Source organism: Nomascus leucogenys, chromosome 13, assembly GCF_006542625.1.
Source record: "Nomascus leucogenys isolate Asia chromosome 13, Asia_NLE_v1, whole genome shotgun sequence".
Classification (NCBI taxonomy): domain Eukaryota; kingdom Metazoa; phylum Chordata; class Mammalia; order Primates; family Hylobatidae; genus Nomascus; species Nomascus leucogenys.
In genome coordinates, this window is record NC_044393.1 from 10,477,370 (window position 1) to 10,548,904 (window position 71,535).

The window sequence follows — 71,535 nt, forward strand, 5'->3', positions numbered from 1 at the left end:
GATTCTCCTGCCTCAGCCTCCTGAGTAGCTGGGATTGCAGGTATGCACCACCACACCCGGCTAATTTTGTACTTTTAGTAGAGATGGGGTTTCTCCATGTTGGTCAGGCTGGTCTCCAACTCCCTACCTCAGCTGATCCACCCGCTTTGGCCTCCCAAAGTGCTGGGATTGCAGGCATGAGCCACTGCGCCTGGCCCATTTTTCGTAAGAATTATAAAATTGCATTGTTTCTGACATGGACGTCATCTATGATCTGCCTTCACCAAAAACATGCAGAGGAAAATAAAATACATATTTTTTATTTTTAGTGTCTTTGCTCTTTTGGCTTTATTGTTTGAAATCTTTTTATTAGTGATAAATATGTTTGGTGTTCACTTTTTCCATACAGTGCATTAATGCAGGTTTTTGGTTTAAATACAAATTTAAGTGCAAAATTATAAGACGGTAGCCTGGGCCGGGCGCGGTGGCTCACGCTTGTAATCCCAGCACTTTGGGAGGCCGAGACGGGCGGATCACGAGGTCAGGAGATCGAGACCACGGTGAAACCCCGTCTCTACTAAAAATACAAAAAATATTAGCTGGCCGTGGTGGCGGGCGCCTGTAGTCCCAGCTACTCGGAGAGGCTGAGGCAGGAGAATGGCTTGAACCTGGGAGGCGGAGCTTGCAGTGAGCCGAGATTGCGCCACTGCACTCCAGCCTGGGCGACAGACCGAGACTCCATCTCAAAAAAAAAAAAAAAAAAGACGGTAGCCTGGAAAGGCCCATTTGGACAGATGTGGCTTATTAAAAATCCCAGCAGGGCCGGGCGTGGTGGCTCACGCTTGTAATCCCAGCACTTTGGGAGGCCGAGGCGGGCGGATCACGAGGTCAGGAGATCGAGACCATGGTGAAACCCCGTCTCTACTACAAATACAAAAAAATTAGCCGGGCGTGGTGGCGAGCGCCTGTAGTCCCAGCTACTCGGAGAGGCTGAGGCAGGAGAATGGCGTGAACCCGGGAGGCGGAGCTTGCAGTGAGCCGAGACTGCGCCACTGCACTCCAGCCTGGGCGACAGAGCGAGACTCCGTCTCAAAAAAAAAAAAAAAAAAAAAAAAAATATCCCAGCCGGGTGCGGTGGCTCACCCCTGTAATCCCAACATTTTGGGAGGCTGAGATGGGCAGATCACCTGAGGTCAGGAGTTCAAGACCAGCCTGACCAACATGGTGAAACACTGACTCTACTAAAAATACAAAAATTAGCTGGGCATGTGCTGGGCACCTGGAATCCCAGCTACTCAGGAGGCTAAGGCAGGAGAATCCCTTGAACCTGGGAGGCAGAAGTTGCAATGAGCCAAGATCGTGCCATCGCACTTCAGCCTGGGTGACGAGCAAAACTTGGTCTCAAAAAAGAAAAAATCACAATCTGTGGGTTTCTTTTAAAACTTAAAAATGGAGGATGAGTTTCCAGCATCCCCTGCTACTCCGACAGAGGAAACAGAACAGGAACAAAGCTGAAGTGAGCTAGGCAGGCCGAGGGAACCTCTGGCTGCCTCCCATTGCTGCTGCATGCAGGTAATGCGGTTCATAGCCTGCCTTCCAGCCCTGGTGTTAGAAGACTTTCGGTTACAGTATTGTGGTGAATCATTTCCTTCCAAGGCTCAGGGTGATCTATCACACGGGCGTCTTGTCTAGATTTTAACAACAATATGAGCAGAAAAGTTCCTCATTCCAGAAATGCAAAACAAATTACATAAGAAGTGTATTTTTTAAAGGAAAAAGCAAAGTCTACATAAAGGCATAATGAGTAGGAAGAACAATTATGCGTGGGAAAACAAAGCTCTTTAAAAAAAATCGTCAAAGAAATGAGGTTTTTCTTCCCTTGTCTAATTTATAACAGTGACATTCCTTTTGAAGACAGGAGCAGGGGCATAGGAGCTGGAATATCGGCCTTAGCTGTGCCTTTTGTAATGTCACTAGGGACAGGGAGAGGGAGGAGTTGTGACAGTGTTGGAAACACTGGCCCTGGTGTATTATTGCTTGCACTACAGGAGTTTTTGGTTGCCAAATCAATACCTTGGTTGTCCTTGAAAAACCCTGCAGGTCTGTTTTTAATAGCTTGCTACACGGGTGAAATTACCCTGATTACTTAGCAAAGCCTCACCTTTGATCCACTGATCTAGTTAGAGACCTGTGAGAGATAGAGAGCCTGTGGCCCCAGAGATATTAACAAATTAGAAGAAGAAGGAAGGGAAAACTGCAACTTACAGAAATACAGGAAGTCTGAGGTTTGTCAGTTGTTGAAACATTTGATATTGTCTTTTAAGAGTCTCCGTGGTCTGAGAGCTTTCTTTGGGATAACAAAATACTAACATTAAAGAGCAACGGCTGGGCACAGTGACTCACGCCTATAATCCCAGCACTTTGGGAGGCCGAGGCGGATGGACCACGAGGTCAGGAGTTCGAGACCAGCCTGACCAACATGGTGAAACCCTGTCTCTACTAAAAATACAAAAATTAACGGGGCATGGTGGCATGTGCCTGTAATCCCAGCTACTCGGGAGGCTGAGGCAGGAGAATCGCTTGAACCCAGGAGGCGGAGGTTGCAGTGAATCGAGATCACACCACTACACTCCAGCCTAGGTGACAGAGCAAGACTCCGTCTCAAACAACAAAAAAAAAGAGCAACAACAATAAAACCACAGCAAAGCCACCTGCTATTCAAAATCAAGAACAGTGGATCAATCCAAATTAAAGAATGGTGGCTGGTATTGTTTTCCACCTCACTCTCCCAAGAGATACATATGCCCCAAAACATTTCCATTTCCTGTTCATGCGACAGTGAAGTGAAGGGTCATTTTCATTCCAATTTTTGTACTCATTAGACAGAGTGCCTTTTAAGCATTTATTTATTTTTAAATTAACAGACTTTATTTATTTATTTATTTTTGAGATGGAGTTTCGCCTTGTCACCCAGGCTGGAGTGCAATGGCATGATCTCGGCTCACTGCAACCTCTGCCTCCTGGGTTCAAGCAATTATCATACCTCAGCCTCCTGAGTAGCTGGGACTACAGACGTGTGCCACTAGGCCCAGCTAATTTTTTTGTATTTTTACTAAAGACGGGGTTTCACCATTTTGGCCAGTCTGGTCTTGAACTCCTGACCTTAGGTAATCTGCCCGCCTCAGCCTCCCAAAGTGCTAGGATTACAGGCGTGAGCCACCACGCCCGACCCAGACTTTATTTTTTTATTTTATTTTACTTTTATTTTTATTTTTTTTTGAGACAGAGTCTCGTTCTGTCGCCCAGGCTGGAGTGCAGTGGCTCAATCTCGGCTCACTGCAAGCTCCGCCTCCCGGGTTCACGCCATTCTCCTGCCTCAGCCTCCGGAGTAGCTGGGACTATAGGCGGCCGCCACCACGCCCGGCTAATTTTTTGTGTTTTTAGTAGAGACGGGGTTTCACCGTGGTCTCGATCTCCTGACCTCGTGATCCGCCCGCCTCGGCCTCCCAAAGTGCTGGGATTACAGGCGTGAGCCACCGCGCCCGGCCCGGCATCTTAAACTTACTATAACACAAACTGAATACCTTGTCTTCCTCCATCCAACCTGCTCCTCCCACAGTCTTCTCAGTTCTGGTAAAGGAGAGTCCAGCATTTATTGGCTTAGGCCAGAAACCTCGGAGTCATCCCTGACTGCTCCCTCATGTATCTAGTCTAGAGCAAATCCTGTCAATTATACCTTCAACATGGATCTAGAATCCCACTAGATAAATTCCAGCTCCTCTGTCAGCTCCCTGGCTCAACCCCTCATCATCTGTCATCCAGATTATTAGAATGCCTTCATTGCTAGTTTCACTGTTTCCATTCTTGCCCTCCCTTTAACTCTATCTTTCACTCTATTCTTTTTTTTTTTTTTTTTTTTTTTTTGAGATGGAGTCTCACTCTGTCGCCCAGGCTGGAGTGGAGTGGCGTGATCTCGGCTCACTGCAACCTCTGCCTCCCGGATTCGAGCTATTCTCCTGCCTCAGCTTCCCAAGTAGTTGGGATTACAGGCAAACGCCACTACACCTGGCTAAGTTTTGTATTTTTAGTAGGGACGGGGTTTTGCCATTTTGGCCAGGCTGATCTCGACCTCAGGTGATCTATGCGCATCGGCCTCTCAAAGAGCTGGGATTATAGGTGTGAACCACCGCGCCCAGACAGTCTATTCTTAAAATAGAGAGATCCTGTTAAAATAAGTCAGACCACATCACCCCTTGCCTCAAAACTGCCATGGCGGGTGGGTGCAGTGGGTCACAGCTGTAATCCCAGCATCTTGGGAAGCCAAGGTGAGAGGATCACCTGAGGACAGGAGTTTAAGACCAGCCTGGGTAATGTAGCCAGACACTGTCTCTACAAGAAATTTTAAAATTAGCCAGGCATGGGCCGGGCGCGGTGGCTCACACTTGTAATCCCAGCACTTTGGGAGGCCGAGGCGGGCGGATCACGAGGTCAGGAGATCGAGACCACGGTGAAACCCCATCTCTACTAAAAATACAAAAAATTAGCCAGGCGTGGTGGCGGGCGCCTGTAGTCCCAGCTACTCGGAGAGGCTGAGGCAGGAGAATGGCATGAACCTGGGAGGCGGAGCTTGCAGTGAGCCGAGACTGCGCCACTGCACTCCAGCCTGGGCGACAGAGCGAGACTCCGTCTCAAAAAAAAAAAAAAAAAAAAATTAGCCAGGCGTGGTGGCTCATGTCTGTTCCCAGCTACTCAGGAGAATGAGGTGAGAGGATCACTTGAGCCCAGGAGGTCGAGGCTGCAGTGAACTATGATTGCACCACTGTGCTCCAGCCTGGATGACAGAGCAAAACCCTCTCTCTCTCTCTCTCACACACACACACACACACACACACACACCCCTGCCAAGGCTCCCATCTGCCTCAGGCTAGGAGCAAAGACTGTGCGTGATCTGGTCCATCCTTGCTTTCTGACCTCATCCACTCTGCTCCAGTCATAGTGAGTTTCATGCCTTGCCAAGAACACAGCAGACATCCTATTTCAGGGTCTTTGCATTTGCTGTGACATCTGCTAGAATATTCCCCCAGATAAATGCATGACTGGCTCCCTCACCTGCCTCAGGTGTCTGTTCAAATGACATCTTAGGGCAGGAGTCAGCGAACTGTAAGAAAACAGAGAGTAGGCTGGGCGTGGTGGCTCATGCCTATAATCCCAGCAGTTTGGGAGGCCGAGGAGGGTGGATCACCTGAGGTCGGGAGATCAAGACCATCCTGGCTAACACGGTGAAATCTCTTCTCTGCTAAAAATACAAAAAATTAGCCAGGCCTGGTGGCGTGGTGGTGAGCGCCTGTAGTCCCAGCTACTTGGGAGACTGCGGCAGGAGAATCGCTTGAACCCAGGAGGTGGAGGTTGCAGTGAGCCAAAATCGCGCCATTGCACTCCAGCCTGGGCAACAAGAGCGAAAGTGCCTCTCAAACAAACAAAAAAACCAGAGAGTGGATATTTTAGGCTCTGTGGGCCACAGGGTCTCTGTGGCAGATACTCAACTGTGCCCTTGTCAGGCAAAAGCAACCACAGACAGTAAGTAAACCAATGAGCATAGCTGTGTTCCAATAAAACTTCATTTATGCCGGGCGCGGTAGCTCATGCCTGTAATCGCAGCACTTTGGGAGGCCAAGGTGGGTGGATTACCTGAGGTCAGGAGTTCAAGACCAGCCTGGCCAACACGGTGAAACTCCATCTCTACTAAGAATACAAAAATTAGCCAGGCATGGTGGCACACCCCTGTAATCCCAGCTACGCGGGAGGCCGAGGCAGGAGAATTGCTTGAGCCCCGGAGGCAGAGGTTGCAGTGAGCCGAGATCATGCCACTGAACTCCAGTCTGGGCAACAGATCAGGACTCAGGGTCAAAAAAAGAAAAAAATAAATAAATAAATAAACTTCATTGTGGGCACTGAAATAGAATGTCACATAAGTTACTTTCAGGTGTCAGAAAACATTCTTCCTTTGACTTTTTTCAACTATTTAAAAATGCAAGACAATTCTTAGCTTCCCATTGTACATAAACAGGCAGTAGACTGGATTTGGCCTCAGTCCATAATTAGTTGACTCCTGCCTTAGGGAGTACTTCCCTGGTCATGCTCTCAAAAATTACACACACAATCCCTATTCAACCTATCCCTTTTCATTTTCCTTCCTTCCTTCCTTCCCTCCTCCTCCTCCTTCTTCTTTTTCTTCTTCTTTTTTTTTTTTTTTTTGTTTTTGTTTTTGAGACAGGGTCATGCTCTGTTGCCCAAGCTAGAGGGCAATGGCATGATCATGGCTCACTGCAGACTCAGCCTCCTGGGCTCAGGTGATCCTTCCACCTCAGCCTCCCGAGTGGCTGGGACCACAGGCATGTGCCACCAAGCCTGGATAACTTTTTAAAAATTTTTGTAGAGACAGGGTCTTGGTACGTTGCCCAGGCTGGTCTCAAACTCCTAGCCTCAAGCAATCCTCCTGTTTCAGCCTACCAAAGTGCTTAAACTGCAGGCATGAGGCACTGTACCCGGCCTTTTCTTTTCTTCCATTTCATTTCATTTCATTTCTTCTCTTTTCTCTTTTCTTTTCTCTTCTCTTCTTTCTCTTTTCTTTCTGTGGCCAGCTTTTCCTTTCTTTTCTTTCTCTCTTTCTTTCTCTCCTTCCTTCCTTTCTTCCTTCCTTTTTCTTTCCTCTCTCTCTCTGTCTCACTCTGTCATCCAGGCTGGAGTGCAATGGCACATTCCTAGCTCACTGCTGCCTCGAACTCCTGGGCTCAAGGGATTCTCCTGCCTTAGCCTGCCTCTGAAGTAGCTGAGAGTACAACTGGGCGCCAACATGTCTGGCTAATTTGTTAATTTTTTTCTTTTTTTTTTTTTTTTTGTGGCCGGGCTCAGTGGCTCACGCCTGTAATCCCAGCACTTTGGGAGGCCGAGGCGGGTGGATCACCTGAGGTCAGGAGTTCGAGACCAGCCTGATCAATATGATGAAACCCCGTCTCTACTCAAAATACAAAAATTAGCCAGGCGTGGTGGCACGCGCCTGTAATACCAGCTACTCGGGAGGCTGAGACAGGAGAATCGCTTGAACTGGGGAGGCAGAGGTTGTAGTGAGTCCAGATCATACCATTGCACTCCAGCCTGGGCAACAAAAGCGAAACTCTGTCTCAAAAAAAAAAAATTTTTTTTTAAGAGATGGAGTCTTGCTATGTTGTCCAGGCTGGTCTCAAACTCCTGGCCTCAAGTGATTCTCCCAGCTTGCCCTACCAAAGCATTAGATTTACAGGCAGGAGCCACTGCACCCAGCCCTATCCTTCTTTCTTAACAGCTTATCATCATCTGCCTTTCTCTATATTTAACTTACTATCTTGTTTATCTTTTTTTTACTGACCCCTCCCAAACCCCTAAGCTGTTACCTCCATGAAGACTGAGGCTTCTGTCTGTTTGCAGTAATGTGTCCTGACGTATCTGGCATATAGTGGGAGCTCAACAAAGATCAGTGGCATGAATGGCACCTGTGAAGAGAAGAGCCCGGAGGGGAAGTTGGGGTGGAGCTGCAGAGAGTGCTTAGGAGGCTACTGCTGTTGTGATGATCAACTTGATTCTTCAGCCTCGAGCCTCGTCTCCAAGGGGCAAGGTGGGGAGAGGACGGTGCTCTTGTTGGGTACACTGCGCCAGCATCGTGCTTCAGGCTTCACATGTGATGGGCACAGAATACTTTTCAGCTGAGAGCAAGTTTAGCCTGGAGAGCAGATGTTTTATGGATGATGACATCATGTGGTGGGCAGAGAGGCTGTGGTTCTCAGGCCTGGGTCTGCATCAGAACAACTTGAGGGAATCTTCCAGAAAGAAATTAAGTCTCTCAGGTTGCATGCCACACTTTCCAAAATCAGAATCCCTTCAGAGTCAGACAGTTGAGAGATAAAATCCAAGCTCTACCCAAGACTGACCATATGAACTTGAGCAAGTTACTTCATATTTCTGAGTGTTTACTGCAGAATGGAGATAGTAATTATCTCACAGAATTGTCCTGAAGATTCCATGAGCTCACGTAAATGAATCTCTCAACACAGTATTTGGCATACGATTTTCAGTAAACACCAACTATTTTTTATTTTTCAGGAGAAAGGCATACTCACTGTGAAAAATAAAATTTAGATCAGCAAAAATAAGGTCATTCTACTTCCCCAAAATAACTACCAATAATGTGCTGGTGTACATCCTTCTAGATCCCGCTCACTCTGTGTGCTTTCTAACACAATACTGAGGATCAGGTTGCCTGTCATCTTTAACGGCTGCCAAGAATCAACCCTGCATCTGATCAAGTCTCCAGGTCTAACTCCTGGTTTGCAGGAAGTACGAAAAGTGGAGAAACAGGTTCAATGACACCAAGGAGTTGGAATCACCACAATTTATTTTTAATAATTAATTATTTATTTATTTACTTGTACTCGGTTGCCCAGGCTGGAGTGCAGTGGCATGATCCCAATTCACTGCAACCACCACCTCCCAGTTCAAGCAATTCTCCTGCCTCAGCCTCCTGAGTAGCTGGGACTACAGGCACATGCCACCACACCTGGCAAATTTTTTTTTTTTTTTTTTTTGAGACAGAGTCTTGCTCTGTCAGCCAGGCTGAAGTGCAGTGGCACAATCTCGGCTCACTGCAACCTCTGCCTCCTGGGCTCAAGCAATTCTCCTGCCTCAGCCTCCTGAGTAGATGGGATTACAGGTGTGTGCCACCAGGCCTGGCTAATTTTTGTATTTTTAGTAGAGATGGGATTTCACCATGTTGGCCAGGCTGGTCTTGAACTCCTGACCTCAGGTAACCCGCCAGTCTTGGCCTCCCAAAGTGCTGGGATTACAGGCATGAGCCACTGCGCCCGGCCAATTTTTTGTGTGTTTTTAGTAGAGATGGGGTTTCACATGTTGGCCAGGCTGGTCTTGAATTCCTGAACTCAAGTGATCTGCCCACCTCGACCTCCCAAAGTGTTGGGATTACAGGCGTGAGCCACCACGCCTGTCCCTCCCTCCCTTCCTTCTTTCTTTCCTTCCCTCCCTCCTTCCTTCCTTCCTTTCCTTCCTTTCCTTCCTTCCTTCCTTTCCTTCCCTCTTTCCCTCTCTCCCTCCCTCCGTCTGTCCCTCCCTCCCTCTTTCCTTCCTTCTTTTCTTTCTCCCTTTTTAAAAAATATATATATTCTTCAGAATTCAAGGTGGATTCTTTATTTTCTTTCTTTCTGTTTCTCCCTCTCTCTCTCTTTCTTTCCTTTGTCTCAATCTGTCACCCAGGCTGGACTGCAGTGGCACAATGCTACCTAGTTCACTGCTGCCTCGATCTTCTGGGCTCAAGGGATTCTCTTCCTCAGCCTCCCAAACAGCTGGGAATATAGGTGGGCACCACCATGCCCAGCTAATTTTTTAAAATGTTGTTCATATTTGTTTTCTTTGTAGAGACGGAGTCTTGCTGCGTTGTCCAGGCTGCTCTTGAGCTCCAGGCCTCAAGCGATTCTCCCAGCTTGCCCTACCAAAGCATTAGATTTACAGGCAGGAGCCACTGCACCCAGCCCTATCCTTCTTTCTTAACAGCTTATCATCATCTGCTTTTCTCTATATTTAACTTACTATCTTGTTTATCTTTTTTTTACTGACCCCTCCCAAACCCCTAAGCTGTTACCTCCATGAAGACCAAGGTTTCTGTCTGTTTGCAGTAATGTGTCCTGACGTATCTGGCATATAGTGGGAGCTCAACGAAGATCAGTGGCATGAATGGCACCTGTGAAGAGAAGAGCCCTGAGGGGAAGTTGGGGTGGAGCTGCAGAGAGTGCTTAGGAGGCTACTGCTGTTGTGATGATCAACCTGATTCTTCAGCCTGGAGCCTTGAGCCTCGTCTCCAAGGGGCAAGGTGGGGAGAGGAAGGTGCTTTTCTTGGGTATACACCCTGCACCAGCATCAGGCTTCAGGCTTCATATATGATAGATGCAGAATGACAACCAAGCACAATGTATAGACCTTGTCTAAGTTCTTAACGAATTATTATTTTTTGAGACAACGTCTTGCTCTGTGGCCAAGGTGGGGTGCGATGGCACAATGTTACAAAGATTTTACAAATCTTTGCGATTTGTAAAAAATAACAGGGTCTCATTATGTTTTCGAGGTTTGTCTGGAACCCACTGGGCTCAAGTGACCCTCCAGGCTCAGCCTCCCAAGGTGCTGGGATAACAGGGGTGAGCCACTGTGCCAGTGCCCAGCCTTTATTATTTTATTTTATTTTATTTTATTTTATTTTATTTTATTTTTTTTTTTTTTGAGACGGAATCTTGCTCTGTCCCCCAGGGTGGAGTGCAGTGGCACGATCTCGGCTCACTGCAAGCTCCGCCTCCCAGGTTCAAGCCATTCTCCTGCCTCAGCCTCCCAAGTAGCTGGGACTACAGGCGCCCGCCAACACGCCCGGCACGCCCGGCTAATTTTTTGTATTTTTAGTAGAGACGGGGTTTCACCGTGTTAGCCTGGATGGTCTCGATCTCCTGACCTCGTGATCCGCCCGCCTCGGCCTCCCAAAGTGCTGGGATTACAGGCTTGAGCCACCGCGCCCGGCTGCCTTTATTATTTTAAAAAGTAGTCCTGGCTGAGCGCGGTGGCTCACGCCTATAATCCCAGCACTTTGGGAGACCGAGGCAGGTGGATTACCCGAGGTCAGGAGTTCACAACCAGCCTGGCCAACATGGTGAAACCTCATCTCTACTAAAAAATACAAAACCAGGCGTGGTGGTGGGCACCTGTAATCCCAGCTACTCAGAAGGCTGAAGCAGGAGAATGGCGTGAACCTGGGAGGCGCAGCTTGCAGTGAGCCGAGATCGCACCGCTGCACTGCAGCCTGGGAGACAGAGCAAGACTCCGCCTCAAAAAAAAAAAAAAAAAAAAAGGCCGGGCGCGGTGGCTCACGCTTGTAATCCCAGCACTTTGGGAGGCCGAGGCAGGCGGATCCCGAGGTCAGGAGATCGAGACCACGGTGAAACCCCGTCTCTACTAAAAATACAAAAAATAAATTAGCCGGGCGTGGTGGCGGGCGCCTGTAGTCCCAGCTACTCGGAGAGGCTGAGGCAGGAGAATGGCGTGAACCCGGGAGGCGGAGTTTGCAGTGAGCCGAGATTGCGCCACTGCACTCCAGCCTGGGCGACAGAGCGAGACTCCGTCTCAAAAAATAAATAAATAAATAAATAAAGAATAAATAAGTTGGGTCCAGGCGAGGTTGTTCATGCCTGTAATCCCAGCACTTTGGGAGGCCCAGGCGGGCAGATCACGAGGTCAGGAGTTTGAGACCAGCCTGTCCAATATAGTGAAACCCCGTCTCCACTAAAAATACAAAAATTAGTTGGGCATGGTGGCATGTGCCTGTAGTCCCAACTACTCGGGAGGTTGAGGCAGGAAAATTGCTTGAACCCGGGAGTCGGAGGTTGTCGTTAGCTGAGATCTCGCCACTGCATTCCAGCCTGAGCAACAGAGCGAGGCTCCGTCTCAAAAAAAAAAGAGACCGGGTGCCGTGGCTCACGCCTGTAATCCTAGGACTTTGGGAGGCTGAGGCAGGCAGATCACGAGGTCAGGAATTTGAAACTAGCCTGACTAACATGGTGGAACCCCGTTCTCTACTAAAAATACAAAAATTAGCCAGGCGTGGTGGCACGTGCCTGTAATCCCAGCTACTCAGGAGGCTGAGGCAGGAGAATTGCTTGAACCCAGGAGATGGAGGTTGCAGTGAGCTGAGATCACGCCATTGCACTCCAGCCTAGGCGACAGAGCGAGACTCCACCTCAAAAAAAAAAAAAAAAAAAATAGGACTCTAGAGATGACATGACAAAGTATACTGGAGAATATGTTTAGGTTATATGTAAATGCTACACCATTTTATATAACGAACTTGAGCGTCTGTGAATTTTGGTATCTATGGGAGGGCCTAGAACTTAATCCCCCATAAATACTGAAGGAGGCCTGTATTTACAGTTTTAATTCTCCTTTTACCTCGCAGTTACCAAAATACATTACCTTTGTTCTATAACGGTAAAGACTAAGTATTGTGAAACTAAAATCTTCATGAATATGTTTACAGTCAGACATAAAGCTTTTGGGAACATTTCAAATTATAATAGTCATGATGACAACTGGATTATCCTGCCTAACTATCAAATCTCAGTATCTAAGAAAACTTCTGAAAGACAAATAAGTTGGTTCATTTCTTTTTTTTATAAGTTGGTTCATTCTATAAGAAGAAACATTGAACGCTTTCTTCATTCTTTTTTCAGAGATATCTCCAAATCCTAACAAACAACCAAAACCTAGATGGTTATTAGCACTAAAAAGATAATAACTGGCCAGGTGTGGTGGCTCATGCCTGTAATCCTAGCACTTTGGGAGGCTGAGGCAGGAGGATCGCTTGAGCCTAGGAGGTCAAGGCTGCAGTGTGCCATGTTCATGCCACTGTAGTCCACCTTGGGCAACACAGTGAGATCTTTTCTCAAAAAAAAGAAAGAAAAAAGATAATAACTAGCCTGGCGAGGTGGCTCACACCTGTAATCCCAGAACTTTGGGAGGCCGAGGTGGCCGGATCACCTGAGGTTGGGAGTTTGAGAACAGCCTGACCAACATGGAGAAACTCTGTCTCTACTAAAAATACAAAATTAGCCGGGCGTGGTGGCGCCTGCCTGTAATCCCAGTTACTTGGGAGCCTGAGGCAGGAGAATCACTTGAACCCAGTAGGCAGAGGTTGCGGTGAGCCAAGATCGCGCCATTGCACTCCAGCCTGGGCAATAAGAGCAAAACTCTGTCTCAAAAAAAAAAAAAAAAAAGATAAAGTAGATACTCATGTACAATTTGCAAACCAATAAAAAGGAAATCTTATCTCCTCTTGTAAGCAAACTAGAGATCAGGCAAAGGAGAGAAAAAAACAGAGCATATTTTCCCATTGTCTATAAGCCCAGCATTGACTGGCTTCTGTTTCTTTTCACACTATTCTTCCCCTGGCTGCAGTTTCTCTAACCAGTGTTACTTTCTTCTTTTAGTTCTTCACATGTTCCTGTTTCTTCCTACCCCAGGGGCTTTGCACATCCTGTTCCCTCTACTTAGAAAACTCTTCCTGGCCAGGTGTGGTGGCTCACGCCTGTAATCCCAGTACTTTGGGAGGTCGAGGAGGGCGGATCACCTGAGGTCAGGAGTTGAAGACCAGCCTGACCATCATGGAGAAATCCCGTCTCTACTAAAAATAAAAAAAAAATTAGCCAGGCATGGTGGTGCACCTGTAATCCCAGCTGCTCAGGAGGCTGAGGCAGGAGAATCACTTGAACCTGGGAGTCAGAGGTTGCAGTGAGCCAAGATTGTGCCACTACATTCCAGCCTGGATGACACAGTAGGACTCTGTCTCAAAAAAAAAAAAAGAAAAGAAAAGAAAACTCTTCCATGTTCTACCTTCTCAGTGCTCATTCCTCCCTGTCCTGCCTTTACTTTTATTTATTTCTTATTAATATTATCTTTTTTTGAGATGGAGTCTCGCTCTGTTGCCCAGGCTGGAGTGCTGTGGTACAATCTCGGCTCACTGCAGCCTCAGCCTCCCAGATAGCTGGGATTACAGGCACATGCCACCATGCCTGACTAATTTGTAGTGGAGATGGGGTTTTGCCATGTTGTCCATGCTAGTCTCGAACTCCTGATCTCAAGTAATCCACCTGCCTTGGACTCTGAAAGTATTGGGATTATAGGCGTGAGCCATTATGCCCAGCCTCTGCCACGCCTTTAGCATAGTTGATTTCTATTCTCCCTTCAGGTTTCCACTCAATGGGTCCCTCCTACCTAGAAGCCTCATCCAAACTCCCACCACCTCCAAGCTCCTTACAGGTTTCCATAGCATACACAGCCCAATCCTGACTCTTAAGGGCCTGAGATATAGTTGCCTTTGTGGACCCCTTCCTCCGTAAAAGGATATGAAAAATTGTATTTTATTACTACATTGGCCTGAAGAGGAAATATAATTCAGGCTGGATTCATTACTATAGATTATATATGAATACTTTATATTACTATATATATGAATATTATTCATGTTCTCTTCTGTCCTTAAAATAAATTAAAATAAAAATATTTTTGTGGGCCCCTAAAATTATCATGGGCCTCGGGTATAGTATTTCCTGTGCCAAGGAGAAGCTGACCTGCAAACACTACGCAAGTTTTCTTTCCTTTTCTTCTTTTTTTTGAGACAGAGTCTGTCTCTCTTGCTCTGTCGCCCAGGCTGGAGGGCAGTGGTGGGAACTCAGCTCACTGAAAGCTCTGCCTCCTGGGTTCACGCCATTCTCCTGCCTCAGCCTCCTGAGTTAGCTGAGACCACAGGCGCCGCCACTGCGCCCGGCTAATTTTTTTGTATTTTTAGTAGAGATGGGGTTTCACCGTGTTAGCCAGGATGGTCTCAATCTCTTGACCTTGTGATCCGCCTGCCTCGGCCTCCCAAAGTGCTGGGATTACAGGCGTGAGCCACCGCGCCCGGCCAAGTTTTCTTTTCTTTTATTAGAGACAGGCTGTGGCTCAGGCTGAAAGGCAGTGGCACAGCCTCGCCTCACTTCGTTCCTCATTTCCTCACTGAGCCTGACTTCCCAGGCTGGAGTGATCTTCCCACCTCAGCCTCCTGAGTAGCCAGGACTACAGGCACACCAGGCTAATTTTATTTATTTCTGGTAGAGATGGGGTCTCACTATGTTGCCCAGGCTGGTCTGGAACTACTGGGCTCAAGTGACCCTCCCATCTCAGCCTCCCAAAGTGCTGGGATGGCCGGGCACAGTGGCCGATGCCTGTAATCCTAGCACTTTCGGAGGCTGAGGCGGGTGGATCACTGGAGGTCAGGAGTTTGAGACCAGCCTGGCCAACATGGTGCAACCCTGTCTGTACTAAAGATACAAAAATTAGCTGGGTGTGGTGGCAGGCACCTGTAATCCCAGCTGCTCAGGAGGTTAAGGCAGGAGAATCACTTGATCCCAGGAGGTGGAGGTTGCAGAGAGCTGAGATCGGGCCATTGCACTCCAGCCTGGGCAACAAGAGTGATACTCCATCTCAAAAAAACGAAACAAAACAAAAAGTGGTGGGATTATAGGCGTGAATCACCACACCCAGTCCGAGTTTTCTACTGAGCATTTATTCTTATCATAGTTAATTACCTTCTAGAACATGTGAGCCCAGGGCACCTGCCTCTGCATCCATGGGGGTGACACTAGAGTGTGAGATCTCAGTCTCCCAGGGATATGCAAGCCAATGTGCATTTTTAACCAAGCTTTTGATTATTCTAATGCTTACAAATGGTTGAGAACCATTGTTAATGTCTGTTTACTTTGCTAAAATGTTGACTCCAGTTAGGACCATGCTTTCCGTGTGCAATTCTGCATTTCTGCACCAACACAAACACTGACACAGTGATTGGTCAATATGCTTTCAGTGAATAAGGAAAAGAAAACAGACACGCCTGGTCATATTTTGTAAGGCTCCTATTTTGTTACTTATGGCTATAAGAATATATTTTCAAGGACGTCATGGGTGTTATATATCAATATGCTCCAAAGCCCTAAAGCATTGCCTGGCAGAGTAGGTCTTTGATAGATCTGTGTTGTTGAATGGTTGTCCATCAGTGCAAGATCTTCTTTTCTTTTCTTTTTTTTGAGACAGAGTTTTGCTCTTATTGCCGAGGCTGTAGTGCAATGGCGCTATCTCAGCTCACTGCAACCTCCACATTCCAGGTTCAAGCAATTCTCCCGCCTCAGCCTCCCGAGTAGCTGGGATTACAGGCATGAGCCACAGTGCCTGGCCCAGGGTAAGATTTTCATGTATTGCACACTGACAGGATTTTTCTCAGATTACAGATCAGTCATGTCATAAATTGCTTTCTCTATCTATTTGTCTTTTATTTATTTTTATTTATTTATTTATTTTTGAGACGGAGTTTTGCTCTTGTTGCCCAGACTGGAGTGCAATAGCGCGATCTCGACTCACTGCAACCTCGGCCTCCCAGGTTCAAGCAATTCTCCTGCTCAGTCTCCCAAGTAGCTAGGACTACAGGCATGTGCCACCACGCCTGGGGAATTTTTTTGTATTTTTAGTAGAGACGAGATTTCACCATGTTGGTCATATTGGTCTTGAAGTCCTGACCTCAGGTGATCCACCCACCTTGGCCTCCCAGACTGCTGGGATTACAGGCGTGAGCCACTGCACCCAGCCTTATTTATTTTTAATAGAGATGGAAAAAAAAAAAAAGAAGACCAAAAAAATAGTATAACTCCCCTCAAGGCTGGGCACAATGGCTCATGCCTGTAATCCCAGCTCCCAGGGAGGCAGAGGCAGAGGCAGGAGGATAGCTTTAGCCCAAGAGTTCGAGACCTGCCTGGGCAATATAGGGAGGCCCCATTCTGCACAAAAATGAAAAAAAAAAAAAAAAAGACAAAAAAAATGTGTAATAGAGATGGGGTCTTGCTATTTTGCCCAGGCTGATCTTCAACTCCTGGCCTCAAATGATCCTCCCACCTTGGCCTCCCAGAATGCTGGGATTACAGATGTAAACCACCCCACTCAGCCTATATCTATTTGATTCTGAGATCTGTAATGCTAAAGATAGAAGACAGCCATGGACTTTGCATAGATGACTTTTTTGGCTGCATTGGCTTACTATGTTTTCCTTTAGTGAAGGATTTCCGAATGAAAAGTCTTCTGTTTGTGGTGAGGGAACACCACTTCTTGGTGCGGGGGGATTGGCAAAATCTTTTGCATCATGGGGTTTGGCCTTTTCTTATTTAATTATTTATTTATTTAGACACAGAGGCTCACTCTTTTGTCCAGTCTGGAGTGTAGTGGTGCGATCATAGCTCACTGTAGCCTTGACCTCTTTGGCTCAAGTAAGCCTCCTGCCCTTAGCCTCCTGTGTAGCTGGGACCACAACTGTGCACCACCATATTCAGCTAATTTTTAATTTTCTTTTTTTTTTTTATAGAGATGGGGTGCCATTTTGTTGCCCAGGCTGGTCTCAAACTCCTGGGCTCAAGTGATCCTCACACCTTGGCCTCCTAAAGTGCTGGGATTACAGGTGTGAGTCACTTCACCTGGCCTGGTTTGATCAGTATGTCTATTATGCTCAATAAGAATTTCAAAGTTCACTGAACTTTTTCATACAATAAAATCATTTACATTTTTCTCTTGGGATTTACACTGAGTTCACTTTAAAATGACAGACTTCGGTTCTTTTCATCATACACAGAATAGAAAGCTTAATTAAATTTGTACTGGTCATAGCTTTTGCCTGTGTCCTTCGGTGTTTAGAAACTGTATAATAAAGACAAATTTGAATGAACAATATAAGTTCTGTGTACTTCAATTTCAGTTGTGTCTCAAAGATCATTTTTCTTTCTGTTGTTAAAATTGCACTGCAATATTCTATATAGTGTGTGCCACATTAAAAGATATGTGTGTGTGTATGTATAAAAACTGAGCCTTCAGGCCAGGCGTGGTGGCTCATGCCTGTAATCCTAGCATTTTGGGAGGCCAAGGTGGGTGGATCACGAGGTCAGGAGTTCAAGACCAGCCTGGCCAAGATGGTGAAACCCCATCTCTACTAAAAATAAAAAAATTAGCCAGGCATGGTGGCAGGTGCCTGTAATCCCAGCTATTCGGGAGGCTGAGGCAGGAGAATCACTTGAATCCAGGGGGTGCAGGTTGAAGTGAGCCAAGATCGCCCCACTGCACTCCAGCCTGAGCGATAGAGTGAGACTCCCTCTCAAAAAAAAAAAAAAGCCTTTAATTTTAATTTTTTTTTACTTTCTCTTTTGAAGGAGGAAGACATAAATCATAAGGACAGAACTGATATTAAAGATTTGGTCTGAAAAAGGAAGCCTCCAGGGAATGTTATGAAGAGTCCATGTGGGTAAAACTTAATTGTGCTTTCTATTTCATCAGGAATGATTATTCAGATTCAGAATAAGAGCATTAAAGAACTGTGAATTCTCCATGAAAAATGATAGTTTTTTCTACTTGTGGTTTAGTTTATTGATATTCAATCTTGTTTCATAAAAAAAGGATGTTTACCATATTAAACACGTTTAAAGATGGAAAACTATTTCTCACATATTAAAAGAGTACAAGAAATATTTAGCCGGGGCCGGGCGCGGTGGCTCACGCTTGTAATCCCAGCACTTTGGGAGGCCGAGGCGGGCGGATCACGAGGTCAGGAGATCGAGACCACGGTGAAACCCCGTCTCTACTAAAAAATACAAAAAAAATTAGCCAGGCGTGGTGGCGGGAGCCTGTAGTCCCAGCTACTCGGAGAGGCTGAGGCAGGAGAATGGCTTGAACCCGGGAGGCGGAGCTTGCAGTGAGCCGAGACTGTGCCACTGCACTCCAGCCTGGGCGACAGAGTGAGACTCTGTCTCAAAAAAAAAAAAAAAAGAAATGTTTATATATGCATATAAATATATAGTAAGACATATTTAAAATATGTAAAGATGAAACAAAACCTTTATTTGTAGATAGCTGAATAACTAGAAAATATAATTGGCCAGGCACGGTGGCTCACACCTGAAATCCCAGCACTTTGAGAGGCGGAGGCAGGTGGATCACCTGAGGTCAGGAGTTTGAGACCAGCCTGACCAATATGATGAAACCCCATGTCTACTAAAAATGCAAAAATTAGCCAGGTGTGCTGGCGGGCACCTGTAATCCCAACTACTTTTTTCTTTTTTCTTAATTTGAGACGGAGTCTCACTCTGTCACCAGGCTGGAGTGCAGTGGCACGATCTCAGCTCACTGCAACCTCTGCCCTCTGAGTTCAAGCGATTCTCCTGCCTCAGCCACCTGAGTAACTGGGATTACAGTCACCTGCCACTGCACCCGGCTAATTTTTTTGTATTTTTAGTAGAGATGGGGTTTCACCTTCTTGGCCAGGCTGATCTTGAACTCCTGACCTTGTGATCCACCCGCCTCGGCCTCCCAGAGTGCTGGGATTACAGGTGTGAGCCACCGCACCTGGCCAATCCCAGCTACTTATGAGGCTGAGACAGGAAAATCGCTTGAACCCAGGAGGCGGAGGTTGCAGTGAGCTGAGATCGTGCCATTGTACTCCAGCCTGGGCAACAAGAGCAAAACTCCATCTCAAAAAAAAAAAAAAAAAAAAAAAAGAAGAAGAAAATATAATTAAGCCAAATACATATTCTCCCAAGCATTATGATTAAACCTAATTTGCTGTTTGTTTTGTTGTGCTTGGTTTTTTGTTAGTTTATAGTTTGCTTATTCATTGCTGTTTTTTAAGATAGGAACTATGAGTCCTTCAGCTGATGAATAAAATCCTCCAAGTTTTAACATTTTACAATTGAATTATATAAACATTGAAAATGGGTTGAAATAAATCTAGTTGTTCAAAAGCATATGTTGTATTTTCTAGCTGACCTGACCTGGCTAGGGAACCAGTGCATGTCTGTGTGGTAACAACAGAGTTGGCTCATAGATTTTTAAGGAAGTATAAATGGGCAAAAATAAAAGTGTTTGCCTTGATCAATGTCACACACCTCTTTTTCAATGGATTCCAACTTTCTGTTCAGTCTCAATCTGTAATGAGACTCTGACTTTCACCTATACTCGTGAGATTAGAAGAAAATTCTGCCTCTGGGACAGAGGTCAGAGAGCTAATCCCAGCCATGGAGACTTCATTGAAGGTTTGCAGGCTGCATGAATACCTCCGGGCGGCAAAGAAAAATAGGTCAGGGCATGGTGCTTGGCTGTGTGATCTTGGCAGGTTAGTTTACATTTCTGTTCCTCAGTCTCTTCCTCTGTAAAATCGGGATCCTAATAGCACGTGTACCATAAGGCTGTAGGAAGGATTAACTGAGTTAATACATGTAAAACTCTTGGGAGAGTGCTTGGGACATGGTGAGTGCTTAAGAAAAATATCTGCCATTATTAGGACGTGAGTTGCTGACAACTTTTCCCCCTCCCCAAAATGGCTACTGCTCTGTAAATAAGAGATAAGAAAACTGCACTGGAGAGGGAGGGATTTGTAACCCTTCTCCCTGTGGGGGAGAAAATCACTTACTAAAGAACAAAGTTTTCTTGTATATATCTTGAAAATGAAAACGTTCACAAAAGACAAGTATTCTGCCTACTAAAAATGCCAGTTAGGGAGAGAAAACGCTGACTCCTCCCAGCTCGCAGCACGAGGAGGAGGAGGAGGGCAGAGCCAAGGGGACTTTTAGCTGAGTAATAGGCAGTATCCCTCGTGAACGCCACCCTCTGTCCTTATCCCCAGGATTGGAAAACCTCCGTAACAGAGTGTTCAAGGTCTCCTAGGTATTTTACAAAAATCGTTTGAGAAAGACTTCCCGGGATCATCAATTTTTAACCAGTGCTTACCAGGCATATTCTAAATTAGTGAGACCTAAACCCTGCCTGAGGATTTGTCATTGAAGCTCCTGTGATATTTTTTCCTACTGGTGTTAGTAATAACCACCCATTGTGTGAATTACACCATGTGAATTACACAAAAATAATAAGATTTTTTAAAAATAATTTTTTCCCTAAATGTTAGAAAAGCCCACCCTATATCATTGTTTAAAAAAAAAAACTGAAAAATACACACATATACAAAGGGAATTAAAAATCACTGGTGATCATTAGTAACATCTTAGTGGATGAGAAAGGTTTTTCTTTTCTTTTTTTTTTCTTAAGTTCCTCAAATGTGTTGCAGAATTTGGGATTTTTCTGGTGCGGGGGAGGAGTATTGGGATAAAATACTACCAGAATAAATTCAAGGAGAAAAAGAGGAAGCCATTTTACACTAATACCAGACTCTAGACCACTTCCTTCTCAAATAGGCACATCCCCTGTTGTGAAAACAGTCCAGGAGCTTCAAGGTAGGGAGTGGAAATAGACTTGAATATTCCTTGTGAATTCTGGGAGCTAAAAGCTCAGGTTTAATGAAAAACCAAAGGACATATAAGCTCACAGAGTCCTGGTATACAGAAGGGAACATTCAGATCCAGTTTGTAAGGGGCAAGGTCAGCACTCTTGCAGGGGCCCTGGATTTAAGCATGGACTTTGCAACGTACTAATTTTGTGACCTTCGGAAGGTCATGGTCTCTCTGAGCCACCGTTTTCTAATCTGTGAAATGGGACATTCAACTTCCCCTCTGTACCTTGCAGTGACATTTTAAGATAATGTATCTGTAAAATCCTTTTAACAGAACAATGCAAACATAAGGTGTTATGTTAAGGAGGCACAATTCCAAGCTTTTCTGTATTGTTTGGATCAAAACATTGTTTCCTTGTCTACGTTAGTTATCTACATGGACTTACAGTTGTTTGTGAAGATGAAATAAGCGGCTTCCACTGATGGCCTAACCAGAAACTTCAGTGGTTTGACTCTTAGTGAATTTGCCTCAACTTACGTTTTTCAAAAAGTACCCAGAAATACTCAGTCTCACCAGGAAAGAAACAGAATGAAGCTGTCCCTAGGTTGAAACCACCTCACTTACAGTTTATTCCTGAAACAAACATTTGTTGACTGTGTTTTTGACATGGTTTACTGGACTAAGCTCACAAACTTTCCATAAATGCATCAAGAAGTCAGTATTTCCTAGCCAAACACATTCTCATCTGTATCCCATCTCTGGCCAAATTCTGTAGGGATCTGGCTGTAAATAAGTAATGCCTCCTAGGAACACGGGCCTGCCTATCTGCCAGGCCCACGCCCTTTTGCTGTTCCACTTGAAACCTGGAGGCAGGCCAGGGATATGGCTAAATAATTACTGAGCCAGAACCAGTTAATCACAGGCCCTCCAGAGGTGGGGACCAGGCCCCTGTGCTCTGCACCCTGCGGGGGCAATGGAGGCACTTCAGAGTTTACCATCCTGGTAGGACCTAAGCCTTCGGGGCATCACGAGTCTGTTAAATTACTCCAGTCTTGAGCTAATTTGGTGCAGGTTCCCTGGATTTAGGCCCCAGTGAGTAGTTGGCTTTTCTGTTTTTGGCACAGGTAAGAAAGGAGGAGGGGAAAAAAATGGTGTAAGCAAGTTTCGAAATCTTAGATCATTTCATGAATGACTCAGTGTTTCCTTCTGGAAAAGTGCAAATAATTGGCTTTCATTAATAACTTAGCTTTGAAAAAAATTCCTAAATAGTGAGCAGCCTTTCATGCTATCTGAACACTGCCGTCCTCCAATCTTCAATTTTATAGCTTCCAGAGGAATTTCATTCACTTGATAACGTGTGCTTGTTGAAAAATAAACTGTCACCTACTTCCTCCTTGAGGCTTCCTGTTCTTTCTGAGAAAAGCATTGAGATTGTCTTTCTTTTTCTCTCTCTTTTGTTTTCCTATTTAAAAATATTCAGCCAGGTGCAGTGGCTCATGCTTATAATCCCAGCACTTTGAGAGGCTGAGGCAGGCAGATCACTTGAGGTCAGGAGTTCGAGACCAGCCTGGCCAACATGGTGAAACCCGTCTCTACCAAAAATACAAAAAATTAGCTGGGTGTGGTGGCGCATGCCTGTAATCTCAGCTACTCAGGAGACTGAGGCAGGAGAATTGCTTGAACCCAGGAGGCGGAGGTTGCAGTGAGCTGGGATCCTGCCACTGAACTCCAGCCAGGGCGACAGAGCGAGACTCCATCTCAAAAAAAAAATAAAAATTCAGGCCAGGCGCAGTGGCTCACAGCCTGTATTCCCAGCACTTTGGGAGGCCAAGATTGGCAGATCACTTGAGGTCAGGAGTTCAAGACCAGCCTGGCCCTCATGGTGAAACCATGTCTCTAATACAAAAATTAGCCGAGCGTGGTGGTGGGCACCTGTAGTCCCAGCTACTCCGGGAGGCAAGGGAATCGCCTGAATTCGGGAGGTCAAGGTTTCAGTGAGCCGAAATTGAGCCATTGCTCTCCAAAAATAAAAAAAAATAATAATAAAATAGGCTGGGCGGGGTGGCTCACGCCTGTAATCCCAGCACTTTGGGAGGCCGAGGCGGGTGGATCAGAAGGTCAGCAGTTCGAGACCAGTCTGGCTAACATGGTGAAACCCCATCTCTACTAAAAATACAAAAATTAGCTGGGTGTGGTGGTGCATGCCTGTAATCCCAGCTACTCAGGAGGCTGAAGCAGGAGAATCGCTAGAATCCAGGAGGTGGAGGTTGTGGTGAGCCGAGATCGTGCAGCTGCACTCCAGTCTGGGCAACAGAGGAAGACTCCGTCTCAAATTAAAAAAATTAAATTAAATTAAAAAAATAAAAATAGTAAACATATAGAGTTATTATTCTTCTTTGAAAACTAATTATATGGCTGGGCGCAGTGGCTCATGCCTATAATCCCAGGACTTTGGGAGGCCGAGGCGGGTAGATCACGAGGTCAGGAGATTGAGACCATCCTGGCTAACACAGTGAAACCCCGTTTCTACTAAAAATACAAAAAATTAGCCGGGCGAGGTGGTGGGCACCTGTAGTCCTAGCTACTCGGGAGGCTGAGGCAGGAGAATGGCGTGAACCTGGGAGGCGGAGCTTGCAGTGAGCCGAGATCGCACCACTGCACTCCAGCCTGGGCGACAGGGCGAGACTCCATCTAAAAAAAAAAAAAAAAAAAGAAAAGAAAAAGAATTATATGTAGCACAAAAGGAAATAGCCTATTTCTTCACAGAAAGAGAACGTTGCCGGGCGCAGTGGCTCACGCTTGTAATCCCAGCACTTTGGGAGGCCGAGGCGGGCGGATCACGAGGTCAGGAGATCGAGACCACTTCAGCCTGGGCGACAGAGCGAGACCCTGTCTCCAAAAAAAAAAAAAAAAAAGAAAGAGAATGTTATACTATATATTTCTTTAGTTAGAAATACATACATAAGGGGGGAGGGGGGAGGGACAGCATTAGGAGATACACCTAATGCTAAATGATGAGTTAATGGGTGCAGGAAATCAACATGGCACATGGATACATATGTAACAAACCTGCACATTGTGCACATGTACCCTAAAACCCTAAAGTATAATAAAAAAAAATAAAAAAAAATAAAAGTTATGTTTGCACTATAAAAAAAAAAAGAAATACATACATAAATATATTTCAAATATCTTTAATTCATTTGAGCACGTTTCAGTTTTAGAATTTTTTTTTAAAAAAACCTCTATTTGTCTGTCTCTGTCTTTCTCTGCACATAAACAACTCCTAAGTTTTCATCCAGAAGACATCCATTCTTTCAGCTGGTATGGTTGAATCTAGCTTCAGAGCTATAAACTCTGAAGATGTCTCAAATGACTCATTAATGGAATAAAGTGTTTCTCATGTTAAAGATATGCAAATGGAACTTAATCAAGTGAAGGGAGACTCTAATAAAGTAAATAAAGCTGAGAATGTTACTGTGGTCACCCTGAGCTCTATTTGCATACAAGCTTATCTTGTTTTTAAAGCAGAAGGGAAAAAAAAGAGGAGGAAAAAAAAAACATCCCAACGTTCACCACACGTTGTTCTCAAAATAAAAATCTCATAAGCTGAAACAGTTAACAAAGCAAAAACTGCTTAGTATGGATGAATCCAAAATACATTGAAATTATTTTCTAGAATGTAGACAGCAAGCATAGGACCCGCCTCAGGTCCTCTTATGGAGAAAATTGCACAATCAAACTTTTTGCCATTCATGTCTGTTGTGTTAGCTCAGGACTGATTATTTATTTATTTATTCATTTATTTATTTATTTATTTATTTGAGACGGAGTCTGGCTCTGTCGCCCAGGCTGGAGTGCAGTGGCGCGGTCTTGGCTCACTGCAAACTCCGCCTCCCGGGTTCATGTCATTTTCCTGTCTCAGCCTCCGGAGTAGCTGGGACTACAGGCGCCCGCCACTACGCCTGGCTAATTTTTTGTATTTTTAGTATAGACGGGGTTTCACCGTGTTAGCCAGGATGGTCTCAATCTCCTGACCTCGTGATCCGCCCGCCTCGGCCTCCCAAAGTGCTGGGATTACAGGCGTGAGCCACCGCGCCTGGCCTATTTATTTGTTTGTTTATTTATTTATTTTGAGATGGAGTCTCACTGTGTCACCCAGGCTGGAGTGCAGTGGCGCGATCTCGGCTCACTGCAACCTCTGCCTCCCGGATTCAAGTGGTTCTTCTGCCTCAACCTCCTGAGTAGCTGGGATTATAGGCGTGTGGCACAACCCTGCCAATTTCTTGTGTGTCTTTAGTAGAGATGGGGTTTTGCCATGTTGGCCAGGCTGGTCTCGAACTCCTGACCTCAAGTGATCTGTCCCCCTGCCCCCCCCCAAGTCAGCCAAAGTGCTGGGACTACAGGCGTGAGCCACCATGATCAGCCAGGCCAGAACTGATTCTGTTACTACTCTGGCTTCAGGAGTCAGCCCTGCTTGGGTTGTTGGGCTAATCATAGCGTGGATCCCTGGCTATTTCCTCAAACCAGACATATAGTCGGATTGAAACAGAATAGAGGGCCAGGCGCAGTGGCTCAATGCCTGTAATCCCAGCACTTTGGGAGGCTGAGACAGGTGGATCACTTGAGGTCAGGAGTTCGAGACCAACCTGGCCAACATGGCGAAACCCCGTCTCTACTAAAAATACAAAAATTAGCCGGGTGTGGTGGGGGCCGCCTGTAATCCCAGCTACTCAGGAGGTTGAGGCAGGAGAACCACTTGAATCCGGGAGGGAGAGGTGGTAGTAAGCCGAGATTGTACCATTGAACTCCAGCCTCGGCGACAAGGGCAAGATTCCATCTCAAAAGAAAAAAGAAAAAGAAATAGAATAGAGATAGACAAAGAAGAGAGGCACCCCATGTTAGACTCTCATGCTGGATATCAAATTACCAATCTTGCAACGTTTAATACCAGGAATTAAAACCAGAATCACTGTTATTTTCTTTGAGGGAAAGCTCAAATTGCACATCATTTTTACATTTGTGTGAATATATATGATCTATTTTATGTTCTAGAAGAAAACTTGCTCCAGTGCCATGGCTCATTCATGTAAGGTGGAAATATTTCGTGGAAATATTTCAATGAAATAGTAGGATGAGGAAAGTTCACACCTACTCAGGGACAGAATGGATTTAAATAAATACTTCAGAACAGATCTAAATTAATCATGTAATTAGTCAAGTATGAGGAAAGACCACCTGCAGCCCGGTTTAATTCCGGTGAGATACACCTGGGCTATTTCGGAAGACGATGCCACTGAAGAAAGCCTTGCCTTGCACACGCAATAGCATCTCACGCTTTAGCTGGCAGCAAATCCTGCTCAAGCCACCTCCCGGTAGCTGATTCGCCATCCTCGAGGTCCCACATGCCTAGGGAATGAGTGAAAAAGCCCTAGAATATAAACCACAAATAGTGTAAAGATTTATTTATTTTTATTTTATTTTTTTGAGACGGAGTCTCGCTCTGTTGCCCAGACTGGAGTGCAGTAGTGTGATCTCAGCTCACTGCGACCTCCGCCTCCCGGGTTCAAGCAATTCTTGTGCCTCAGCCTCCTAAGTAGCTGGACTACAGGCATCTGCCACCATGCCGGGCTAATTTTTTGTATTTTTAGTAAAGACGGGGTTTCCCCGTGTTAGCCAGGTTGGTCTCGATCTCCTGACCTCGTGATCTGCCCGCCTCAGCCTCCCAAAGTGCTGGGATTACAGGCGTGAGCCACGGTGCAGGGCCTAAAGATTTATTTTATAAGTATCTTTAGGTGTTGCCATTTTATTTGGTTAGGCCATCTAGTTCTGGGGATGTTGTCAAGGCTTTTCTGAGAATCTACTCAAGGGCAAAATAGAGGTGTCCTATGATTAGTTACTGTGCCCTTCACCCCACCCCTGCCCTAACCCCGAAAAAATTGATTCTAAAATAAAAAACAAGAGAAGAGCCGAGCACGGTGGCTCATGCCTGTAATCCCAGCACTTTGGGAGGCCGGGGCGGGCGGATCACGAGGTCAGCAGATCGAGACCATCCTGGCACGGTGAAACCCCATCTCTACTAAAAAAGTACAAAAAATTAGCCGGGCGTGGTGGCAGGCACCTGTAGTCCCAGCTACTCGGGAGGCTGAGGCAGGAGAATGGCGTGAACCTGGAAGGAGGAGCTTGAAGTGAGTGGAGATCACACCACTGCAATCCAGCCTGGGCGGCAGAGCAAGACTCTGTCTCAAAAAAAAAAAAAAAAAAACAAAAATTGACATATGTATCTTTTATGAAGTTGAAATGTAATTCCGATATCAAAAGGTACACAGAGAAAAGTCAGTCTCTCTCCCACCCACTGTGGTTCCCCTGACTCTCGAGTCCTCTTCCCCTTGCAGGGTCATCCCTAGGACCAGGGTAAAGAGTATTTAATTATTTATTTATGAGACAGAGTTTCGCTCTTGTCGCCCAGGCTGGAGTGCATTGGCATGATTTCAGCTTACTGCAACCTCTGCCACCCAGGTTCAAGCGATTCTCCTGCCTCAGCCTCCTGAGCAGCTAGAATTACAGGCACCAGCCACCACATTCGGCTAATTTCTTTTGATATTTTTAGTAGAGACCGGGTTTCACGATTTGGCCAGGCTGGTCTTGAACTCCTGACCTCAAGTGATCCACCCGCCTTGGCCTCCCAAAGTGCTGGGATCACAGGCATGAGCCACCGCCCCCAGCCTGTATTTGCTTATTTTTATTTGTATAAAAATGCAAAGATGGCCGGGCGGGGTGGCTCAAGCCTGTAATCCCAGCACTTTGCAGGCTGAGGTGGGTGAAACACCTGAGGTCAGGAGTTCGAGACCAGCCTGACCAATATGGCGAAACCTCATCTCTACTAAAAATACAAAATTTAGCTGGACTTGATGGCGCGTGCCGGTATTCCCAGCTACTCGGGAGGCTGAGACAGGAGAATTGCTTGAACCTGGGAGGTGGAGGTTGTAGTGAGCCAAGATTTGGCCACTGCACTTCAACCTGGGCGACAGAGCGAGACTCCTTAAAAAAAAAAAAAAAAAAGCCAAGATTAGCTGGGCGTGGTGGCATGAGCTTTTAGTCTCAGCCATGATCCTGACATTGTACTCCACCCTGGGGGACAGTGCAAAGCAAGACCCTGTCTCAAAAAAAAAAAATAAATAAAGCTTTACATTATTATTATTATCAATCATTAGAGACAGAGTCTTGCTCTGTTGCCCAGGCTGGAGTGCAGCAGCATGATCATGGCTCACTGCAGCCTCTAACTCTCGGTCTCAGATGATCCTCCCAACTCAGTCTCCCAGGTAGCTGGGACTACAGGCACATGCCACCACGCCTGGATAATGTTTTGTAGTTTTAGTAGAGACATGGTTCTGCCACGTTACCCAGTCTGGTCTTGAAATCCTAGGCTCTAGTCATCCTTCAGCCTTGGCCTCCCAGTGTGCTGGGATTCCAGGTATGAGCCATCATGCCTGGTCTTACATTATTTTTGACACCTAAGAGAAATGATCATTGTAAAGTATCAGATAAAGAGCAGGGTTCAATTAAGTACTATGCCATTTTAATTTATTTATTAATACATAAGAGTTGTACATATTTTGAAGATACATATGGCCTTTTTTTTCTTTTTTATCATCCAGCCCAAAATGTCACTTATGGCCATTTTTTTTTTTAAAGCTGCAAGAAGGCAGCAAAATTGGAACAGTGGTTATTTCTGCATGTTATGTGTTGGGTTCATGGGTGCAATTTTGAAATTTTCTGGTTTTGTTTTTTTTTTTTTTTGAGACGGAGTCTCGCTCTGTCGCCCAGGCTGGAGTGCAGTGGCGGAATCTCGGCTCACTGCAAGCTCCGCCTCCCAGGTTCACGCCATTCTCCTGCCTCAGCCTCTCCGAGTAGCTGGGACTACAGGCGCCCGCCACCGCGCCCGCCACCACGCCCGGCTAATTTTTTTTTTGTATTTTTAGTAGAGATGGGGTTTCACCGTGGTCTCGATCTCCTGACCTCGTGATCTGCCCACCTCGGCCTCCCAAAGTGCTGGGATTACAAGCGTGAGCCACCGCGCCCGGCCGAAATTTTCTATAATGATATGTAGGGCTTGATTTTTTTTTTTTTTTTTTTGCAACAGGGTGTTGCTCTGCTGCCCGAGCTGGAGTGCAGTGGCACAGTCATGGCTCATTGCAGCCTCCAAATCCTGGCCTCGAGCAATCCTCCTGCCTCAACCTTCCAAAGTGCTGGGATTACAGATGTGAGCCACCATGCCCAGCCAAGTAAGGCTTTCTAATCATAAAAATAAAAAAGTATTCTTTAAGAATTATACATTGCAGCTGGGCACAGTGGCTCATGCCTGTAATCCCAGCACTTTGGGAAGCTGAGGCAGGCAGATCACCTGAGGTCAGGAGTTCAAGACCAGCCTGGCCAACATAGTGACACCCCATCTCTACTAAAAATACAAAAATTAGCTGGGCGTAGTGGCGGGTGCCTGTAATCCTAGCTACTTCATAGGCTGAGGCAGGAGAATTGCTTGACTCCAGGAGGCAGAGGTTGCAGTGAGTTGAGATCATGCCATTGCACTCCAGCCTGGCCAATAGAGTGAGACTCCGTCTCAAAAAAAAAAAAAAAAAGGCCAGGCGTGGTGGCTCACCCCTGTAATCTCAGCACTTTGGGAGGCCGAGGCAGGTGGATCACGAGGTCAGGAAATCGAGACCATCCTGGCTAACATGGTGAAACCCCGTCTCTACTAAAAAATACAAAAAAATTAGCTGGACGTGGTGGTGGGTGCCTGTAGTCCCAGCTACTCAGGAGGCTGAGGCAGGAGAATGGCCTGAACCCAGGAGGTGAAGCTTGCAGTGACCCGAGATCGTGCTACTGCACTCCAGCCTGGGCGACAGAGCAAAGACTCCTTCTCAAAACAAACAAACAAACAAAAAAGAATTATACATTGCATGACCAGAGCAACAACAACAAAAAGAATTGGCCAGGCATGGTGGCTTACGCCTGTAATCCCAGCACTTTGGGAGGCCCAAGTGGGCGGATCACAAGGTCAGGAGTTTAAGACCAGCCTGGCCAAGGTGGTGAAACCCCATCTCTACTAAAAATACAAAAATTATCCGGGTGTGGTGGTGGGTGCCTGTAATCCCAGCTACTCAGGAGGCTGAGGCAAAGAATTGCTTAAACCCAGGAGGCGGAGGTTGCAGTGAGCCGAGATTGTGCCTCTGCACTCCAGCCTGGGTGACAGAGTGAGACTCCGTCTCAAAAAAAAAAAAATTATACATTGCATATTAGAGTGTGTCCTTTAATCTTTCCTAAGTGACTTTGTAAAATGTGAGGACTCTTGTATTTGAAATATGGCAGATACACAGACCTAATAGCAGTGTTCTTCTAGTTTACTGTAAAGTTAACCTGAATCATTCTGATTCATTTACAGTGGCTTCTACTATATGCTATTTACATTTGTTCAACACACATGTATAGTTGAACCGTAGATATCATTTGAGCACCTATTCTCACATTTGGAAGATGGTACCTTTTGTTTTATTTGCTTTTTCTTTAATTTCTCTATTTTTTTCCATATTTTTGGTTTTTTCTTTTTCTTTTTTTTTTGGATGAAGATGGTTCTTTTTAACACTGTGCTGGACGTTCCTTATGAGATCAATAAATACTAATTAAATTTGAAGATTGAGGATAGGATTAGCTTTTCAAAGGGTGGATCTTGGGACTTGAAGTCTGAGAATGGATTATAGATACTCCACCCTAATAATGCTATAAATACCTCTGGTGGTGGTTTCTAGGCTTGATCAGCTTAATGATTCATTTTACTTGCAATGATCTTTTTCAGTTGTGTGCCTGGGTGTGCTTTAAAAAGGACAAAAATAAGTTTGGAGGAAAAAAAAATTAATTGCTTTCAAATGTTCCAATAAATTCAAACCCATATACTCTTGCTCAAGAATTTCCTTGTTAGGTTATTACATACTTTGCCAAATCTCTCTAGCTTTCTCTTATTTTCTTAATCTTAGGAAATATGGAAGATTTTAAGTGTTGCTGGCTGGTCAGAAAATGTAAATGTTTTTAATTAAACATTTAAATGTCATGAGAGATTTTTAAAAAATCAGATATCCACTCATAAAAACAGCTACAGGTTTAAGAATCAGCAAAAACCATCTTAGGCCCCCGAAGAGAAAGAGTATATATATTTTTCACATTCTTATTTAAATAACCATCTGTTATCTGCAAATGTAGTTCCTACTGAGAACATCCCAATAAAAGGCCGGTCTGTGACTAAGGAAATACTCCAACTAACGATCCACTGATAGGCAAAGAAATATCAACAAGGCCAGGAGGCCTCATCGGTCGCTATCTAACAGACCTGGTAACAGCAGCAGTACCAGCTAGATGGCAAAGGAGCAGTGGTTGTGCCCAAACCATTACAAGTTTGCTAGGATTATTTCAGTCCAGCTAGCAACTCACTCCAGGTGGCCAGCATTTAGGCTGGATTCTGTGCAAACAGAACACAACAGAATACACTGGCAATGAGGGGGTGCCCTTGTGTTCCAGATAATAGAAGCTTTGAATTCTTATACCCTAAAATTTCAGTGTTTCTGTAATGGATCTACAGTGTTTTGCTGCATAACTTGAAAACTAAGACAGACATAAAATCTTTAAAAGCTTAGAAAAGGAAAAAGGAAAAAAGTCTAGAAATTTTTTTTTTTTTTTTTTTTGAGTCTTGCTCTGTTACCCAGGCTGGAGTGCAATGGCGCGATCTCAGCTCACTGCAACCTCCACCTCTTGAGTTCAAGTGATTCTCCTGCCTCAGCCTCCCGAGTAGCTGGAATTACATACAGGCGCCTGCCACCATGCCCGGCTAATTTTTGCATTTTTAGTAGAGATGGGGTTTCACCATGTTTGCCAGGCTGGTCTCGAACTCCTTACCTCAGGTGATCCGCCTGCCTCGGCCTCCCAAAGTGCTGAGATTACAGGTGTGAGCCACAGCGCCCGGCTACATTTCTTTAAAACCTCTGAAGTTAAAAGTAAATAACTGTTACAATGGTTACATCCAATATTTACAAGTAGAATGTGTTTCCTGAGAATTTGCCCTTTCATTTAAGTTTGCAGTAGTGCTGCCACCACGTTTTCACACGTGATCAAATATATCCCATTGGAAAACCATGTAATCTTGTTTGGAAATCTTCCTTAGGCTTTGGCATCCTGTAGGAGTTCTGCCAGAGAACTTTAATCTAAATCATAAACTGAAGTCATAGGTACTAAAAAAGAAACTTCTGGTTTAGGACTTTGAATCTTTTGACTGTTAATAATCAAGAAAGCTGTATTTTGTTTCGTTTAAAAAATAGAGACGACTGGTGGTGGTGGAGGGTGCGGGGGTGTGTGCGGGGGTAGTAGGGGCTGCGGGGGTGTGTGCTGCTCACGCCTGTAATCCCAGCAATTTGGGAGTTTTAGGTGGGCAGATCACTTGAGGTCAGGAGATCGAGAACAGCCTGGCCAACATGGCGAAACCTCATCTCTACTAAAGATACAAAAATTAGCCAAGTGTGGTGGTGTACGCCTGTAGTCCCAGCTACTCGGGAGGCTGAGACATGAGAATTGCTTGAACCCGGGACAGGGAGGTTGCAGTGAGCCGAGATCATGCCACTGCACTGCAGCCTGGGCGACAGAGTGAGATTCTGTCTTAAAAAAAAAAAAGAAAGATTAAAAATAGAGATGGGGGAGTCTCACTATGTTGTTCAGGCTGGTCTCGAACTCCTGGGCTCAAGTGATCCTCCCGCCTTGGCCTCCCAAAGTGAAAGCTGTATTTTCAAGTTGGTCAATTGTTCACCTGCTCTGCCTCCAACTGTGATTTCAGTATATACAGGCATCCATAAAGTCTGGAAACAAAGAATCTACGTCATTACAAACATCTTCAATTTGTAAAAATTAGAATACATACAATAGGATAGAGTATAATAGAATAAAGTAGGATAAAACAAAACAAAGTAAAATGAAATAAATTAAATAACACTGTGTCTCCAGACTTTATGAAAATCTTTTATGTGAACTTGAGGATGTACCAAGCCAGTGGAGTGGCTGGATGAAATGGGAACTCCACTGCAGGAAGTGGTGCTTTTCTGATGCTGCTAATTAAGGAATGTGGAACCCTTCTTTCTGAGTCAGCTTGGTGCTATGTAGAATTCTGTCCCGCTCAGTGCTTACGTGATTATTGCATGAAACTTTAGAAATAAACCAGAGTATCTTGCCACTTAACACTTAAGAGGCAAGAGGTGGTGTGTGTGTGTGTGTGTGTGTGTTTTTAAATGGTTCCTAATCTTTAAAATGGTTAGTTGCAGCTGGCCTTTTTATCAGCTGATCATATTTACAGCAGTCTCAGATGGCACGGTGCCGTCCCAAAAGATTTGGACCATTTAGAAGCTCACATTTTAAGGTACACAGGCTTATCATAGCATTCTGAGGATTCACTAGAATTACACGGTAAGAAAAACTTTTCTGTGGAACTGTTTACTATTCTTAATTTCTTTTTGGTAAAATAAATGTTGATTTATTTCAAAGGTAATATAAGTATATTATGAAAAATAATTAGAGAAAAATCGAAAGTAGAAAAAGGGTCACACATATTCCATTATTGAAAAACAAACATTAAAAAAACTTTTAAACATAACTCATCATAGGATTAAGGGTAAAAAAAGAAAAAAGGAAATAATTTTAATAAAAATTTTGAAATGTATGCTAAAGTAGAGAGAATAATAAAAATAGTATAATGAGTAACCCCCATACCGGATGCCCAGTTCTAGTTACTTTTTTTTTTTTTTTTTTGAGACAGAGTCTTGCTCTGTCGCCCATGCTGGAGCACAGTGGCGCGATCTCGGCTCACTGCAAGCTCCGCCTCCCGGGTTCACGCCATTCTCCTGCTTCAGCCTCCCGAGTAGCTGGGACTACAGGCACCCGCCACCACGCCCGGCTAATTTTTTGTATTTTTAGTAGAGACGGGGTTTCACCGTGTTAGCTAGGATGGTCTCCATCTCCTGACCTCATGATGCACCCGCCTCGGCCTCCCAAAGTGCTGGGATTACAGGCGTGAGCCACCGTGCCTGGACAAGTTCTAGTTTCAAGATGTTAACTACCTTTGGTTCAATTCTCTTTTTTTTTTTTATTTACCAAAGTATTATAAATTCTCATATGTCATGTCATTCTTCTATATGCTTCAGTATACATCTTTAAATATATATATACATATTCTGTGATAATCCGTGCCATTATCACAGCTAATGAAATTAAGTTTTTTTGTTTTCATATAATATTCAGTCTGTACTAAATTTTTTCTGATAAAATCAATTTTAATATTTTTATGTATATTACATCCTTTTTTCGTTACTAATAGAAAAAATTAGAGTTCATTAAAAATACAACTTTGCATCTCGGTTTTTTTCATTTGCTATTATAAATATTTCCCAATGGCCTATTTTTCAAAACTTTCTAATTCTAAAATGGCTGTGTGTAATCGTGTGGGAATACGTAACTTGGATGACTAACCACTCCTTTATTTGTGTGCCTCCACACATGCATGGAGAGTGAACATGTATTGCTCTCCCCCTCGTAGTAAATCTTCTTACCACGAAGATCTTTGTTCCTAACACCTTTCCCTACATTAAGGCTGTTTCCTTAGGATTGATTCCAGGAGTGTTATTGCTGCATCCAAATGTATGAACATTTGTAAGGCCCTTGACTTGTCTCATTGAGTTGTTTACAAAAGGACTGTACCAATTTACACTTCCACTTACAAAGGATGAGAGAGCCTCTATTAAAATGTTTAAAGGCCGGGCTTTTCAGAGCTCTTATAAATCACTGGCTATAAGAGGCTGACTTAGGTTTGTCATATGGTCAGTCATCTCAAAATAAATAAATACTCATTTTCTATAGCTATAAAAACATGGCATGCGCAGACTGCCAAACAACCACAAAGTAACTTTGATTAAAGGAGGAAACTGGTCTACTTGTTGAAAATGTGGTAATGAGATAGTTTCCACCCAGCCGGGAAGCGCGGCCCGGAGGGGGAGGGGAGCCTGCATTTCTTCATGCCTCTACCCATCCTGAAGAAGGTAGAAAGGAACAGGTCAGCGTTCTCTTCGTTTACTTTGTAATTTTTTTTAAGGCTGAATATTTAATTTGTTTCCATATGCCTGAGTTGATGATGCCAAAATACGGTTGAAAACTAGCAGAAAACTTCTCGTGGCAAGGGTTTCCTGTAAACAAACCCCATAGTACTGGGTAAGAGAGGATTAGGGCAGAGCCATTTTAGCTGCGACTCCAAATTCTATTTTGTTTCCTTGGGGACATGCTGTTTTTATTTGTGGGCTTCAAATAAAACTGCTGCAGAAACGGTTTATTTCTGTTCACAGCATTCTTATTTTCTTTAAGGAATATATCATATCAGTTACAAATCTTTGTAGAAAATTCAGCTGTATTGGTTTGGAGAAGTTTATGTGTCAGTTTTTTTTTTTTCTGAATCAAGAAGAAAGGAAAAACTCACTACTGTTATGTTTATATGAAGACAAAAAAAAAAGAGAAGTAAGTTGATAAGAAAATACTTGGCATGGCAACCTTTAAAATCCAGCCTCTAAATTTTTAATTCCTCCCTCCCCTTCTTTTTTAAGAAACAGTACAGGAAAGATGTTATTATCCTTGTTCGCTTTTCACTGTTTTCACCCCACTCAACCAGGACGAAGTCATTCCTCAAAGCAAGTAGGAACAAAACATAATCTCTTAAGATATTTTTAAGAGGACATGCTGACTTGGTCTTTGTGAAAAAAACAAAACAAAACAAAACAAAAAAAAAAACTCAACAAAATGTGCTAACCACATTAAAAAAAAAGTTGTTAAAGGAGCCAAAGGGATTAGCCCTCATTGAAGGGCTGTATGAGAACAGGCAGCCTTCCGGGGAGAATCCTGGCTAACGTCATTTTGGCGGACGTTTATTGCGTGATCGCCACGTGCCAGGCACCGTTTTAAGGCTTCACAGTGATGAGGGCATTTAACCCTCGGGACCCTCGCATTCTGCAGGTGAGGCTGGGAAGAAGGTGAGGCCAAGGCCCGGGTGTCCCAGCGGCTGAGGGCGGCGGCAGGATTTGAATCCAGGCGGTCTCTGGAGACTGGGTTCTGAGAAAACCCGTTGTGTAAGTGCTGGGGGACTGCTTTAAGCCCTCTGCTGGAAGCGGTGAAGAAGCTTTGGGCCAACTCAGTTCGGAGCGCCAGTGTAGACGCGTGGCTTCAGTTTGTCGTGTACGCCGGTCAGGGGTGTGGCTCTGACCCTAATCTCGTCTCCGGTCTTCCCCGGTCTCAGGGCCCTGTGGGAGGGTGTGGTTGGGGAGGACACACCTACCTGGAGCTCGTCGGTTTCACCTCCTCTGCGGTGGGGTCGGCCGCAGTTGCCCTCTCTTTCCTCCCGGGCCTGGCTCGACCTCCACTTTGGAGAAGATGCCCCAGGAGCAGTGAAGGGCAGGTCGTCTCCCACCTTCTATGAGGATTGCCCAGCTCAAGGTATACTCTTCAAAGAATTCCACTTGCTTTGTCTACACTGGGCGATCTAGCTGATGATTGAGCGACTCAGGTTCTGTAGGAGACGGATCCGGGTTCACATTTGATCTCTTCCTTTCCTGCTCTGAACACCCTCAGGTATAAGCGCCCCTAGCAGGTCCCTGCGCGGGTGAAGGACGCGTCTGCGGGTGTTCGCCCTGGTGGGCAGAGAGGGCAGGTTCTGCGGCCGCGGGCGGTGGTCGTGATCATAATGGCGTGACTTAATTGAGCTCTGTGTGCTATCCCCCGACTTCACCCACCCCGCGCCCGTTACCACGAGTGAGGTCTTGCTTATTCCTCCCAAATTGACTTGTCAGCGAGTACTATTTTTTAAATTTTATTTTTATATTTTAATTAATATTAATTAATTATTTATTGAGACGGACGGAGTCTTGCTCTGTCGCCCAGGCTGGAGTGCAGTGGCGCCATCTCGGCTCACTGAAGCTTCCACTTCCGGGTTCAAGCGATTCTCCTACCTCAGCCTCCCAAGTAGCTGGGATTACAGGCACACGCCGCATCGCCTGGCTAATTTTTTGTATTTTTAGTAGAAACAGGGTTTCTCCTGACCTCAGGTGATCCTCCCCGTCTGCCTCGGCCTCTCAAAGTGCTGGGATTACAGGCATGAGCCACTGCAGCCGGCTGTTTTTAAATTTTATTTTATTTTTTGACATGGAGTCTCAAATACAAAAAAAAGAATTTTTGTATTTTTAGTAGAGACAGGGTTTCACCATGTTGGCCAGGCTGGTCTCGAACTCCTGACCTCAAGTGATCCACCCACCTTGGTTTCCCAAAGTGCTGGGATTACAGGCGTGAGCCACCATGCCTGGCATATATATATAAAACATATATATAACATATATATATAACATATATATAACATATATATAACATATATATATAACATATATATATAACATATATATAACATATATATATAACATATATATATTATACGTGTATATATATATTTTTGAGACAGAGTCTTGTTCTGTTGCCCAGACTGGAGCTCAGTGGCACAATCTCAGTTTACTGCAACCTCCGCCTCCTGGGTTCAAGCAATTCTCCTGCCTCAGCCTTCTGAGTACCTGGGACTACAGGTGCATGCCACCGCACCCGGCTAACTTTTTGTATTTTTAGTAGAGGCAGGTTTCACTGTATTAGCCACGATGGTCTCAATCTCCTGACCCCGTGATCCGCCCGCCTCAGCCTCCCAAAGTGCTGGGATTACAGGCATGAGTCAGCGCGCCCAGCCTATTAATTTTTAGTCTTTTTTTTTTTTTTTTAATAAATTGAGATAGAGGTCTCACTATGTTGCCAGGGCTGGTCTTGCACTCCTGGACTCAAGCCATCCTCCTGCCTCTGCCTCCCAAAGTGCTAGGATTACAGGCTTCAGCCACCATGCCTGACTAATTTTTGTATTTTTTGTAGAGATGGCGAAGAGGGGTCTTGCTATGCTGCCCAGATTGGTCTTTAACTCCTGAGCTCAAGCGACCTGCCCACCTCGGCCTCCCAAAGTGCTGGGATTACAAACGGGAGCCACTGTGCCTGGCCGTTAGGGATTTCTATTATCCCCATCTGTAAAATGGGGAAAATGGAGTCAAAGAGAGTTCAAAGGAAGCCCCAAAGCGGCACAGCTGGGCATTCAAGTTTTGGTTTGAACCCAGAAAGCCATTTTCAAGATCTCAGCCCTGACCTGCTGCGGGGGTCACCGCTCCTAGGTGCCACTTTCTACTCTGGGAGACTTGGATTCCAACTCTGCCAGGGGATCTCAAAATGGAGTATGGTTTGCTTGCCCCAGAGTCAATGCCCAATCAGTGATCGTTATTACTACTCAGTTTTCCTAAGGCCAAGGTCAACCCCTTAGGACAGAAAAGAATGGTATGAGTCAGCATGGCTTTGGCATTGTTCTAGTTGTAGATCTTCAAGTAAGAGAATTAAGTCAGAAAGTTAACCTCAGGCCCCAGTTTCCTCATCTGCAAACGGATTTAAGCATGAAGGTTATCAGGAGAACTAAGTAACACCATAATATAAATCGGCTTTGGAGCTGAGAGTGGCACATAGCAGGGGTGCAGTAAATCATTTTGTTTTTCCCCTTTTATTATTATTATTATTATTTTGAGGCAGAGTCTCTGTTGCCCAGGCTGGAGTGCAGTGGCTCCATCTCTGCTTACTGCAACTTCCGCCTCCGGGGTTCAAGCGATTCTCTTGCCTCAGTCTCCCAAGTAGCTGTGATTATAGACATGTACCACCATGCCTGGCTAATTTTTGTATTTTTAGTAGAGACAGGGTTTCACCATGTTGGCCAGGCTAGTCTGGAGTTCCTGAGCTCACGTGATCCTCCTGCCTCTGCCTCCCAAGGTGCTGGCCTCCCGCCGAGACTGGCCTGTTTTTCCCCTTCTTACCCCTCCTCTTCTCCTCCCTGTTCTTCTTATTTTATTTATTTATTTTATTTTTTGAGACTGTCGGCCAGGCTGGAGTGCAGTGGCACGAACACTGCTCACTGCAGCCTCGACCTCTTGGGCTCAAATTATCTTCCCGTCTCAGCCTCCTGAGTAGCTGGGATTATAGGCGCGTGCCACCAAGCCCGGCAAATTTTTATTTTATTTTATTTTATTTTATTTTATTTTATTAAGACAGTTTCACTCTTTTTGCCCAGGCTGGAGTGCAATGGCATGATCTTGGCTCACTGCAACCTCCGCCTCCTGGGTCCAAGTGATCTCCTGCCTCAGACTCTTGAGTAGCTGGGATTAGGCGCCTGCCACCACTCCTGGCTAATTTTGTAATAATTTTTGTATTTTGTAGAGACAGGGTTTCGCCATGTTGTCCAGGCTGGTCTCGAACTCCTGGACTCAAGCAATCTGCCAGCCTTGGCCTCCCAAGGTGCTGGGATTACAAGCATGAGCCAGCCACTGTGCTCAGCCCTCTTCTTACTATTATTAGTATTACTGTTATGGTTGTAGAAGTAACCTGAAATAGAGATACATTTAAATATCTGAGTGATTTCAGCAAAGGAGAGAGACCCTGTGTTACTATTTTAGGAGCGCTCTTGATTTTGTCAACCCGTTTAATACGCCACTTACTAACCGTGCCAGGTCATTTTGCTCAGATTATTCAGAGCTCTCAGGCCCATTCAGAATGAAATCCAAAATCTTTACCATGGCTAGAAAGATCCGTGCAATCAAGATGCACCATCCCCATCCTAATTTCCTGGCTTGTCTCCACACCAACCACAATGCCATGCTGGCCTCCTTGCTGTTCTTTGAAACACTGGGTGCACTTTGCTTCAAGGACTTCGCTTGCCTGTCCCTGAACCTGGAATGCCCTTCCCCTAGAACTCCTTGTGGCTCCCACTGTCACCCCCTTCAGATCTTTATTTAGATGTGTCTATGATGAAGCCTTTCAGGGCCAATCTATTTAACATTTCCCTCACCACCCTTCCACTCTGTAGCCCCTTTGCCCCTTGTATTTCTCTCCATCGTACTATTATAATACCTAACACTATAATATCAAATGTTAACTCCATGAGGATAGGCATTTTGATCTGTTTGGTTCCCTGTGGCATCTCCAGTACCTAGAACAGTGCCTGGTACATAGTAGGTGCTTAATATGTACGTGTCACAGGAGAGAGTAAAAAAACGAGTGTATTAAAGAATCCAGGAGCCGGGCGAGGTGTGTCATGCCTGTAATCCTAGCACTTTGGGAGGCTGAGGTGGGTGGATCGCCTGAGGTTAGGAGTTCGAGCCCAGCCTGGCCAACATAGTGAAACCCTGTCTCTACTAAAAATACAAAAAATCAGCTGGGTGTGGTGGCAGGCGCCTGTAATCCTAGCTACTAGGGAGGCTGAGGCAGGAGAATCACTTGAACTGGGGAGGCAGACGTTGCAGTGAGCCGAGATTGCGCCATTGCACTCCAGCCTGGGCAACAAGAGCGAAACACCTTCTCAAAAAAAAAAAAAAGAATCCAGGAGGGAGGCCAGGAGCAGTGGCTCACACCTGTAATCAATCTCAGCACTTTGGGAGGCCAAGGCGGGCAGAACTTGAGGTCAGGAGTTGGAGACCAACATAGTGAAACCCGTCTCTACTAAAAATTCAAAAATCAGCCAGGTGTGGTGGTGCATGCCTGTAATCCCAGCTACTCAGGAGGCTCAGGCAGGAGAATCGCTTGAACCCCAGAGGTTGCAGTGAGCTGAGATCGCGCCACTGCACTCCAGCCTGGGCGACAGAGTGAGACTTCATCTCAAAAAAAAAAAAAAAAAAAATCCAAGGAGCACAGAACAGCTAAATATCGGAACAGCTAAATATTGGAGCACACACAGCTAAATATTGGAGCACCTACTGTGTGTTGACCGTTCCACAACATGGAGGAAATTGGTCTTCCCTTGGAAGAGCCTCCCCCCTATTCAGGTGGTAAGAGAAATAACATACCCAAGGCTAGGCGTAATGCAGACAGTGTCATAAAGGAGGCATTGAACAAAGGAGAGAGTAACTGAAGGAGGTGGCATTTCGAGTGACCTTGGGGCTGATTAGGGTGGTTACAGGTTGATGTTTATATATATGGCATATATGTTGGGGGATTGGGTGGCAGGGAAGGGGTGCAGGCAGTCAGAATAGAGCAAAGAGAGGAGTAAGTATAGAATGGTTTATCAAATGTTTATCCAAAAGCAGGATATGGAACTAGTAAACATTTTATTCACAGTGTGTATTTTTTTTGAGAGGGAGTCTCGCTTTGTTGCCCAGTGGTGTGATCTTGGCTCACTGCAACCTCCGCCTCCCGGATTCAAGTGATTCTCCTGCCTCAGCCTCCCAAGTAGCTGGGATTACAGGCGCCCACCACTACGCCCGGCTAATTTTTGTATTTTTAGTGGAGACGGGGTTTCGCCATGTTGGCCAGGCTGGTCTCGAACGCCTGACCTCAGGTGATCAGCCCACCTCTGCCTCCCAAAGTGCTGGGATTACAGGCATGAGCCACTGCACCCGGCCTGTTGTCTATATTCTATTTTTTTTTTTTCTGAGATGGAGTCTTGCTGTGTCACCCAGGCTAGAGTGCAGTGGCGCGATCTTGGCTCACTGCAACCTCTGCCTCCCGGGTTCAAGCGATTCTCCTGCCTCAGTCTCCTCAGTAGCTGGGATTACAGGCGCCTGCCACCGCGCCCAGCTGATTTTTTTTGTATTTTTTTTTTTTTTTTTTTTTTTTGAGACGGAGTCTTGCTCTGTCGCCCAGGCTGGAGTGCAGTGGCGCAATCTCAGCTCACTGCAAGCTCCGTCTCCCGGGTTCACGCCATTCTCCTGCCTCAGCCTCTCCGAGTAGCTGGGACTACAGGCGCCCGCCACCACGCCCGGCTAATTTTTTGTATTTTTAGTAGAGACGGGGTTTCGCCGTGGTCTCGATCTCCTGACCTCGTGATCTGCCCGCCTCGGCCTCCCAAAGTGCTGGGATTACAAGCGTGAGCCACCGCGCCCGGCTTTTTTTTGTATTTTTAGAGGAGATGGGGTTTCACCATGTTGGCCAGGCTGGTCTTGAACTCCTGACCTCGTGATCCGCCCGCCTCGGCTTCCCAAACTGCTGCGATTACAGGTGTGAGCCACCGCGCCCGGCCTATTGTCTATATTCTAAAGTTTGGATAATTTGGATATGGTATAGTTTATGTGGCCATTTTCTTTTGGTGAACATGTAGGTTGTTTCTAGCTTTTCACTATTGGAAACAGTGCTGCATCCTTGTGTATGCTTTGTGCATGAGTGATATTTCTCTAGGATAGGTACTGTAATTATATGCTTGTCTATTTTTTTGTGTTTTAATTTATTTAATGTCTATGTTTCCTGTTACAATATAAGCTCCATGAGGGGAGGAATCCAATTTGTTTTGTGCCTCACTCTTTAATTACTATCTAGCCAAGTGCTTGGGAGAAAGGAGAGGTCAATAAATATATACTGAGTCAATCAGGCTGAAAGATTGGCTGGGACCATGGTGTGGTTTTGCATCCTAAGAGAGGGAGCTTGACTTATTTTGGGAAAGTAAAATTTTTTTTGGAGAATTTCACACAAAGCAGTACCAGGATGGTTATTAGTGGAATTTAGGAAAAAGTATTCTGGACTAGAAAGAAGGCAGGTACAGGAGATGAGATTATGAGATTATTACACAGGCCGGAAGGAAACAAAGAAACATGGGTGGTGAGAATAGAAAGGAAAGGGTACATTTCAGAGAAATTAGGAGGACAGGATTTATGAGATTTACTAACTAGCTATAAGGGGTGTAGTAAAGAAGGCATAGAAGGAAAGTTGATTTCTAGCATAGAACATTTTAATTTTACAAACATTTATTCTCTCTCCCAGCTCCATGGAAAAAGTACTCACTAATTGCTGTTGGTATATTAATTTCTATTACATTTTCTTCCCCACTTCGTTTTTTTTTTGAGACAGGGTCTGTGGCCCAGGCTGGAGTACGGTGATGCCATCTCGGCTCACTGCAGCCTTGACTTCCCCGGGATCAAGAGATCCTTCCACCTCAGCCTCCTGAGTAGCTGAGACCATGGGTGCCAGCCACCATGCCCCGCTAATTTTTTTTTTTATTGAGGCGGAGTCTTGCTCTGTCCCCCAGGCTCACTGCAACCTCCGCTCCCTCTCTCGCCGAGAGAGATTAAATAATATTCTAGGGTTATGCAGCTCTCCAGAGGTAGAGTCTGAGTATCTGAGCCCAAGTTATTGGAGAGAAGATGTTCATAACCAGGACACTATGTCAGAGCCTCCCCTTCTCCTCCCCCTCCCAGGGAACTAGGGGTTTTAAACCACTCTCAGAAAGAACAGAAGCCAAGTTCTTGAAGAGAATGAGAAAAGGGGTGCTAGGCAAGGGGAACCCCAGGGCTGAAGGCTCTAGGTCAGAGAGAAGGCTGGAGTTTAGATGCCTCAGTGAAGGGCTTGCCAGGACTTGAGGCTGGAGTTAGGCAGGGACCAGATCTGCAGAGCTGGTGGGGCAAGCTATGGAGTTTTTTTTCCCTCAAGGCAATAGGAAGCCATTAAGGGGTGGTGAACTTACCTGATATCCATGGTAAAAGACTTGGGTCTTTTTGGGTAAAAGTCTTGGATTATAGGTAGAGAAAGCATTAAGGGAAACCTAGAAAGGAAGAAGTTTGGAGAAACCTGCATATACAGTACTGTCTCTGTCTGGAGGAGAACATATGATGGAGCTGACTCCCTTCCTTCCCTTGCATTTGGGTCCCCATGCTCTCCTGAGGTCCCTCAGACCTCACTGCCTGCTCCCCTTTGATCTCTTTCTCTTCTCCTTGACTTCAGGCGCTGAACCACCCAAGGGCCCAATACTAGCACCTCTTTCGGGTGATTTTATCCAGTCTGATGGCTCAACATGCCGTCAGTATTTGGAAAGCTCCTAAATGTACATAATTCTCACCGGGAACTCTCCCTTCCCAACACATTTCCAACAGCAGACTCCACGTTCACGTGCATGGCACCTGCCAGTGGTACCTGGTGTAGGCTTTTGTTAGAGATAAAGATAAATGGACACAATTGAGACATATGAAGGTTTGCAAGGTCTGTGTAGGGTGGAGTAGATGGAGATGAAATATCCTGATTAGATTTTAAGATTTTGGCCTGAGATTATAATGATGATTGAATTTCAATTAATGTTAGTTACCTTCTTCTTCCCCTCCGTCCCTCATTCCAAAGCTTCCTGTTTGGAATATCTAATGAAGGCAGAAAACTTTAAAGAGGTGTTCCCAGTGTTGTGTTTTGTGTGCAATTTTTAAGGAAGTTTAAATTAACATTTTGAGTGAAGGTAATTTCAGAAAACTATCCAGAATATTAGAGGAGTCATGAGTTGTGCTTGCAGTGGGGGAGGGCACTCATCAAATAGGACAAATCCAGTTAAAAAATGCTGTCAACCTTATCAAGATTGACTAATCTAATCAAGTTGGGAGGGTACTGAAACCTTTATTTAAATTAAGCTTTATTCTTGACCCCTCCCTTTTTGCTGTGCTTATAAAAACCAGCAATCACATCTCTTCCAGTATTGTTCGGAGCCAGGTAGACTGAAGTCCTACGGAGTTATCAGGTTCCAGACCCTGCCTTCTCTTCTGAAAGGTAAGTTCTGCTATATATCTATATATCTATATCTATTTTTTTATTGTATATTATTGTGATACTTTACAGAGGAGTGACTTGCATGGGATCAAGAAACTTAATAGAAAAGAGCAATGTGGTGCTCCGTCGAGCTGTTTGTTATTCCTACTTACCTTAGTGCATTTAGTCTTGTTCAAAGGGCTGTCCCTGTTTCCTTCTCAAATGTCCTTTGTAGTTTGCAGATGCTGGCAGGTTTGCCTAACTTTTTCATGTTCTTTTCCTGCTAACTCCTCACTGCAGTTTTTCAGGTTTTCCTGCTCTGAACACTGAATTCTTTTACGTCCCGTATCTATGTTGGCTCTGTTTCAGCTCCAGGGATTTATACACAGTTTCCAAATAGTTTTTCTATAATAGTTCCACAGTAAAATAAAGTCTTGTGAAATAAGAAGATCATACCTCATTCTGTTCTTCTAATTAAGGCTGAGTCTCAAAAGAGGATTCCAGTAAGTGTTAAATACAGCAAATCAGAAGTTTTGTTTTTTTCTTTTTTTTTTTTTTTTTGTTATGTTACTAGATCTGAGCATGCTGTGACTGGCAGGATCTGGATAGAAAATCAGATGTTGGCTAAACGAAGAGGCCTTATATCACTAGGATTAAATTAGAGATAATGGTGTGATTTTATAAGTGCATACTAGGAAATATGTCTTAAGGAGGGCCTGTTTGGATAATTGTGAAAAATGAGGTGTAGCTGATGTTTGCTGCATTGAAACAAGGTGAAGTGGGGCTTTTCTGCCCCTTCTCCAAGTACCATGTGCAGAGCTTTTCTTTTGGTTCCATTCTTTGTTTTTGTTGCTGGCATCTAGTAGCACCTGACTCCTTTAGAGATGGCCTAGGCAGGGAGTGATGGCGAAGCTGGATTTCTTGTGGGTGGAGCTAAGCGTAGGAAGACCAACGTTCGATTTTCAATTTTCACTTCGTGCAATATGAGTTCCTAGCTTTTATTACAAAACCAAATGTTTCCAGTGTTCTCCTGTTACTTTTGGAATTTCCATATTTTAATTGTTTGAACTATACATGCTTTCCAAATAAATGGGAAGTATGAGTCTCACATTCTAAGGGAAGAATGTGTCTCAGGGAAGCCCTCCCGGGCGAATTCAGATCCCTCTATGTCCTTCTGAAAACACAGTATGTATTTGCAACCCAGCAGTCAGTCACTGGCAGAATTTCGCAACGATTTCCCAGTTTTGTTGGCACGACTCCAGGACAAGGTTCTTTGTAATTCTTTGCTCAAACATAATAAGGAGGATCACATATAAATAAAACTCTTAGCAGATAGATCACTGAATAGAATCATCTTTCAATTTTAAAAGCTACAACATAATAAGGCTCTCTTTTTTTTTTGAAGGAGGCGGCGAAACAGTAACAAATCATGATGCTATAATGTGAACAAAGTGGTAGCTTTGGAGGGCACAGGGGGAAAACAAGCACAACCGTTTTTGCTCAGAAAATAATTCAGTAGCAACAAGGTCTGAGAGCCAGGAATCTCCTTGTTCTTACTGAAACGATTATTTGTCAAAATATTTGATTGTTTCCCGAGTCCCCCTGAAAAGTTTGGACTTTTCTTTTTGCTCGATTTTGACACTAGAATCTTTAACTATCAGTGCTATTGTGTTTACAGGATTCAAGGTCTCAGAGTTCAAAGGTTATCCATTAACATGTAGAATGAGGCTACACTTAAGGCTCAACCTGGTTCCACTTGTTCATAGTTTCTTTGTTGTGTAGCAAGGCTCATAGTCATTTGTTTTCATAAAGTTAAATGAAGTTTCTTGTTTATGAAGTGTTTTTGGACTGTGTTTTAGAATGTGACAAGAAGATTAAAAAATGTATTTTAAAGGAAGGTATTCATCTTTTGTCAGAAAAGGAATTCTAATACTAAAAGTGATCAATATCAGTGGACTTGAGTGAAAAAAAATTCACCCAATTTAGTTTTTTCGTGCTGGCCTAAGAATCTACTGGCACTGCTAATTAATTGTGAGTAACTGATTCGCTTCCTTTTTAAAAAAGACTAGCCAGACCATATGTGAGGTTAGTAGTTATATATAAAATGACAGCAAAACATGACACTTGGCAAATTCTTCCCCTTTGCTGAGCTGTCTTCTCCAATTCCTTTTCCTATTTATTAAGATTGCATTGCTCACCGGCTCCGGATCGTTTCTGTAGTGCGTTCTTTTGATTTAGGAAATAGATATTTTAAATGCTTTTCTTGATGTGTTTTAAAGTTTTTTCATTTTGGATATGCCGAAGGCCAGTAAAAAATCAAGTATTTGGCTATTTTGTTGGTAGCGACTTGCATAGATCCATTTCACATTTGCATTAGTTTGCATTTTGGGGTAGAAAAATTGTGGATGTGCTTGTTATGTCTATGGTTCCTCGAGGCTTACTTAAAATGGGGAAATATCACAGGCCTTAGGAATCAGAATCTTTTTTTGTCCTTTTTTTCAGTAAGAAAAAAAAACAGTTGGGAAACGCTTTACATGAGTTGTGCGTAGGGAGGAGGGGAAAGGGTAGCGGTTTTTTGTTTTTTTTTGTCCCCACTTTTTTTGTCCCCGGTTTCCTCCAAATGGATTTCTATCGAAACCAAGTAGATTCTTGGAACCTAGGCTAAGTTTAGAAATCTCAAGTTAGAATAGCGCAAACCTAGCCCTTCCAGAAAAAAAAAAAAATCAGAACAATTAGCTTTCTGAAGATACTCATTTAAAAACTGTTTATCTTCTCGACCTTCCTCACGCTTGAAGAAAATCTGAGGTGTTTTTCGGGCACAGCTGCCTTCTAACCCGCGCGCAACGGCGTGAAGGTTTTTGTTTGTAATTCGGGGTGACCCAGGGGTTCGGGCCCCTCCCCTCGCCCAGGCACACCTTGCAGAGGAGGGGGCGGCGGGGACGAGGCCGGGGTCTGCGCCTGCGCACACCCTCGCGGCCCCCCCCCCCCATCGGTACCTGTCACGGCTACCGCCGCGGCGCGCGCCCGCCACGTTAAGCCGGATGGCGGGAGGAGGGGTGCGGGGCGGGGGGCGCGGGGAGGGTGGCACGGCGCGCGCGTGCGCGAGAGTCGCCGGGCGAGAACTGGGAGTGAGCGCGCTCGCCCCTCGCTCGCGTCCCGGAGGCGGAGTCTGTGGCGGTGGGCGGAGCGGGGGCGCGCCTATGCTAGTCACGTGGGCGCTGGGCGGGGCCGGGGCGGTGCGGGGCGGGGCCGGGCGGCCGGTGAAGGCAGGGGGCGGGGCGTCTCCGAGCCGCGGGGCCGAGGGAGGGAGCAACAGCTGCTCCCTGAACACTTTCTGACCCAACAGTCCCCCAGCGCCGGACGCGCCGCGCCCCGGCGGCTCTAGGGACCCCCCGCGCCTGCACTGTCCCCGCGCGGACGAGTAGGGGGCGCCCGCGCCTTTGCCCCCCGTGCGCACCCCCGCCCCGCTCACCTTAGCCCCGCGCCCGAGGTGAGCCCGGCCCCTAAATCCTCCGGGCGGGGGCGGGGGTGGGGGTGGGGGACGCTCCTTTTTTGTCGGGGGGGTTCTTGGAGGCGCGAAGGCACTAGGCGCCTCGGTGGATGGCTGCGTCCCTCGCCCGGGGCTCCCCGCGTCTTTTGGGGGGCCGGGTGCGGGCGCGGAATCCGGGAGGTGTCCGCACAAAAGGCCGAGAGAAACTCCGCGACGCCTCCCTCCCTTCCTCCGCCCTCCCCGCCCCCTCCCCTCCGCGCCCGCTCCTCCTCATTCAAACCCGGCCGGCCCGAGTGGTGTCAGCTCAGTCCCGGCCGCCGCCGCGCGAGGAAATGGCCGAGGAGCCGGAGCCGCAGGTAAAGGGGGCGCGCCCCCCGCCCGCGCCAGCCGGGGCCCCTGCCCGGTCCTGCGGAGGCTCCCGCGCCGCCCCCGAGGCGTCCGGCTCTCGTTGTCTTGTCCCCCCCCAGAATGACCCCAGTTCCCCGTCTCAGCTTTCTATCCGCTCCTCTAGGGCGCCCCCTCCCCAGCCGGCTCCTGCGCTTCCGCCCGCGGGAAGGTGCGGGCGATCCCGGGCTGCATCCGCTCTTGGCCGTCACACTCACGCCGCACGATTCAGAAGGGCTTGGGGTGCGGGGTCCCCTGAATCTCCGCCGGGAGCGGGGGTCCGGGGGGTCTGCGGGGGTGGGCGGTGGGGGGCTGTTCCGAAAAGTTGGGTCGCCCCGCGGGGCCGGTCTCCCAATTTGCCCAGTCGGCCCTCGGGGCGCGGACGGAGGGGGGACGTCCCTGTGGGGGCCCCCGCGATGCCCCGGGAAGGGCCGGGGCAAGTTGGAAACGGCCAAAACAATGCGTCCGGAGGGGCATCCCCCGTAAACAATGGCCGGGACGGTCCACACGGGCCGGGCGGAGGGCGCGTCTAAGGGACCGCGGGAGGGGCTGGGCCTCGCCGCGGACGCCGACGCGCGCCCCGTGACTCCCTCGGGTGCCCAAAAATCTGTCCCCGGGAGTCCCGGGGCGCCTGGTCATCCCTGAGCAGGGATGCACGGGGCTGCATTTCCTGGATGTGTGCGATAAGGTGGCTTTTTTTTCTCTCCTCTAATTTTAAAGATTTTTTTTAAGTCTTAATGTTCTATAAACACTTAAAGAATATCTTTACAACTCAATTCTAGTGGAACACCCAAAGCCAGCTGGAAGCAGAACTGGGAACTCTAAAGGGCAGGAAGGATTGAAATGCTAGCCCAAAACTGCTGCTGTTTTTTTTTTTCTTTTCTTTTTTTTTTTTTAAAGGGAAGTTTCTGCCAGGAGGTGCCGAATGGTGAAACCGCTCAGTTTCAGATGCACAGCCCTCTTGTCTCTCGATTTGGCCCCGACTGCGAGCCAGACGGGATGGTGGAGGGGCGGAGGGCGCTGCTGGGGGCCCGGGAGGCTGGATTTGGGGCTGCCTGGGCGGTCCCGCCCGAGGGGCAAGACCTGGCACGCGGGGCGCGCGCCGGAACCTGGGTCCCGGGGTTTGGGAAGACTTAAAGGGCCCCGGTTGGAACCCACATTTTGGGATTCTGGGTAGGGCCACCGAAGGGAAGGCGCATTCTTGGGCGGCTGGGGGTGGGGTGAGCAGGCGGGGAGTTTTCCGCCAGGTTTAGTTACAGGAGCTAGAAAAGGCCACTTCTGGGACCCTGGCATCCGGGCCAACCTAGAGCCCCAGAAACTTTTTTTCTCTCCCCCCCACCCCTCAGAAAAGGATAGGCATTTCAGGTTTAAGGCGTTGGTGTATTGTTCTACTTCGAAATTCCTTGAGCCTCAGTTTGTCTTCCTGAATCAGCCTATGGGACTTGGAGCTTTGAACATTCTTAAACACGGAGGAAGTAAATGGCGGTTGCAGTGGTCCACTGGCCAGTTTGGGGGTCCTGTATTATTGGCCACCGTGTGTCCTACAGCGTAGCTAGGTTTCTTAGTTTTCTAGATCGTTGGAAGCATTAAGCTGTATGTTTTAAGAAGCCTAGGTCTGATTTAGTTCAGGTTGATTCAATTATGTCTTCATCGCTTTTGAGTTGGTTGAATGACTTGACATGAGATTAAGCTCAACAAAAGAAAAGGCGAGGTAGCAACAGCTGCCGTCCAGGCCTGGCCACTAGGTAGGGGTCTTAGGAGGCCTTTCACCTTCTCTTTTGTATATGTCAAGAAGGACATTTACAATGTTCTTATTTTACTGTACTTCTTTCCCCTGAAGTGGATGTTCTTTCTTGGTATCAAACAAGACTTAAAATGCTAAGTTTTATGATACTTAGACAATGAGTAATAGATGTAGTTTCTAAAAGCCTTTATGTGTCTGCAGTGACAAGTGCAGAGGAATAACCTCATTGCTTTTTGTCTGAAAATATAACAGGCAAGCCACTAGTTTGTGCTTACTTAGTTAATACGTGCTAAGAACTTTAAGGTGTGTCCTTAATGGTAGATAACTTTTTTCCTTCTGAGAAGTCGTATTTATTTTAGATATTGTTTTGTTCAGTGTTCTAGAGACTAACAGTGTTTCGTTGTTTCTTAACTCTGATGTTGCTGCCATTTTTAATCAGTTATATTTAAATTCAAGAGGCAGTGACTTCTTTAAAATTCAGTTGTCAGTAGTTACAAGGCAGATTTATCATTTATTTTAGTTGTTAGAATAGGATTAATAATCTGTTTGGAATTTTAATTATTTGGCGTGATGAGGAAAGCTAGTTCTTTAGAATTGTGTCTTTATTTGCCTACAGAAGGAGGAAGTAGAGGACAAGATATGACTTTTATTGGTGAAGGACATACACTTTTTTCTTTAGTGTCCCACTTCTTTTAATCCTTTTGTCTTCACAACACTTTTCTAACGCTTTGCAGTTTGACCTTTGCTGTTTTTTAATAACTTGTGAGATCGAAGTTTAGCAGTTGTGTTGGGTTCCTATTCCCTTTCACTTCTTACTCAAAAAAAGGAACTAATACACCACTTAGAAAAAATTTGTAGAAAACTTTTCTCCCCTTTACCCTGAGGAATCTATTTTGGTAACAGGTCAAAATTTTTTTCCAGGTAGTAGGGGAGGAAGGAGGAGCCGTGAAGGTTTTGACTTTGACTGCCTTTACTTTTTTAAGGTGGGGGTAGATTTGCATTTTCTTTGTGAGCCTCCATTTTTGGCAGGAAAACTTCAGGGAGGAGTAGGAGCCCCTAATCCCTTTCCAGTGGACTTGTTTTGGAGGAAATCTGAAAATAAGACTTAATCATCAAGTCACTTATAAACTGATGAAATAATTAAGGAATATAATGGCCTGGCAATGACTAAGTCCTTCTATCTCCTCATTGCAGATACATGCTAGTCACTTTTTTCTCTCTTAACAACATTTATTATGAAATGGCATGTTTTCGCCACAGCAGGGTAGCCATTTCCCAACCCCGGAGCACTCTTAATTCTGAGATGCCTGATTAGAGCCTCAGGGGTCCCAAAAGATGTGCTGTTTTCCCACTTTATAAAATTACATTCTTTTCTCACAGTTGTCACAAACATGATATTGGTTGATAAGAACTTTGGAGTAGTTTTAATGACTCTTGACTGCCTAAAAGATGCCACTTTAAAAAAGGAGCTACTTCTAGCTGACTCTGTTTGAAAGTAAATGATTGGACCCTTTTTATGTTTTATATGAAGCTTTGTTTCCATTTGCTTAAAAAAAATACAAATTGTCCCATCTGTATGCTCATATGGCCTGTATGTTATGGATTTTGAGGTTGCTGGGTATGATTTGTTTTAAATGGTTCCTTCCTAATTTCCCATTTCAGTTTAATTCCTGAGCAGAATGTTTAATGAATGAATTGGGAAGGTGAAGCTGAAGGACTGAGCAGTGGCTGTTTTCAAGCCTTAGAATTAGAAAGTAGGAATGAAAAACATGAGACAGTTGCATAAACTGAGTATTCCATTAATAAATAAATGTAATAAGATTTTAAATCCAGTTACTACAATTGAAATCTAAAAACAATAGTTTTTAGATGATTGGGATGTTAAAAAATAAAAGCCTGAAAAGTATTTACAGAACAGCTACCAAAATGGAATTAAAGGAATCTCAATCTTGTTAAATATTCTAAAGAGTGAAGGGTTTGGTTACAGCATGTAAATTAAACTTGAGACAATGGCAGGTGGGGGGGGGTGTCTTGATCCGCACACCTCATCTCCAGATTTTGCAGGGGGGGGAGGGGTGTTAACTAGTTTAAATGCACATGGAAGAAAAAAAATTATTGCACAAAGACGGCAGGAAATTTCTTAAATTCAGGTGAAGGAAGCCTGATTATTGAATATCACTTAATGGCCTCATTTTAGAGGCAGTATAAAAACTTTTCTGAAATGCTCATGTTCTTGGAGTAAGGTGAACTGGGTTATTTTTTCCCCAACCAGTAATAACAGACAAATTTGCAGTAGTATCTGGGGCAAAGGTTTTTGAATTTAGACCACGAGGAGAGATAGAAATCTGACTTTAAGGAAGTGGAAGAACAGGGACCATTCTTTCCTAAAATCTGCAGCTCACGATGACATGCTCAATTCCTGTACACATCTATCTTCCAGATAAATAGGGGGGAAGCCCCCGCTAGCCAGCTGCCGCCACATATTACCCTTTGATATTTAACGTTGGAATGCTTTCCATTTGAACATTTGTTGACTTGACTGTTCTGAACATCTCCATTACTTCCTGCCCAGGGTATCAGCATAATTGAGTTACTGGAAATTTGGGGACAGTTTGGTAATTTTATGATAAAGTTGAGAAATAAAGTTACTAAACCTGAAAAGACAGCTGAAGAAGTTGTATGAGAGAGTTAGTTGGATTCCTTATTTAGCCTTTGTTCTTATTAAGCTTTACAAAACTTGGTTCTGACCTCCACATGACCGTACTTCCTATAGAAAAGCTCCCCTAGACTCAGAAGCTAGGTTTTTAACGGATTCGTGTAGTGTTTCTGTATTGGTGTTCCATTATTTTCTGGTGTGTCTGGAAACCTTTGGAATTTAAGAGGTAGTTAAATGGACTGGAAATGTAGACTCTAGACGTTTCTTGAATCAGCATTAGGAATAATAGTTACTTTCACTAATACCTGTATCAAGGATAACATAAAGCATCTCAGTTATACTGAAGAAGTGTTTTTCCTTCTTTTGTAATCAATATAGAGTTTTTTTTTCAGTTTATAAATCTGCTGAACAATGATTGTATTATTAATTGAAAGGAGACTTTTCCCCTTGATTTTGAAAGCAAACAGGTGACTGGAAAGAGCCAGATATTACAACTTTAGTATGTAGTCAGCAAAAGATAGGATGGGGAGGGGAATATTTAAATCTTGCAGAACGATCTTATGCCTTAGAAGGCATTGCCTAAGCTTGTATTTAACTAGGTTAGTTGAATTGTGTTTAATTCAGAGCACTCACTGGAAAAAGTGGTATGGTGTAGTGGTCTAGTAGTGGGCATAGTTATTTGTGTGTGTGTATATATATAGATAGATGTGTGTATACACATGTTCAGTGTTTTCATGGCAGAGAGTGCAGGTAAAGATAGAACAGTTTATTAACAATTAATTTGCTGAAATCTTTTTTTTTTTGGTGCAGTTAGGCCTGTCAAATTTTTACAGATATTTAAGGTTGTACTGGTTAAGTAGTAGTAATAGGAGAAGCGGATAGCAATGCTTAATCTTGCTTAATTAAAGTTTTTAAAAATTCACTTTCCTTATAACTTTTTTTCAGATCAGGATGTTTTTAAAAACCATTTTGCAGATGACAGTATCTGTTAATATTGAAACTAAAATTAATATGTTATACTTTAAGTTCTTACTAAGATCCCTAAACTGACCTTAACTGATTTAGGATGAATTCAGGCAGTTTCTAGTTAATGACACTCAAATATGCTATATGATTATATTTTTATAGTACTTTGGTCTCTAATCCTATTTAAAATTGGTAATTCATGAACAATTTCAGCAAAGTGAAATTATTTCCTTTACAAGCTTCCCAGGTTGAAGAGTTTAGGTTGTAACCTTAAATATAAACTTTGAATATTCCAGTCTTTCTCTTTCGCTTAACTTGGAAGCATCTTTCCACAGCTATATTAGGAAAGTTGGGTTGACCATTTAACCTCATGGGTGTGACCCCTAGTAATTTCCTTAAGACAGTGTTGAAGAATTTAGAGCATTAAAAATAAAAAATAAAAAAACCTGTAGCTTTTTGATTGTTAGTAGATGGCTATGCAGAGTTTTCTCCACTTGTCAGATTAAGAAAAAATACTGTGTGTAAAATACAGAGGAAAATCTTTCAGAAAAAATGTAAACTTCTAGCCAGGTCTGGGAGATAATTTTGTAGTTTTCAGGGTACAAATACATTGGCCAGAGAAGAGCAATTTAAGTTGAATTTTTTAGCAACTCCTTATTTGGACACCTCAGTAACTTGGGAAAAAGTAGCTTTGTTAGCAGTATGACAAATTGTGTATAAATATAATTTTTCTGTGTTTTTGAGGACTTTGAATACCTTATTGCTTCATATTATGGTGGATACATATTCCATATCAACAATGTAAGATAACCTGTTAAGCAGAAGAAACAGGCTGTGCTGTTTCTAGAAGTTAACAGTTTTTTGAGTACATTAGGATGTAAAGAAAAATATTCCCAAGTTACAGTAATCATCAGCAAAGTGGCTGTTGTACCTAGTTAGTTGTACTTAAGCACAGATTACTGTGCGTTTTATTAAGCAGTGTGTAATGTGTCCTACTTGCTAATTTCAAGATCTGCAGGTAGTGGTAGAATTCATAGTAGCTTTAGTCACAAATCAGTGTGTAATTAGTGACCTAAAGAACATCACACTTCTATTCCAGCCTTTTCTAACAATATGGTTCCTACTGGATTTCAAAGATTATGCTCTGGTAAATTTTAAAATTATCTACTTAAATAATCTCAATATAAGTTTCTTTCAAAATATGGCTATACTCAATAGCCCACTTGCCTTAGGTGTTAGGGGGTATATGAGTTAAGTTCTGTCGTTTACCTGAGTAAAGATTTTAAAATGTTTTTAAACATTGGAAAACATTTTTGTGAAGTACTTTTCAGTAAGTTTAGCGTGTTCATAACGCTCACTTTCTTGCAAACTAGAAGCATGTAGATGATAGTGTTGGATTGTAATATCCTCCTTTTCCCCTCCAGTTCTTTGTCGAGAAAGACAATTTCCTTTATCAGCAGTGCCATCGGTTTACTGCTGCCTTCTGTGTGCAGGAGTGTGGAGAGCTGGAGGCTTCTGGGAAGGCTTGTGTTTGGTGCACACACGCCATTCAATTGGAATGGTGACTTGCTGTTAGTAGATTAGAATTTCTATTTTGCTGTATTCTGTTATTAACGTCTCTATTGTTAAAACCACTTTAACGATTACTGATGAGCAAATTGGTTTTAAGCGATGTAAACCTGGTTTAAAGTATTATTCATTGTTTTAGAGTTTAAGGAAGTCTTTTGTCTAGTATGTTAGTAGCTTCTAAGTCAAGAGCTGAAGGCATTTGATGTCAGAGATAGCCCTAGGATGCCCAGCATTTTTGTTTTGGAGGGTCATAAGGAGAATGAGTATAAATCCAAATAGTGCAGTTTTTTTTTCCTTGTGCTGATCAACTTTATGGTGTGATTAAATACGATTTTTTAAATTACGCTCTTGAAATTGCACTCTTGAAGTTGCAGAATGGCAATTAGATGGCAGTCACTGATAGCCATGTAGAAGTTTTGATGAACATGCAAGTTAATTTTAATTTCTGATCAGTTATGGTTAGTGACTGTGGCCAAACATGTGCGTACTGATTCTACACGTGTGCTAATTCCGTGAGGTTTATTCACCAGCTGTGTGTTGGGTGCCTAATCCTGTGTCAGGCACCTTGTTCCAGGCATTGGGGGCAGCAGTGGACAAGGCAACAGAGTCTCCATCCTGAGGTGTTACTCTTAGAAAAAGACAGTTACAAGCAAACAAACAGGATGGTTTTAGATCTGGACAGAGGTTTTCAGAGGAAGTCATCCTTAAGCTATCACAATGCTTTGGGGATAGGGTGTGCTGGGTAGTCAGGGATGGCACATTTGGGGTGCCTAAGGATTGCTGTGACCCTGGGAGCCTAGGACAGTTGGTCACAATTGACTATCAGAGTCAGTCTCAGAAGCTTCCCTGGAGAAAGAATTGCTGCTGTTTTTCCAGGAGGGTTTCCTTCCCCATCTGACCACACAAGAAGACCCCTTGGCCTAGAATGCCTGCCCTTATCTCCAGGTCTCCCAGGCTGTTCACCCTCCCAGGCAAAGTGGAAGCTTCCTCTTAAGTTTCCCACTGAACCTCCTTCATTGTCCTTCACTGCAGTGAAATAATCCTACAAGGTCTTGTATGGAGAGTGATGGTTACTTCTTTAATACAGATAATTGAGAATTGGAACCAAAACATCTTTCTATTAATAAATATTTTCAGTAACCAAGTTATGCTGTTGCCCTGAGTGGGAAATAATAAAGTTACACTCCATCATATTTCTTTTTTTGGGGGGGGCGAGGGAGAAAAGTCACGCTCTGTTGCCCAGGCTGGAATGCAGTGGCGCGATCTTGGCTTACTGCAACCTCCACCTCCTGGGTTCAAGTGATTCCCAAGTAGCTGGGATTATAGGTGTGTATCACCATGACCTGCTAATTTTTGTATTTTTAGCAGATAAGGGGTTTCACCATGTTGGCCAGGCTGGTCTCCCATCTCCTGGCCTCAAGTGATCCACCCACTTCGGCTTCCCAAAGCATTGGGAGTACAGGTGTGAGCCACTTTGTCTGGCCTCATGTCATATTTCTAATCCCGAGACTGAGTGTAGAGCTGGTTGTCTCTTTTTGGAAAGGATGTCAGTAGACAAGTGGAGTTCCCCAAAATTACAGTTTCACATATTAGTCAAGTTTCTAAAATACAGTAATAATGTTGAGAGCTGACATAGGGACTTAGTTGTTATTTTTTTTTTTTCAAATTCTCACCTAACTTTGATTTTGCTAAATAAGGACATAAAAAAAAAACCCTCCACTATTGCCTATTGCCACTATTTGATTTTTTTAAAAATAAGCGTATTTTAGCGTCTAAAAGTAGGAAGGCCCTCAAATAAATGAGTCTTTGTTCTTGGCCAGGGAAAACAGCGTTGTCAGAATTTGATAACTGTTTTTCTAGGGTATGTGCTGTTATTCAGTTAAAACCTTGCCTGGGACACTGGCATTCAGTAAATACTTGTTGAATAAGCAAATGAAACTTAAGCTTCTATGTATAGAAACCTAAGTTGCTTCACATTCTGATTAGCAGAGTAATTGAATGTTCTTTTCAGTGTGTAGATCTATCCCAGAACCACAGAATGTTGGAACTGTAAAGGCCATCCTACAGTTTAACCAACTGCATTAAATAGATAATAGATGTGGTATGTGGCAGTGACAACTTGAAGGTTGTGACTAGAACCCGGGTCTCTGGAGTGTTCTATTATATCACACCAAGCTGGTCGCCAGCCCATGTGTTGATCCTCCATTGTGATAGCAACAAAGAAAAGACTTCAGGACATTCTTTCCTTTACCCTAATCCTTGATCTGCAGTCTTATTTAGAAAAGCTTAAAGATCTAGTTTATTCAAAACTAAAGATAACAAGGAGTATGAGAATTTCTATTATGAGTGTAAAGGAGGAGATGTTTCCTTGGCTTCTCAGAGCCTACAGGCCCTCCTTGCTCTTTAAGGAAGTAGAGAGAGGGAGGAAAGTAAAGTGTGTTTTTGTTTTTGAAGGTTACTTTGCTGGGAGTAGTTTGCATGCCTTTTGGTTTTCTTGGGTGGAATTAACTGACTTAAGTTTTAAGTAGTTGGGACTATTTAAAAACAATGCCTAGCCCATGTTGGCCATACAGGCAGAGGGTATTGGCTTTAGAAGTTAATTCTTCTCTAGGAGTGAAAATTAGCTTTTAAACCAGAAGCAGCAGAGCTAAATAATTTTCCACCTGGCCAGTGCATGATGTGAAAGGTAGATTAAAAAAATGAGAGGACCCATTTTCTGATGAAAGACTAAGCCATGTTGAAACAGCCCTGTTGAGGATTTTATTTTAAATCTGTACATTCACAAAGGAGCTTTGTGTATGTCTTTCCCTATTTGTTGTTTGGACTAGGAAGCCGCCCCACCCAGTGCTTGTTGAAGGCAGAAAGTTGTTGAAAGCAAGCCGGGATTTGAACAGTGGATTGAGGTTTCGAATATCCAGTGAACCAAAATATATCAGGGTTCCCCTGGCCAAGATGAGTGACCATTCTGAGGTGTATCGTATTTCTTGAATGGGGATTTTAGGAAAAGTTTTGTATTTCTGTGCTCATTTTGTTGACCTCTGTATGTGCAAAATCTCTAAGGGGGCGTTTGGGCAGTTAGATTTCTTGGATGCAGATTTGTTTGTATATGAAACAAATTTTAAATTGTTTTGTATACACTGGATTTAAAATAGTTTACTAAAGTGTTTTAATTTTTTCATCTTAATTTTCACAGTTCTTATAGTCTTTAGATATAGGGAGGCTGTTGATGGCATCCACATGTGCATTTTAGTGGCATTTAAAATGTATTCAGCTGAATTTAACAATTTCTGACCTAAAACTTGACATTTTAGATTTAAGTCAGTAAAGCACTGATTTGAACTGGATTTTAACTGGATGAAATTCTGATTTAATAAGTGTACTGACTGGATAAAATGCCAATGATTTAATTAACAAGCATGTTTAACAGGATGCCCTATATATTAGTTAAAAGTGAAGCAATTGAATTAGGTGCCTTCTCTGCTGCGTGGTAAAGACAGTATGACTCACCCACACCAGCCTTCTCTTTGCTCTGAGTGTAGCTAACCGTTTCTGTTTTTTTTCCTCTAGGGTTTGGAAATCCCTTGTCTCCAGGTTGCTGGGATTGACTTCTTGCTCAATTGAAACACTCATTCAATGGAGACAAAGAGAACTAATTCTTTGTGCTGATTCATATTTGAATCAAGGCATTGGGGAGCCTGTATGCCTTGTTTGTGGAAAGAACCAGTGACACCACCACTGAGCTTCCTAAAAGTTCGAAGAAGTTAGAGGACTATATACTTTCTTTTGAACTTTTATAATAAATATTTGCTCTGGTTTTTGAAGCCCAGGGCTGTTAGAGGGGTGAGTGGCAAGTCTTACAAGTGGCCTTATTCCAACTCCAGAAATTTCCCAACGGACCTTTGAGATTATATGCAATCGAAAGTGACAGGAAACATGCCAACTCAATCCCTCTTAATGTACATGGATGGGCCAGAAGTGATTGGCAGCTCTCTTGGCAGTCAGATGGAGATGGAGGACGCCATGTCAATGAAAGGGACCGCTGTTGTTCCATTCCGAGCTACGCAAGAAAAAAATGTCATCCAAATCGAGGGGTATATGCCCTTGGATTGCATGTTCTGCAGCCAGACCTTCACACATTCAGAAGACCTTAATAAACATGTCTTAATGCAACACCGGCCTACCCTTTGTGAACCAGCAGTTCTTCGGGTTGAAGCAGAGTATCTTAGTCCGCTTGATAAAAGTCAAGTGCGAACAGAACATCCCAAGGAAAAGAATTGCAAGGAAAATGAAGAATTTAGCTGCGAGGTATGCGGGCAGACATTTAGAGTCGCTTTTGATGTTGAGATCCACATGAGAACACACAAAGATTCTTTCACTTACGGGTGTAACATGTGTGGAAGAAGATTCAAGGAGCCTTGGTTTCTTAAAAACCACATGCGGACACATAATGGCAAATCGGGGGCCAGGAGCAAAGTGCCGCAAGGCTTGGAGAGTCCAGCAACGATCAACGAGGTCGTCCAGGTGCATGCGGCCGAGAGAATCTCCTCTCCGTACAAAATCTGCATGGTTTGTGGCTTCCTATTTCCAAATAAAGAAAGTCTAATTGAGCATCGCAAGGTGCACACCAAAAAAGCTGCTTTCGGTACCAGCAGCGCGCAGACAGACTCTCCACAAGGAGGAATGCCATCCTCGAGGGAAGGCTTCCTGCAGTTGTTCAACTTGAGACCAAAATCTCACCCTGAAACGGGGAAGAAGCCTGTCAGGTGCATACCTCAGCTCGATCCATTCACCACCTTCCAGGCTTGGCAGCTGGCTACGAAAGGAAAAGTTGCCATTTGCCAAGAAGAAGTGAAGGAATCGGGGCAAGAAGGGAGCACCGACAACGATGATTCGAGTTCCGAGAAGGAGCTTGGAGAAGTTTGGAATGCGAATAAAAGCCATTCGGAAGGTTCTGGAAAGGCCAAAACAAATAAGGGCAGTTGTGCAGGCCTCTCGCAAGAGAAAGAGAAGTGCAAACACTCCCACGGCGAAGCGCCCTCCGTGGACGCGGATCCCAAGTTACCCAGTAGCAAGGAGAAGCCCACGCACTGCTCCGAGTGCGGCAAAGCTTTCAGAACCTACCACCAGCTGGTCTTGCACTCCAGGGTCCACAAGAAGGACCGGAGGGCTGGCGCGGAGTCGCCCACCATTTCTGTGGACGGGAGGCAGCCGGGGACGTGTTCTCCTGACCTCGCTGCCCCTCTGGATGAAAATGGAGCCGTGGATCGAGGGGAAGGTGGTTCTGAAGATGGATCTGAGGATGGGCTTCCTGAAGGAATCCATCTGGGTAAGCTGCCCTGTCTCCGTCCCGTGCTGTTCCGCCTGTGTCTGTCTGTCTGTCTCCCCATCTCTGTTCCCATCTCCAGACAAGGCTGGCCAGGAGTGGGGTTTGGAGAGCCAGAGTCAAGTCCAGGCTCTTTTTGGTATCACTCTGTGTAAGTCATTTAATCTCTCAGGGCCTTAATTTTCTCATTTCTGTAATAACAGGGTTGAGTTAAGAGGTCTCCTTGTTCTGAAAAATCTTTTTTTTTTTTTTTTTTTTTTAAACGTTTAACGTTTTGCTCACGAAACACACTTTTTTTTGGTAACTTGTGCATCCAGCCCAAATGCACTGGTTCTTAACTGGGGCGATTTTGCTCCCAGTCAATATCTGGCAATGTCTGGAGGCATTTTGGTTGTCATACTGTGTGTGTGGGTGTGTGCATGCACGTGTGCGTGCGTGCGTGCCTGCTGGCATCCAGTGGGCAGAGGCCAGGGATGCTGTTCAGTATGGTACAGTGCGCAGGACAGCCCCATCATCAAAGAATTATCTGGTCCCAAATGTCAGTAGTTTCAGCATTGAGAAACCCTAGCCTTCACTTAAGTTTTTCTGGCATTCCTGATCTTATCTGTAGTGAATTTCTAATGGCCATAAAAGGTACTGGGAGTGATGATCAACTAGAGCCAGTAATATTATTTGGGCAGCCATTTGGTGCTGTCCAAAACCCTGTCTTTTCTGTCTGGCAAGCTAGTATTCATTAATAGGTACATCAGGAACCCAAATGATTTGTCATAAAATACGAGGAATGTGAGCACACTGACATTTTTAAGAAGGCTCATTTGCTCAGCAAAATTTTCAGTGTACTAATGGCATGTATAGAAAGAGAAGGCGATCACTGAAGGCATGCTCACATAATATTCCTGAGTCCTGGTGGGCGTTATCTAGGACAAAGGATTCTACTTGCGTTTGGAGTTGCGTCCATCCTTAAGTGTAGCCAGAACTTTTCCTATTAGAGTTTAATATTTTGTTTGAATAGAGGATCTTGCTGCTTAAAACAGTTGAAAAGACCCCTGATGGGCAGGCCGTAATTGACAAGTGAATGATGGGAACATGAATCAGTCTTAGGGAAGCATCTATTAAAGTGGTCCTCGGTTAAAACAAGTGCTTCCCTCTCTCTGTAACTTGACTGTGTGCTTGAATTCTTTGGCAAACTGTGTGTATGAGACCCACGATGAATTTGCCCACACGATTGATTGGACTCTTCCTTCACCTGCTCTTCAGCCAGTGCCAGTTCCTTTTCTGATCATGTGATTGATGTGAGAACTGTAGTCTGTATATCAAATCTTTAGAACGTTTTTGAGTTTCCTGGGACACAGGAAGCCTAGCACTTAGCATACTACAAATCTAATGTCTTAATGGCATCATAGAAAGAGGCTTTAAACACAGACTCCAGTTAGCTAAGTGGTTTCTGCTAGTGCCGGTACTGTTGTAGGGGCCCCTGTGAGATGCCCCAGTTCCCTGAAAGAAATGAAAAGGCCAGTTACTGGTAGGTGGTGTGGAAAACACGGGCTAGATCATCAGGCAGGACAGAATGCCTGGCTGTGGGTGGGAGAACCCCAGCTTGATGTTGAGTTCTGGTTCTACCACTGCATTGTTTTGTGACCAATTATGAGTTGCTTAACCTTTCTTTGCTACTATTTCCCTGTTTGCAAAATGGTTCGTTGACCCTTGTCTTCCACCTCCCAAGGACAATTTCAACAGCCTGTTTGTAAAAAGATCACAGTCCCTTAAAAAATATAACTGTAAAGTCAGAGGTGATGCTTGAAAGAGCAGGAACCAGGTAGATGTGGAAATGTCATGTCCTTTGTTCTAAAGAAAAGGCATTTCATAGCTTTTTGGATATGACGCAACATACCATAAATCCTGACACATAGTTGGGAGTCGGAAATTGGCAACAACGCCCAGTTATAAACCCAGCTAGTTTGGGTATGACTGTAAGAAAAAAAACCTGGCCATTCTGTATTTGGGGAATTGATTTTCCTACACTTATATTATCTTAGTAGTCTAGATTTATCATATTATACTATCACCCTGGCTTTAAGATTTAAGAAGATCAAGTAAATTTTTTTTTTAAAGTCTTTAGACACTATAGATCAAGGATGTCTCTGTCTTACAGGTGGATAGTGATATGATCTACAGTAAGGGGACATTTATTTAAAACTTAAACATTCATGTGTTTCGGGGGTGGTATTTTAACGGCAGCACCTCTGATTGTCTTTTGGAGGGCTGGTGTGTGTTTGAAGTTCTGTCCTCCTTCCAGTGGACTTTACTGATGCACGTGAGACACATTGTCCTATTGTCCTGCAGGGACTAAAGCCAAACACTGTGTCATTTGGGGACAGGTTTTCATTTGTCAGATCTGTTTCGCCCACGTGAGTGTTTGTGGACAATACAGCCTGCTTTCCAAAACTTTGCTAAATTTTGACAAACTTTCCTAGGTGCTTGCCCAATGCCAAACTTTCTTTTCTGTTGAAGATAAAGTTGTGCTTGCTGCCCTCTAGTGGTCACTTGTTTAATCCTAACGTTAAACCGCTTATTTTTCCCCTGGTGGTTAGGAAGTTGACGGTTTGTAATTGGCTCATTTTTCTAAATTATTCTGAAGAAGATCATTTTTCCTGCCAGTATGTATGTCCACCGTCAGTTTGCCAGATCCTGCCTGCTCAGAGATACTGAGAACCGGAAGCTGCCCGGGCAATTCAGTCTATTAAATGATCTTTCTTGTGATTAAGGCAAACGAAGAACTGAATGTTTAATAGTGTACTCTGCTGTACCCAGGAAAAAACAAAACAAAACGACGTTATAACACTCTAAAACTTCAAACAACCTCAAAACAGAATTTGGTGTGTGTCTAGCCTTTTTGTTCTAACCCGATATTAAAATAATTTTTTCATGCTTTCCAAAAATGTTCATGTCAAGAATATTTAAGTCAGCATGCCTTATTCATGTACTTCAGCTACCTTCTTATATAAATATTTTTGTTTTTCCTTTAAGATAAAAATGATGATGGAGGAAAAATAAAGCATCTTACATCTTCAAGAGAGTGTAGTTATTGTGGAAAGTTTTTCCGTTCAAATTATTACCTCAATATTCATCTCAGAACGCATACAGGTAAAGAACTTTTATTTTTTTAACCATGCATTAGTTAAATTATGTAGTTATCTATCTGATTTTTTTTGTTGTTGTTGTTCAGATACTCTGTCAGATCCTTGGACTAGCTTAAGGATAAATATGTAGCATGTTGATTGCAGCGGTTATTTTTATTCTTTTAGTGCCATTGTAACTTGAGCCATTGTTCTTATTTGCAGTTCATTTCTGTTTTGTTTTTTGAGACGGAGTCTTGCTCTGTCACCTAGGCTGGAGTGCAGTGGTACAATTTCGGCTCACTGCAGCCTCCGCCTCCCTGGTTCAAGCAATACTCCTGCCTCAGCCTGCCCAGTAGTTGGGATTACAGGTATCTGCCACCACACGCAGCTAATTTCTGTATTTTTAGTAGAGATGGGGTTTCGCCACGCTGGCCAGGCTGGTTTCGAACTCCTGACCTCAAGTGATCTGCTCACCTTGGCCTCCCATAGTGCTGGGATTACAGGCGTGAGCCACCGCGCCCGGACAGAGTTCATTTGTTCAGTTTATGACTGCTATATCCTGACTCTCATCTTATTAAAAGCTACAGTATTTTAAAATGCTGCATCTTATGTCTTTATGATTGAGAATGAAATGAGAATCTATTTAGTAGTCTTGAGATTGTGAAAGGAGCTATGACATCATGATGTAGGAGGCTGCGTAGATTTGAAATTTCATCTCTTCCACTTACTATCTGTGAACCCTTGGGCAAGTTATTTAACCTTTGTGTGCTTTTAGTTTTCTTTGCTGTAAAAGTAGAATAATACATATTTCCCTAGCACTGTTAGGAAGATTAAGTTAGAAGTGTTGCTGTTAATTTTTCTATTGAAGATAGATTTTCACAATTTCAAATATTCGTTACAGTAAGGGTGATAAAGAACTGATGAGAAATCCTATGTGATAGTAGATCGAGAAAGCAAAAGGAGGAAAGAAGCCTGTTTTCTCAATAAATAGATATTTGATCTATTTCAGTGCTTTTCATACACTTCTATAATAAAGTGCCATTTCTTGCCTTAGGTGAAAAACCATACAAATGTGAATTTTGTGAATATGCTGCAGCCCAGAAGACATCTCTGAGGTATCACTTGGAGAGACATCACAAGGAAAAACAAACCGATGTTGCTGCTGAAGTCAAGAGCGATGGTAAAAATCAGGACACTGAGGATGCACTATTAGCCGCTGACAGTGCGCAAACCAAAAATTTGAAAAGATTTTTTGATGGTGCCAAAGATGTTACAGGCAGTCCGCCTGCAAAGCAGCTTAAGGAGATGCCTTCTGTTTTTCAGAATGTTCTGGGCAGCGCTGTCCTCTCACCAGCACACAAAGATACTCAGGATTTCCATAAAAATGCAGCTGATGACAGTGCTGATAAAGTGAATAAAAACCCTACCCCTGCTTACCTGGACCTATTAAAAAAGAGATCAGCAGTTGAAACTCAGGCAAATAACCTCATCTGTAGAACCAAGGCGGATGTTACTCCTCCTCCGGATGGCAGTACCACCCATAACCTTGAAGTTAGCCCCAAAGAGAAGCAAACGGAGACTGCAGCTGACTGCAGATACAGGCCAAGTGTGGATTGTCATGAAAAACCTTTAAATTTATCCCTGGGGGCTCTTCACAATTGCCCGGCAATTTCTTTGAGTAAAAGTTTAATGCCGAGTATCACCTGTCCATTTTGTACCTTCAAGACATTTTATCCAGAAGTTTTAATGATGCACCAGAGACTGGAGCATAAATACAATCCTGACGTTCATAAAAACTGTCGAAACAAGTCCTTGCTTAGAAGTCGACGTACTGGATGCCCGCCAGCGTTGCTGGGAAAAGATGTGCCTCCTCTCTCTAGTTTCTGTAAACCCAAGCCCAAGTCTGCTTTACCAGCGCAGTCCAAATCCCTGCCATCTGCGAAGGGGAAGCAGAGCCCTCCTGGGCCAGGCAAGGCCCCTCTGACTTCAGGGATAGACTCTAGCACTTTAGCCCCAAGTAACCTGAAGTCCCACAGACCACAGCAGAATGTGGGGGTCCAAGGGGCCGCCACCAGGCAACAGCAATCTGAGATGTTTTCTAAAACCAGTGTTTCCCCTGCACCGGATAAGACAAAAAGACCCGAGACAAAATTGAAACCTCTCCCAGTAGCTCCTTCTCAGCCCACCCTCGGCAGCAGTAACATCAATGGTTCCATCGACTACGCTGCCAAGAACGACAGCCCATGGGCACCTCCAGGAAGAGACTATTTCTGTAATCGGAGTGCCAGCAACACTGCAGCAGAATTTGGTGAGCCCCTTCCAAAAAGACTGAAGTCCAGCGTGGTTGCCCTTGATGTTGACCAGCCCGGGGCCAATTACAGAAGAGGCTATGACCTTCCCAAGTACCATATGGTCAGAGGCATCACATCACTGTTACCGCAGGACTGCGTGTATCCGTCGCAGGCACTGCCTCCCAAACCAAGGTTCCTGAGCTCCAGTGAGGTCGAGTCTCCAAATGTGCTGACTGTTCAGAAGCCCTATGGTGGCTCCGGGCCACTTTACACTTGTGTGCCTGCTGGGAGTCCAGCATCCAGCTCGACGTTAGAAGGTATTGCATGAGGGGCGTCATGTTTAAATGTCACTGGTGCCTACAGTGACTAATAGCTAATCCATGCATTCTCAGTGGAGATGGTACCACTCCCAAGGGGGTAGGCAGCAAAAAGTTCTTGGGGGTCACAGAAGCATTCTTTTAGATACGGCAGTGGTTTGTGGTTCTCCAAGGCTTACTTAACTCTGGGTTTAACTCTTAACCCTGTGTATTTTATTCTTTTGATTTGTTTAGTCGTATTTTATTTTTAGACAAAGGGTCTTGCTCCGTCATCTAGATTGGAGTGCAGTGGTGTAATCATAGCTTACTATAGTCTTGAATTCCTGAGTTCAAGAGATCCTTCTGCCTCAGCTTCCCAGGTAGCTGAGACTGTGTGCTGCTACCATGCACAGCTGATTTTTAAATTTTTTTTTGTAGAGATGGAGTTGCCCCGGCTGGTCTTGAACTCCTGGCCTCAGGTGATCTCCTGTGTTGACCTCCCAAGTATCTTAGACTACAGATGCACTCCACCACGCTTGGCTAACTTAATTTTTTTTGTAGAGACAGGGATTTGCTTTGTTGCCCGGGCTGGTCTGAAACCCTTGGTCTCAAGTGATCCTCCTGCCTCGGCCTCCCAGAATGCCAGGATTACAGGCGTGAACCACCATGCCCAGCCTTATTCTTGAGTAATTTTTCTTGTTGATTTTTTCTATTTTGGGAGTGATCACGGAAACAGAGGGTGAGAACACTGGTCTGTCTAGTCCATTCTTGTCTTGCTGTTGAAATTCCAGATGCAGCCAGTTGAGGCCCCAGCTTGCCTCACTTCATCACAGCCTTTTTTCTTCGTTTGCACATTAATGGTGTGCTCAGTAGTCAGTGCCAACCCACCTGGAGTTGCAGGTTTTTTTTTTTGTTTTTTTTTTTTCTTTTTTTGAGACAGAGTTTTGCTCTTGTTGCCCAGCCTGAGTGCAGTGACGCGATCTGGGCTCACTGAAACCTCCTTCTCCTGAGTTCAAGCGATTCTCCAGCCTCAGCCTCCTGAGTAGCTGGGGTAATAGGCACGTGCCACTATGCCCGGCTAATTCTTGTATTTTTAGTAGAGACGGGGTTTCAGCATGTTGGCCAGGCTGGTATTGAACTCCTGACCTCAGGTGATGCACCGGCCTTAGCCTCCCAAAGTACTGGGATTACAGGTGTGAGCCACCACGCCCAGCCTAGGGGCTCTTCCTCACGTGTTTTACCACTCCCTGCTGGCCTGTAAACTTAAGAGCAGAAGCCATGTTTTACATGTACAGCATCAAGTCACATGCTTCCCACAAGGGGCAGAATGGGGGGCGCCCAGTAAGGACCACACGAGGACCCTTGACCTGGCAAGAGCAGAAAGCAAAAGAACTTGCGATTAAACAGTCTTGTGAAGCGTTTTGCTGTGAAATGTCGTCAGCCCTCCGTATCCTTGGGTTCTGCCTCAGTGGATTCAACCAACTGCGGGACTAAAATATTTGGGGGAAAAAAAATGGATGGTTGCATCTGTAGTGAACATCTGCAGACTTCTTTTTCTTGTCATAATTCCCTAGATAATACAGTATAACAAATATTTACATAGCATTTACTTCATATTAGGTATTATAATGAAGAGATGATTTTTTCTTTTTTTTTTTTTTGAGATGGAGTCTTGCTCTGTTGCCCAGGCTGGAGTGCAGTGGCATGATCTCAACTCACTGCAACCTCCACCTCCCGGGTCCAAGCAGTTCTCCTGCTTCAGCCTCCCCAGTAATTTGGATACAGGCACCCACTGGCACGCCAGCCTAATTTTTGTATTTTTAGTAGAGATGGTGTTTCGCCATGTTGGTCAGTCTGGTCTCGAACTCCTGACCTTAGGTGATCCGCCTGTCTTCACCTCACAAAGTGCTGGGATTACAGGCATGAGCCGCTGTGCCTGGCAATGTAGAGATGATTTAAAGTATATGGGAGGTGCTGGATGTGGTGGCTCATGTCTGTAATCCCAGTACTTTGGGAGGCTGAAGTGGGCAGCTTGATTGAGGCCAGGAGTTGGAGACCAGACTGGTCAACATGGTGAAACCCCGTCTCTACTAAAAATACAAAAATTGGCTGGGTGTGGTGGTGTGCACCTGTAATCCGAGCTGTTTGGGAGGCTTAGGCATGAGAATCGCTCGAACTGGGGATGCAGAGATGGCAGTGAGTAAGTCTAGATTGCACCGTTGCACTCCAGCCTGGGCTAAAGAGCAAGACTCTGTTTTAAATAAATAAATAAATAAATAGCAAGACTGTCTTAAATACGTAAGTAAGTAAGTAAAGTATATGGGAGGATGTGAATAGGTTACACTACGATACTGCAAATTAATAGTACTACAAGGCCGGGCGTGGTGGCTCACGCCTATAATCCCAGGACTTTGGGAACCAGCCTGACCAACATGGAGAAACCTCGTCTCTGCTAAAAATACAAAATTAGCTGGGTGTGGTGGCGCATGCCTGTAATCCCAGCTACTCGAGAGGCTGAGGCAAGAGAATCACTTGAACCTACGAGGCGGAGTTTGTGGTGAGCTGAGATTGCACCATTGCACTCCAGCCTGGGCGACAGAGCGAGACTCCATGTCGAAAAAAAAATAGTACTATAAATACTATCAATACTGCAGATACGACACTTTTATATTAGGGACCTGAGCATCCATGGATTTTGGTATCTGTTGGCCGGGGTGGTGGGGGCGGGTGGTCCTGGAGCCAGTGCCCTTTGGATACTGAGGGACAACTGTATTATTTTAAAACCAACCTTATTTCTCCCATAGGTAGATTGTTAACCTCATAGATGACTGGGGTTTTCCCCATAGAAATGTGTCCTGGTGGCGTCACTTCGTACAGGTGTCTGGCACATACCTGTATGTGTAAAAAAGTAGCTCAGTGTCCCGGGGACATCTTCCCCTTGGCAAACTTGATCAAACCGCAGCGTCTTCCTTTATCACTTAGAAGCTCTACTGGTTTGTGCTCCCCAAAAGAGACAGATTCAGTTTTACACATCTCAGTTTGTGTTAGTTTCAAACTGAGGATTCTGTGTGGTGACAACACTCTATCAAGAATTGCTTGATGCTGATTGGTTCATTAGAGATAGCAAATTAAAAAACAATTGCTTTCACACACTCCAGTAGATTTTATAAAAATTGTGATGAAATAGTAATTTTTACTGCCTTTTGGTTAAAAATCTTCATTTCCCCCCCATGGTGCTTAAAATGGACATGAATCAAAACTTTATCTTTACTTAAAGGGGGAAAAGGCTCTGTGCGTTGCAAGTCAGATCCTCTTTTTTTCCCTCCTCTTTGAGACAGGGTCACACTCTGTTGCCCAGGCTGGAGTGCAGTGGGGCAGTCACAGCTCACTGCAGCCTCGACTTCTGGGGCTCAAGCAATCCTTCCGTCCTTCCGTCTCAGCCTCCCGAGTAGCTGGGACTAAAGGTGCATGCCACCATACCCAGCTAATTTTTTATTGTTAGTAGAGAAGAGGTCTCACCATGTTGCCCATGTTGGCAAATCCCCTTTTAAATGATTAAAAAAAAAAAGTAACCGTTTTACATAGTTTGGTTCATGATGCGTATACGTTTCAAGTATTTTGTGATGTCATTTTTTTCTGGCTTTTTAATTCTTTCTAGTTGACAGCCCAGACACTTTTAGTTTTAGTTACATCAACCAAATTCTGTCCTAACAAGTATCATAAAAACAATTCAGCTGTAACTGAAAACACTTGCATGTGACTGTGTGACTTATGTGTTGTGATTACATTATCAGTGTCAGGAATTTTGAAAATTGACTTCTAACAACCTATACACATCTAACCTAATTGACCTTAACTCTAAATATGGTTTTTTTTTTCAATCAGGAAAAAGGCCTGTGTCATATCAACACTTATCTAACAGCATGGCACAAAAGAGAAACTATGAGAATTTTATTGGGAATGCACATTACCGACCAAATGACAAAAAACCTTGATTCACTAATGAGGGGGAGAAAAGGTGAGCGTATGTTTCAATTAAAAACACTGGATTGGCTGAGCGCGGTGGCCATTTGGGAGGTCAGGGCGGGCGGATCACCTGAGGTCAAGCATTTGAGACCATGGTGAAACCCCTGTCTGTACTAAAAATACACAAATTAGCTGGGCGTGGCGGCAGGTGCCTGCAGTCCCAGCTACTTAGGAGGCTGAGGCAGGAAAATCACTTGAACAACCCAGGAGGCGGAGGTTGCAGTGAGCAGATTGCGCCACTGCAGTCTAGCCTGGGTGACAGAGCGAGACTCCGTCTAAAAGAAGGGGGGGGGATTGATATTACTTGATCAGAAATAAGCCATTAACTTGTCTAATGTAACAAAATTGCTTTGAAGTTGGATTTTGATTTTTTTTAGGTGTTTTAGAGTCCTCAGGATCTTTGGATGTTGGTGAAGATAATGGCAAAACCAGTCATAGTGACTGGAATTTATTGAGCATTTACTTTGTGCTAGGCATTGAATGAAGTGTTTTATAAGCAAGATCTCGTTTAATTCTGTTGCAGCAGAGGGCTTAGGTAAGGGATGAGCAAACTAGCTTTTCATGCATCGTCATCGATAAAGTTGTATTGGAACGTGACCATGCCCATCTGTTACGTATTGTCTGTGGCTACCTCCCTGCTGCAGCAGCAAAGTCGGGCAGTTGTGACAGACCACGTGGCCTGCAAAGCTGAAACTATTTACCGTCTGGCCCTTTACAGAAAAAGTTTGTGACCCAGCATTAGGAGGTATTGTGCATGCTTTTCAGATAAGACCGAGGCATGGATTATGCAGTTTGCTCAAAGCCCCCCTCTGCCTGTGAGAGGCAGGAGCCTAGTTTTTGTCCTAGGTCTGCAAAGATCCAGGTTCTATGCCCAACGTTCTAGTTTAAGAGCTTGTTCAAAGACTTGGCAAGTACTTATCTGTTGGAGGGGAACTGGGACAGGAGCAAGTATGTGAGCATGTGGTTCACATGTTAAAGGTCTCACTGTAGTGCACCCCCGTCCCGTAAGGCTCAAGTAGTAGTATCAGAATTATACATGTTGGTTTTGTTAGTTTATATTTAGTTAATTAGTTTGGGCAGAAGGTGTGATGTCTGTGTACAGGTTTTACT

The 71,535-nt window shown here is 44.5% G+C and overlaps 1 protein-coding gene and 1 long non-coding RNA gene across 2 annotated transcripts in view; one reads left to right on the forward strand and one right to left on the reverse strand.

Moving 5' to 3' along the window:
* Nucleotides 1–8,069: 8,069 nt before the first annotated feature.
* Nucleotides 8,070–36,455, reverse strand: LOC115838000. Its single transcript, XR_004033066.1, has 3 exons — nucleotides 36,298–36,455; nucleotides 26,168–26,328; nucleotides 8,070–8,131 (listed from the first exon to the last, which is right to left on the reverse strand). It is a non-coding gene; the product is annotated as an uncharacterized LOC115838000 (long non-coding RNA).
* A 22,824-nt stretch (nucleotides 36,456–59,279) lies between these two features.
* ZNF217 (zinc finger protein 217) overlaps nucleotides 59,280–71,535 on the forward strand; it is a 13,654-nt gene continuing 1,398 nt past the window's right edge. Inside the window, exons 1-4 of the mRNA XM_030826546.1 lie at nucleotides 59,280–60,696; nucleotides 63,721–63,837; nucleotides 64,867–66,420; nucleotides 70,285–70,417. Of these exons, the coding sequence (XP_030682406.1) occupies nucleotides 59,280–60,696; nucleotides 63,721–63,837; nucleotides 64,867–66,420; nucleotides 70,285–70,394 (3,198 nt within the window). The 3' untranslated portion in view covers nucleotides 70,395–70,417. The remainder of the gene's footprint in view (nucleotides 60,697–63,720; nucleotides 63,838–64,866; nucleotides 66,421–70,284; nucleotides 70,418–71,535) is intronic.